Raw genomic sequence first — 72089 nt, forward strand, 5'->3', positions numbered from 1 at the left:
CTGTTGGCGTAGAATATAATGAAACAATAGGCAAATCAACATCGTAGTGAAAGAAGTTTTGATGTAGGTGATTGGGTATTCCTATGACTACAACCATATAAAGAAATGTCCCTCAAGCAAGCTAAGAAGGATAACAAATTGTCACCAAAGTATTATGGTCCGTACAAGGTGTTGCAAAAGATTGGTACTATGGCATACAAATTGGAGCTTCCTGCAGCTTCCCGGGTGCACCTAGTTTTCCATGTTTCATGTTTAAAGAAGGTTATAGGTGACAAGCTCCCAGTTCAAACAATATTTCTAGAATTTGGCGAGGAAAGAAAAATTATATTGGAACTAGAAGCAGTCATAGAAACAAGAACTCGACAACTACAAAATCGATCCATTTCAGAGTATCTCATGAAGTGGAAGAAATTATCCGTTGAAGATTCGACATGGGAGGATGAGAATTTTATACAGAAGCATCCAGAACTACTCAAGCATTGAGGACAACACTTTTTTGAAGGAGAGGGGCATGTTAGGTCCCTATAATACTAGTGATGCCCCCATTAATATTGTAATTGTATCCCTTATTAATATTGTTGTGCCCCTATTGTCCCCATATTGTTATTACTATGCCCCATAGAATCCCTCTATTGTTATTTTTGTGCCTTTATATTATTATTGTTAGGTTGGCTTGGTTATATTGTGACTCCTTAGACTCCTATATATAAAAGGAGGTTTTGTCATTTGAATCATCCAAGAATTATTCATTTGTGTAATGTAAAGGAGGTTGCCCCCTCGAAGAGGCTGAATTCTAAGGCTTTCATCTATCTTTTCTATCTTTTTGTGAGCTAGTTTCATAACACATGTCAATCAAGCGCTATCCCTCTTGTGAAAAAGGGGGTGTGCTGCTATGGGTCATTGGCACATAGTGGTCAACATGGATCTTACATCATTCAATTTTCTACAGCGGGGTTCGCTAAGAAAAGTTGAATTAGTGATCAGTTTGCAGCGAGGGGCAGTGAGTACTGGATAGAGAGACAGAGATAGTGTTGAGAGATCAGTGCAGCGGTAGAGAGGCAAACACAGAAGCTAGAGCAGGCCACGCAGAGGCTAGAGGGCTTGTGTCATCCACGCAGAGGGTAGAAAGAGTGACGTAGAAGGCCATAGAGGCTACACAGTGCCTCAGAGGGTTGACACAGAGGGTTTTGAGGCTGACGCAGAGGCTAGGAGGGCTGACGCAATGCTTCAGTTATGCTAGAGAGGGTTTCGTGGGGCAGATTTTCTGAATGTCTGCTTCTGAATAGACAGGTATTACTTCCAGTTATTTTTCTCTATTGAGTGAGCCAGTTTGACATCTAGGTGTACTCAAGGATATATTACATAATAATAAAACCCTTAGAATTGATACACCGGTTTTCCCAAGTTGGCTTTTCGGGGCAAGTTGTCCAAAGAAAACGGTGTCACTTATGTGTTTGCTATTTCTTTCAGCTGTTGTTTTATAGATGGTTGAGACTATATTGTGTTTATTTCAATGTTTATATGTTTAAATAGCTTGTTTGTAATTAACAAGTAGGAGAAATAAACCAGAAGAATACACATAAAATTTTTAACGGTTAGACTTAGAAATTTCAACATGGTATCAGAGGATGGTTGCATATCACAAGAGAGCTGTAGGCACCAGCTAAGCTAGAGCATTTGCAGTAGAAATAGTTGTCCCGAGTGATAGAAGTTGTTCTTAACAGAAAGCAACAGAGAAGGGTTGGCGTAGAGGGACTGCGTCATCAGTTCGGGCTAGAGAGAGGCCAGCGCAGAGGCTAAGGAGGGTAGAAAAGGCTCACGCAGAGCCACCCAGAGACCAAGAGTGTTGACGTAGTTGGCTGGGGGAGCTTTCCAGCTAGTGTTGGGATTGCGTAGAGCCTAGAGGCTCAGTCCTTCAGTTGATGGGGCTTAGGAAGCTGTGGGTATTTTTCAAGGAGCGAAGTTGGTGGGGAATTGTTGCTTCTGATTGAGAAACCCAACTGGAAATACCAAGGTAGAGGGAGTCGCTACCGAGGCAGATTTTTAGCCAAGGAATCTGGATCAATGTTGCAGGTGCAAAGGGAATTAGAGAGGTGCGACTTGGCAGTTGGCAGGCGGATTTTCAAGAAGGAAATCGAGACTCAGAGGGAGTCTAGCAGAGAACTTCCAGACGGGAAGTAGAGACTCAGAGGGAGTTGAAGAGAGAACTTCTAGAGGGAAGTAGAGACTCGGAGGAGTCAAAAGGAAGAGTAGAGAGATGGCCATGAATGGATTGAGGGATCAGGATAGGTTGGAAAAGGCGTCCAACTTTGTCATCTAGAAGGCCAGGATCCTATTTGTTTTGTGTTCCATGAGTGCTCACGTACCTCTAGAGAAGAGGTGGGAAGACATTGAGTTGTAGTCAGGAAGACTACAGGTGATGAGGGGCAAGATCTTTGAGGTACCCAAACTCTTGGATCAGATCCTTGCTACGGGAGCCTCAAAGTGAGAGTAGAAGGACTGGTGGATGTTGATAGAAACGGATGCAGATGAAGAGACAGAGAGTGCTACAGTGCAGGATGGTACAAAGAGGTTTGCAGTGGTGCAAGAGGCAAGGAGTTGTTGTAGCAGTGTAGAGGCAATAGAGGGAGCACTTGGTAGCAGCAGAGAGAACTTCAACATCGGGAGCGTTTCTAGCCTGACAAGGATGTCAGTAGTTGGGTGGATGAGTTACTTACTTCTCAGTAACTGAGTTGTAGTGCAGTGGCGGTTAGTAGTATCACGATGTATCATGATGATAGGGGGTTGCAGTGCAGATGCAGTGTTGGGAGAAAAGACCAGTAGCAGCACAGATGCAGAGGGAGCTGCCTTACGGATGCAACATTGGCAGAGCCATGGGTAGTAGTACAAGATGCAATAGTGCAGAGGATGTTGGGTGGGGAGGCCTAGCATTAACACAAGTACTGATGCCATATAATTAGAGTGATGCTCAATGTGGAGTATTACTAGAGCATAGTCCTCACTAATAGGGAGTGTTAATTTGGGGTAGTATTAGATGTGATCTAGCCATGAAAATTGGTGGAGAGTTTAAAGCACATGAGATCTCCAAGGGCCAGAAATGGTTTGGGCAGATTCTACCTGGTTTGGGAGATATTAAAATAATTAATATTTTTAATGGAGTTCCTAAGTCTAAACTTAGGAAAAAAAATATTAATGGATATTAATATAAAACTGGGTTAGAAGGTTCCAAAAGACATGGATCAAGCCAAACCTAATCTTAGCCGTTAATTAGAGATGTAATCTTGGCCATTGAAGGACCAACAGGAAAAGTATAAGAGGAAGATTGAGGGTCAGTTGGAGAACACACTAGAGTGATTAATCATTCGATTTTCTAGAGTGAGGTTTGTTAAGAAAAGTCAAATTAGTGATCAGTTTGTAGCGAGGGGTAGTCAATACTAGACAGAGAGGTAGAGATAGTGTTGAGAGACCAACGCAGAGGTAGAGAGGCAAACGTAGAAGCTAGAGCAGGCCACACAAAGGCTAGTTGAGACAGTGTAGAGGCCAGAGGGCTTGCGTCATCCATGCGGAGGGCAGCGAGAGTGATGAGGAAGGCCCTAGAGGCTGCACAGTGCCTCAGAGGGCTAATTCAGAGGGCTTTGAGGCTAACGCAGAGGCTAGGAGGGCTGACGCAGTGATTCAGTGGTGCTGGAGAGGGTTTCGTGGGCAGATTTTCTGAATATCTTCTTCTAAATAGAGAGGTATTACTATCGGTTATTTTTCTCTATCGGGTGAGCTAGTTTGGCACCCTGTTGTACTCAATGATATACTGCATAATAATAAAACCCTCAAAATTGCTACACCGGTTTTCCCAAGTTGGGTTTTTCTGGGGATGAGTTGTTCAAAATTAACGGTGTCACTTGTGTGTTTGCTATTTATTTCAGCTATTGATCTGTAGATGGTTAAGACTTTATTGTGTTTATTTCGATGTTTATATGTTTAAATAACTTGTTTGTAGTTAACAAGTAGGAGAAATAAACCAGAAGAATATAGATAAAATTTCTAACAGTTAGACTTAGAAATTTCAACATCCATTAGTACTTAACTTATTTTGCAGACAATGTTTGGATTGTTTGCTAACTCTTGTGTGGCAGATTTTGAAGAGCAACTTCCCACAACATCTAAAAATTGTTTGCAGGACCTTTGGCTAGTGTTGAGGGTTCAATTTCCAAGGATTCCATGAGCCCTTTTGTGGCTTATTTTGGCCAAGTCGAGTTCACTAGAGGGCTACCCATTTTCTTCTCTAAGCCTTGGACATTTGGAGGAAACTCACACTTTGTCTCCCTTGCATAAGTTTTGTGAGATCCTGTCACTACTTTCTCAAGAAAGGAGGTCTAGTGTCCAAGTTTCAAGCAATTATTGTGAAGAATCCTTGAAGTTTAGTTGAGGACTTTGAAGGGTCCTCTTCTCATTGTAATATTAATAAAATATCTAATTTTCTTGTGCGAGCTTGGGATTTATCCCATGGTATCCTATCTCCCCATTTAGAGGGAGGCTTCTCTTGGGTGGATTGAAATTTACATGGTTTAAGTTTTCATACTTCATTCACTTACATACATGCTTTAATTGGGAATTAACACAACCTAACTATCACATTTAATTAAGTTAAGGTTTGTTACAGTTTCATCTGAGCTTTGCATTCGCTATCTCATTGTTGCGTGAAGCTACAAGCTTACACTTTACTTTGGGCAATTCATCCTTTACATGCAAACATTTTATATTCTTAACAAACTTTGATTTTTTTCCATTTACCTTGGTAAATTGTTTCACGAGCACTTGAATACATGCTTCATTTTTATGCTACATTGTTATCTTGAATATTGGAGCAATTTATTGTCATTGTTTATTTGAAACAAATTTTACATTCAAGCAAATTACTTGTATCATTTTAATTCATTAGCACTTGTAAGCTAATTTTATTCCTCCAATTTAAGTTATAATTGCAACTTATATTGAACACTATTCCATTTTCAAGAATTACAAATTAATCTTTTTGAAGCATTTGCATGTAGCATTATTTTATTTTGGGGAAAAACTTACATGCATTTCATCTAGGCATTTTAGTATAGGAAGGCCCCAAGTCTCATTAAAATTTTATCTCCAACATAAGTTGGTTGAAGTAGACATCTTAGGAATCCTCTACTCCTCATTGTGAGATCCATATCTTTGGGCGAAGGTGAGGTTTGAGGGTTGAAGAATTAAATTGTAATCTTGTTGTAGACATAATTAATAAAATTAACCAAGAGCACTTTCCATTGCATTTACTTTACTTTTTTCTTGATGGTTTGAGTTTTCATATGCAAGGTCTATTCTGAAAGCAAGTATTGTAATCATTTCAAATATGTGCTTTATTTTCATGCTTCAAGTCTAATTGCATATTTATGTCTTGGTTTAGCACTTCTTTTCTTTTACATTTCCAAGTTAAATAATAATTTTTGGGTTTTGGCAAGATATGTTTCACATGTTTTGATTTATAAAGAGTATTATCTCAAAAACATTTTGTATCTTACATATCTTGTGCTAACAATTTTTGTTTACATTTTTGGGTTACTTTGCTTTCTCTTTTGAGAGCATTGCATTTTACTTTGAGCAAATATATCTTTTAATTGCTGAGCAAATTATTTATAAGGCATTAGTTTTATGGTTTTTGACATTTTGTCATATGAATGATTTCCATTGTTATTTCAAGCTGCTCACTTCATATTTACTCATAAATCCTTAAAAGTAATCCAAATTAGCTTTCGTCCTAGAACCTCATATCATATTTTAACTTAATTTTTCATTAGGGACCACCCCCCCAGCTAACCTAGGAGATAGCTTAAACGGAGAGAGAGGGGATTTAGTGTAACAAGCCCTTCTCTAAGTTCCCTACTACTAACCACACCTTGTGGGGTTGAATGTTTTTCTCATTGACTTGTAGGTAAGTGTAGGTGGCAGTGTCAACATAACACAACCTATGCTACAAAAACTAACACTCCCTCTTAGTGAGGAATGTGTTATAGTGTTGCACTCCGTGCCACATCGTGTCTCTGCATCATCTCTTGTCATGTTGTTGATGTCTGGCCACACTGCCCACCAACCACTACACAACTCTGATATATGCTACATTTGTGCTGTTGTTGACCCTACTGTACTGCTGCCAACACTGCACTACAACTCCCTCTCATCTGTTGTTGCTGCAACTGAAACATCTGCAACTCAAAAGTATCCAAAATACTAAATCAATTGTGTTTAGTATGATGCATCCGTCTTTCGATTATTTCACTACAACTAGCCTCTGCATTGTCCACTAAAGACGTTGCGCTGCTGCTGACTCTGCGCTGTGCCAACTGCACTGCTGCCAACTTTGCACTGTGCTCCCCAACATCTCACTGCTACTAGTCTCTGCAACTATCACTCTGGAATCTGACTGCATAAACTGTCATTGATCCATCTTGCTATTGAATACTGTGGGCCCACGTAGCTAGGTATTGATCCATGAGGTGGACTCCTCAAGGACCTTGCCCAATTTCTATAGTTCTTATGGACTACAACACCAAATATCCCCACCTCACTCATGGAGGTATGTATGCAAACATTGCGAAGTCTTCCTCCAACCTGGACGAAAACCCGTCGATCTCTGTAGAAGTTGCCTACTGGTCCTACTTCTCCTCCTTGTCATTCTTCTTGAGAGGACACTAGGTATTGTAGTGACCAAGTTCGCCACACCTAACGCACTTGACCCTAGATAGGTCCTTATTCCTCTTTCTCTACTCCCTCTGCCCCTGATTGGGACCCTTTGATGTGAGGGCCACATTATCCTCATCCTTCACTACCTTCGATATGTTGTTGTTGCCACTGATGTAGCTCTTTAATCGAGCTTGTCTCAACTCCTCCTATTGCAAATCGGCCCACATCCTGTCCCTCTGGTAGCTTATCTCTACCTAATATGCTTTGGACAAAGACCTGCCACTCATCTGAGACATTGTTGAGTGCCAATTGCACTAGCTCTGTGGGTTGAGGCACTGCCCCAACAACTGTCAGCTGCTCTCGGACCTCCTAAATCCTGGTAAGGAAGGGATTTATGCCTTCCCCCTTCTGCATCTGGATGCATCTAAGCTTCTCCTCAAGAAACATCTTCCATTGCTTGGAAGTTCCCTGCTTTAATGTGGAGAGAGCATCCCACATCTGTTTGGTAGTATCTTTTCCAGCTAAGTGTGAGACCATATGATCCCAGACTCCATCCAGGATCAATTGCTTCACCCGCACCATCTCCTTGTATTCTTTCTGCTCATTTGCATCCTGGGGAACTGTCACTACATTATCAATGTAGGCTTTCAGGCCATATTCATCTAGAAGGAAGGACATCCTTTCCTTCCAGATGATGTAGTTGGAAGCTCCACCCAACCTATCCTGATCACGAAGCCTAGTAGTGACCATCTCAATGAACTGTTAAAAACTTCCTCTTTCCTTCTACTCAGTTGTTTCTCTCCTTTCTGCACTCCCTTCTGGAGTGAGAAGATCTTCTCACAACCACTGTCAATCTGCAAAGAAAATTGAACTTGAGACTAGAAGTTCCCTGGGGAAATTTTTCCCTCTGTGTGTGCTCTTCTCTCTTCAACCCCAATGTTGGCTCTGCTTTAGCAGACTACTGCAAAAACCACTGCATCAAGCTATAGATTTATCCAATGAAAACTCTGAGCTACTCCCTCTATCTTTGGAGTCACTCGATCTGGAAAGATCGAAGTTTTTTCACCCCTCACTCAAAAAAAATCAAACCTCCACAAGTAACTCGGCCTCGTGGCAGAATGACTATGCTTCCCTTGGGAATTTCGGCCTACTGCCCACTCTGAGCAGCGAAATTCCTTCTTTCACTTCTGAGCTCTTCAGCTAATCAGCTACACTCTGATACAATGTGAAAATTCCAATACCAGAATCCTATTGCAGCAATTGATGTTATTTCTCATGATTGTTAATTAATTATCAACTTTATTGCTACAAAAAAAATCAAAATAAATACACTACAACCTTAACAACTAAAATATTGTGGAAAAATAATGCATTGGAAACTGAGAAATGCTCACACAAACACATAAAAAATAACACAATTACTTTTGGACAAAAGTCCTTGGAAAAACCCAACTTGGGAAAACCGGTGTAGCAACTAAGTGTTTTATTATTAAGCAGTAGTGAGAAATTCTAAGTACAACTAGATGCCGAAATATGACAATCCTAAAGAGAAAAATACTGCCAAAAATCTAGTGAAGAATTTTCCTCACCCCACAGGCAAACTCCCGGCACGACTTGCCTTCAGAAATTCGGCCCTCTAACCCTCTGTGTTAGCCTTTGCACTGCTTTGTGCAGCCTTCTAGACATCTAGCCTCAGACTGGTATCTAATTAAGTCTTTCTGCTTTCTGATGACTAGAAAGATGCTTCTCCTGCACTTTGGGACTCCTTCCCGGTCACTGGAATTGAAGACACTCTCCCTCTTAGTAAATCGATCTTGCCTCTAGAGGTTGTTGCACTACCCCATTGTCAACCTCTCTGTTGCTCTTCTTCCTCTGTGCAAATTCATTCACTGGATCTGGAATGCCTCCTCCAGCTTCACTGTCTCTGCCCCTCTCTCACTGCTTCGATCTTTGACTCTCTTCAGCAACTAATTGCTGCTACTTTGGAAATGAATTTGCCAAGAAATAGAATTGCTCAAGTGTCTTCTCCATCACCACATCGACCTCCCCTTAGAATCCTTTGTTGGAGCACAAACGACCAAGATTACAACATAATATATGGCTAGGATTATCTTTGGGTTGATCTATGTGAGTTTCTAGATGACTCTCGCATTGATTCATTAATACTGATTAATTAACCATATTACGTAAATTTAGACTTAAGAAATATTTAAAAACTGGTTAATAATATAATTAAGTTATTTCTAGGTGGAATTTCTAGAAACAATTTTAAGATTTTGGAGATCTCATGTATTCTAGCCTCTCCATTAAATTTCGTGGCTAGAACACATCTGATGCTACAAAAACTAACATAGATAACAAAAACAAAGAACTAGCTACAACTATAAAATTCAAGCATGCACAACCATACAAAAATAAACATTAAAATGTGGGCAAAATCTCTAAGCCATCGTATTAATATAATAAATTATGAGTACAATAATTGTGATAAAAGAAACCTGCTCTTGCTACAACAAGCAATGTCAAAAGCAGGTGTCAAATCAATGGCTCCAAGTGTCAGAAAAGATCCTAGAAGAAACTGTGCCCTGCTTTGTGTAAACTGCTGCTACAACTAGAAACAACCCTGCATTTGACTCTCAGAAGTGCCCATAATTTTTTTCCAATTTTTACTGGAGTCTCCCCACATAAAAACCACAAAAAACTAGAAAGAGTTTGGGAATATTTTATCGACCACCTGGAACCCAAAATTTAAATTCACTCCTCCCAACCGGTTGCCAAATAACTCTACTGTTTGGGGTATCAAAACTCCAAACATTATGCAAAATTAGGAGCAGACTCCTTGATGCTAGTCCAGCAAAACCCATAAATGTTTTGGGCTAATTCCAACCTCCCAGAATTACCCAAAATTTAGTGTTATGCCCTCCTCTACTGGTTCTGCGTCACCCTCAAGCTAATGCTACGAATTTGGCCCTATTGTTGAAATTTCTAAGTCTGACACATCAGAAATCCCTACGTCCCTGGGAAAACCCAATGCGGGAAAACAGGCACAACAGATATGAGGGTTTTATTATTATGCATTTTCTGAATACAACTAGGGTGCTAGAAATGGCTCACCCTTTAGAGAATTTCCTTCGCAGAACTACCTCTCCTCGGAGACAGATATTTTGGCTGATCAAAAATCAAATGATTGATTCCATGACAACTTCGACAGTTCCTTAGCTAGACAACGAAAGATGCTCGAAGCTTCTCTTTGGAAATTCTTCACCCTCCAGGGACTGCGTCACCCTCTTCTGCTCTACGTCACTTGGGTCCCAATGATGATCCAACCCTCGAGCCCATCTGGAAAACCACGGCCCCTGCTGAACTATGCTCTCGATCATGGATGTATCCAACAACCTAGTCAACTCTATCAAGTGCCAACTCAATATCTCTTTCCACCCAACCCCATGAGAGGGATCAAATGCAAGAGTCCTCGAGTACATATCAAGTCCATCATGCGAGTGTTGCACCCTATGCAACTCAAGTCACCTCGTCTCACTAGTCTGGTCATCATATACAATCTGTCTAGGTAACCCAACCAATCTCCTTCCAACGTGTAGAGGTAACCTAACAATATTGCATGCCCCATCTATGTAATCCTAGATAGAGCTATTTTCTGGAAGGACTGCAACTTTGTTAGCCACCTCCGCATTTATCTACTCCTCGTCAATGGAAGGTCCAACAGATGATTTCCCATCCCCCTCTACTATGGGCACAACATGAGTCTCAAGTTGTCCCTAAACAAGTAGCTCATTGAGCATAACATCTTCATCTAGCTCACGCTCCTCAAGGTGCTCTCCATACTGTTGTAGGTAGCTATCATCTGAGAACTCTGTCACGGATCTAGGTGCCTTTGTGCCCATCATCACCTCACTAATGGATGTGTCTCCCGGCTCCACCCTAATCTATTGTGGGCTGCCATCACCTAGAAATCCAGACACGGTCCTCGACACCTCATCAATGGATACCTCAACAAAAGATCGCGCCTCATCAATGACGGACTCTGCATCATCAGATGGCTCTATGGGTGTATGCTCTAGTTTCTCCATCAAGGTTTCAACTGGTGCTATCAAAGAGGTCTCCAACAATGGTGATTCCTATGCTACACTAGGTATATCAATGTGCTCCTCATGACCCCGTGTACCCTTGGCCTCCTCCTTAGGCCCCTGATGTGTAAAACTAGGTCTCCACCAGCAAAATTGTCTCCTTGACTCACCCTCTAATTGTCCCTGGCCTGCTTGCTCATTTTTAGGAGATTTGGTGCCCTCATTCTGTCGGTTTTCCCCACAGGTGTAGATGAATGTACTCCCACAGCTTTTGCACCTCTAGTGTCTCTGTTGTTAGGACAAGGATGGATCTGGTCTGACACCTTCCTCAACTGATCTAACCTCGCATTGTTCTAGTGGGTTCCATGTAGAATTCCTGCATACTGAATCTTGCTTGAGCCATGGGTGGTGTATGGTGTAACCTGTCACTGTGCATACATGCCCAAATCTCCCATGATCTTACTGGTTATGCACAGCTGGGCCAAGATCATGCTTTGATACCATTGTAATGTTCCAAACTTGGATAAAAAATGATATCTAAAGCAAAAAAAAATACAACACCAGAAATTTTAAAAATTCAACAAATACTCATAAAAACTCTAGAAGTAAGAACCAACTGGGCCATTTTATTAATCCAATGGAGCAAGTACAATAGTATGAAGAAATGAAATTGGGCTTGCCTCAATGGCAAGCGTGACAAAGCCGAGACGATAAAACAATAATCTCAAATGCTGATAACAACTGCTCCAATGATACTCTATGCTGCCCAAAAAACTACATTGTTGGCTGGAAAGGAACTGCGAGAAACCCCACCTCCGGTCCTAAGAAAATGCTGCAAAATTAACCTTAAGCTCCCCACCAAAAACCCAGAAAAACACATAAAAGGTTTGCCCTATCTCTAAGTCAAACTCAAACCCACAAAATGGTGCAAATTCCCCAGCTAACTAGCTATTCGCCTTGTTATAAGAATGAGGATTTCATACCCAAAAATCACCTGGAAAAATCCGAAATTTTAATCACAAAATCCCCTCGCAAAACCTGAAAAAACTTAGAAATAGTTTGGTCATATTTTGACCTTCCAAAATTGGCCCCCGGAAGGCCCTACGCCCTCAAAAACTGCTGAAACATACTGCCCATAAATACACCTCCAAAATCCTCCTCAAACACTCCGGAAAAGTAGCAATCACCTCCACTAATGCTTTCCTTTTCTCTCCCAACAAGGATCAACCTCAATGGTTGAGTCTCCGCCTCCCACGTGTGCCCAATCTCTTCCTTCTGCACTGGCCCAAGAAGTGCGAAATCCCTACTAAATGATAAGACTCTCCTCCAACCCAAAAAATCACCAAAATGGAAGAAAATCACTAGAGCTTCTCTCCTAGAATTTCTCCTAGCAAAATCTCCCTTGGAGAATGTCAAAATCACAACTTGGTTTCTCTTCTTGCATCCTCCAAAAATATGCACCACCTGGAGACACTGAATATAAATGCTAGAAACCACACTAAAAATCACCTCCAGAATATTATGGATGAACCTCTCTACGGTGGCATTTGAAGTCACCCGAAGAAAGGGTGAGTTTTCCACTTGGAAAACTCTTTGCTAAACAACAAGATACCCGACTAAGCAGCTTGAGCAACTGAGAAGAAATTCGATATGCCAAAGATGATGAAATGAGGAGAGTTGCCTTCCTTTTCTAGATTTCATGGAGCACTTTTCCCTCCATTTTCCCTCCCATCGTGGGTCCCTCACTTAACCATCGACTTCCCCTCTCATACAATTCGAACTAGGGAGTTTGTATTCTCCTAGTGTGGGTGGCCCCAATGTGTAACTTAACCACACCAAAATAACTTCTACTAAAGTCTAAACCTCCTAATAAAATCAAATGGGCCTCATCACCTTCAAAATTGGCCCCAAAATGTAGTGATTAATTTTGTTCCAAAATTAATTTAGGAAGGGACATTACACCATCTGAGGTTCCTAACTCTACTTGCAAAAATTCCAATCTCTAGAAAATTATTGTGTATAATCTAAAATGGTCTCAATTGATTCATATTGCAATAAGGAACATAGAAACATTATCAAACACAACATGCAACCTTTGGAAACATGAATTGGAAACCTGCTAAATATACCACAATCTTATACTATCCCCCTAGAAGTGCGGATCTCTGAAACTCTAACTCTGTAATGTAACTGAAACCTTGTAAACTAAAATCTAACAACTCTATGTTGATTTCTGGTAGCATCGGATGTGTTTTAAGTCTTAAATTTTGCAGGGAGGCTTGGGCACATGTATTCCAAAGAACCTAGAAAGTGTTTTGAGAAATTCCACCCAGAGAAAATTCTATTAAAATAACTAATTATTTTTAATAGGACTCTAAGTCTAAACTTAGGAAATTAAAATAATTAATGGATATTAATATAACTGTTGGTGTAACTTCTAGAAGAAGACGAGGATCAAGCAGAAATGATCTTAGCCATTGATTGGCTTCTAATCTGGGTCGTTGAATGTCAACGAGAAGACTATTTAAGGAGGCTTGAGGTCATTTGGAAGACACACCAATTGTTGATATGTCAGATTGAATTGTTGAGCCATAGAACAACGCAGTGATTTCGTGGTGATCATGCAAAGAGGGGCAAAGATAGCTTTGGCTGGAGGATGTTTCCGGGAGCTAAGAATATGCAACAGAGAGGTAGAGGAATATGCAGAGGAGGTAGCGTAGTGCCCAGTAAGGGTGACGTAGAGCCAGGAAAGGATCACGTAGAGCAGCGCAGAGCCTTCCATGTAGAGGTCCGAGATTTTGTTGGGGGTTTGACGTTCTTAGCCGGGAGGGCTGAAGTCGAAGCTCCTGAGAGAAAATCGATCCAGCAGAGAGGTGATGCAGCCTCAAAGATAGTGACTTAGGTCCACACAGTGACTGCATAGGGGCAGCGCAAAGGTAGCTGGGGACTCGTTGATTCAGCTGCCAGATCAGTCGGGACTTACAGTGTAGAGTGAGGTAATCTCACTAATTTCTTCTACCAAGTGATATTCTTTGTAACTGAATTGCCAGGAAGGCATCCAAAAGTTTTATTCAAATTTACTATTGCTTGATAAAGATAAAATTGCATACACTCAAAAATATATTCTATTGTTTTTAATGAGGAAATTTACACACATATTTATGCAAGAAATAGTCTCAAGATAGGAATTCTATCTTAGACGTACAGTAGTGTGGTTGAGAGATTCTCTCAAGCACACACTAAACTAGGAGAAACTAAATTCCTATTATATAGGAACAAACTCCTCAAATGGAGAATTACAACCATAAACAAGTAGGAATTAATTATTTCTAACTCCCCCCCTTAATGACTACTTGTCATGATAAAATCCACCACCATCAGGCGAATTTCATGTACAGAACCTCCAAAACACAATCCGCCTCCCTCAGACAAATCCACAACTTCTCCGATCTGCCTCCTCTCACAAATCATCAAACGAAGATAAGGATTCCCGCGGATCCCCTTCTACTCATACAATTTAAAAAATCATCTGTCTGAGCCAGGTGTTCTGCGGTCCACCTACTCAATTGAGCACAAATCTCTCGTGTACACACAGCTACAAAGGCAAGCAGAGAAAGATTCACTCAACTTGTCAAACAACACATTGACATCCACGATTCCAGCCACAAAGGCACCTCAAGCCACATAGGCGATTCTGCCACAAAGGCAAGCACTTCATCCACAAAGACTTTATAGACGGTTTCTGGCTCACCACCAACCCTCACTTTACAATGACGAAAGATGGTTTCAGGATGACCATAAACCATTACAAAGTGGTTTTAAGATCACCATGAACTTTCAGATGCCTTTAAAACTTACATTTCATACCACATTTTGGAGTTTCTAGGTACATACAATGACCATTACAACAACTGGTCTTGCTTATAACATGCTAGGGAGTTTATTCCACAAACCACACTAACTCAAACAAACATCTATTTTGTTGTCCACCATAAACGTTGTCAGTGCTCCTTTATCTCATCTGTTCATTGTTCTCATCTTGGGCATCTTTGTCAAGTAAATTCTTGGAACTCCATGCTTATCCTATCATTTGTTAGAGTAATGAATTCTAACAAAACAACTTTACCTACATTGAGTTAGCTAGGCTCAATAAGGCTCAATAATATTTAAACATGATTCCAAGAAACTAAATAAAACATGAACTCTTCACATTAATTTATTTTTCTGCCCAACGAATTCTCCACAGGAAGAACTGCCCCGTAGGCTATCCAGAGCTCCACAGCCTGAAAAGCCACCTCGAACTTGTCGCAGGGAATGGCCTCTGAATTGGGGTATGCCATCTGAGCCGCGACTTCTTTGTAGGGACCAGGCACACTCTGATAAGCCACATGAAGTGGGGGGCAGAGATATTGCGATCCGATCCTTCCTTGATCTACACTGACATATCAAAGATCTCGTCCTCTGCATTGATGTGGTGCTTGTAAATGACCCACAAGAAGTGGTAACGATCGAGCAGGGGATTCTCGCTATCGCCTTTCCTTCTCAATAGCCAGTGCTTTTCCTTCTATTCCATCCTGAGAAAGCTGAAAGGGACATGCCATAATTCCCGCATTATTTATTAAAATGTTCAAAGGAAGATTCAAAGATTTGAATTTCGAAGGGAAATCCCAAACAGATGCCATAGAACTCAAGCAGGGGCCAGGAAAATCTAGGGAAACATCGTTCAATCGTGTAGTGAAGGGAAACTCGCACAGCTGTTGTTTTCCCATAAATAGCATACCCTGACCATCGCAATCAGTGAGAACAAGGCTCTCTAGAGAAGGGCGATCGCAAATGATCTGTTGTAGCAGAAAATGCCTGGCAGAAGCTGCAATGAGAGAGCTTATCGTCGAAATCACACGCAACTTCGAACCCCCATTCATGTAGAACAGTTCTGGAATGCCGCCACCACTGCCATTTCCATTATTGCCATTGTCGTTCCCATTGCCATCTTCCACAGAGACCAAGTTTTTGCCATCGACAACACTTTCTGCCTCCGAATTATTAAGACACAGATTGCTCTTCTTCCCCTTCTTTGCTAGGGACGAGGCTCCCAGAATCACACAACTCTCCAGCGTGGTCCCAAATTCAGCCTTCCATTTCAAGAGAACCCCATCCTCGATCCCCAATTCCCCACCAGGTAACTCGATCCTCAGATGCTTAATCTCCTTAAATTTCCTCAACACTTCACCAAGCGAATGATGCGAAATATCCTCTAAAATAGCCCTCTTGTGTCCCAGAAACTGTTGCAAAGCCTACAAGGGCTTAACAATACTCCCCAGCACAAATCTCATCAGATGTCCAAAAATCCCCTTACCCTTAACATTCAATCCACTCTCGTCCCCAGATATCATGCAATCAACCTTAACAATCACGTTATCCACCTGTGGAACCAGGGTATTAAACCTCTTACAAACAGCACAACACCTCCCCAGAGACTTAATATCATCCAACTTATTAAAGATCAGTAGCAGCAAAGAATCGGGTAGCCGATCCATGTGATCATCGCTATCGCTCATTTCAGAAACCCTAGGCCTTCCTCCCATCTGTGAATAATTACGAGGAGAGAACTCGAGATACATAATGATATATGCCTCTAAATCTATCAGCCTACTGCTAAGTGTGTCGATTTATATGTCAAAACCCCGGATCCTATACGCAAACTCCACTATGCAGATCCACACATACAGGCTCCTTGACCAACCACATAGGTAATGCGATCTTGGCAGCAGCTGTTTCAACGGCTGTGTTTCCTTCGGCCGGCAACAATAGCAGCTTCGACTTGGAGTCGACCAAATAAAATTTGAATTCCTCGACAATATACGTCGTGTTGAGTGGTGCTAGAAATAATTACATTGAACCTCCACAACACGGATTCGGATTCACCACACCGCCACTGTGCTTTCCAGGGAGCTGGTTACCAATGCCACCTCCGCGCTGTATAATCGATGATGGACAAACTCAAAAACTAAAAACAAATACTTCTCAATTATTTCCCTCAGCCTAGGAAGGGCCAAGCCTAGGAGGGGCCAGGCCCTCACGGGCTCTGATACCAAGATAAAATTGGAGACACTCAAAAATATATTCTATTGTTTTTAATGAGGAAATTTACACACATATTTATGCAAGCAATAGTCTCAAGATAGGAATTCTATCTTAGACGTACAATAGTGTGGTTGAGAGATTCTCTCAACCACACACTAAACTAGGAGAAACTAAATTGCTATTATGTAGGAACAAACTCCTCAAATGGAGAATTACAACCATAAACAAGTAGGAATTAATTATTTCTAACTAATAATAAAACCATCTGATCTGTTGCACCGGTTTTCCCGCATTGGGTTTTTCCGGGGACATTTGTCAAAAAATAACGGTGTCAATGTGTTGTACTTTCTTTCTTGCTTAGTTTCTTGTTTCCACATATAATTTAATTAAATGAAGGCTACAATGTAAGTATTTTGATATTTGTCGTAGAAAACTACAAGTAATTTGTTTAAAAAAAATTAACAAATAGGAGAAATATCATCAGTTGTTGCAGTAGGGATTCCAGTTTAAGAATTGTCACACTCTGGTGTAATGATGATGCCCATAGAACCCACAGAGAATACATCCATGAACTGTATTTTTTGCACAATCAAGATGGACTAAGAAGTTTGCCCTTATCCTTAACGTGCTCACAAACAATAATGAACGTAACTGTTAAATTCAGCATGAGTAAATTGGTGTTAACCATTATGGCATATTTTGTAAACATTGTATGACAACTAAAGTTTGAACTATGAACTTTGAAGTAAAGTTTGTATTGTTGCATGCATAATACAATTGTTTGGTAATGATTATGATGCTCTCTTTCATTTCATGGTTGATGTTATCAGTTACAGTTTGTTAATGACAAATCTTATTTGTTGAAACTTGAACACTGCTATTATGGTCGATGATTTGATGACAATGTTACAACTACTATATGATTGATGTTTTTTTTCAGGGGGGAAGTACATCTCCCTGAAGAAGCAACATATTACATATATACGCCGAAGCGAGTAGATACAACCGTCGAAGCTGCGGAGCAAATCCATCACATCAATCACCATATACTGTACATTCTCAATGAAACACTATAGGCTGCCGTGCAGCGCCACATAGAGGGACTCGATCGCTGGTGGGGTGCGAGAAAACCGACTGCCCCAACCGTTCACCCGTGCACTCGTGTGCTCTATATGACTGATGTTATATGTGTGCTGAATGGTTGATGCTTTAATAAGTTAATTATCATGATTAATTCAGTAATTAAATCTACAATTTCATGTTTTCTGCAACTAATTTCGCATTCTGCATGTTTTTTTCGATATATATGCATCAAAATATATTAAAATATATTCTATATTAAAAATGACCTGGAACACCCCGTACCAGAAGCTTTTTAAAATTGCCATTTCCTGCTACTCTCAAACAACCCTGCCATAAACATATTGGAACCATGTCCTTCCTATCCTTGAAACTCGGGGTAACATAGTCAATGTTTCCATCTCTTTGTTGTGTACGTATTACAGACATGCATGCATGCAAGGTCTTACTCAAAAGTATCTTTGGTTGTCCTCAAAAGTTATCTTTGGTTGTAGAATGCAAGGCATTAGTTATCCATAGAATAACACAATCATGTTTGTGATGTTTTATGAAAACTCCTCTGCAAATTGCATAGTTTACCGGCCTTGTGGCCAGTGCCATCACTTAATTTCACTCCACTGTATTGTAATTTACTTGGACAGGAAACTGTGCTGGGAGCCTATTCCAGGTGAGAGTCACTTGAATGTAATGTTAAGAGGGCAGATATTGGAAATCTTAGCTCGGTTTGGGCATGAAGAAACTACAATAGAAGCAAGAAGATGATTTAATGTTTTCTTGAATGACAGAAGCACAACACTTCTACCTGCAGACATCAGATAGGTTGCACTGTTCTTGCTGATGCTAGTGTCCATATGAAATTAAAGGGACTATTTTTTATGCTATTACATGTTTATTGATCTAAATGGTTGGGTTTTTTTTCTATAGGTTCCATACACAGCTGTCATGAAGAATGTCACGACTTCAGATAAATTTGGCTATGAACCTTTATTGAGAATTTTCAGGGAGACAGATCTAAGTCAAGAAAAAGTTCGCATTTTACATAGGGGACTGACTCTTTGGTTCATTTTATTAGCAGTAATATTTTAAGGTAAAATTTTCTGAAAAGAGGATACCTATCATGACCTGCAGGTTCAATTGCATCATCTCTAGATCCTTCTGTTGTCCGGGAAGCATTAGACTTCAGTTTGTCTTCTGAGGTATGTCTGTTATAATTCTTGCTCGTTCATAAACTGCATTTGGTTTAGAATGTGTAATCTTCACTTGTGGCAACATGGCAGGGCACTATGTGGGTAGTTTTGGCCCTTAATGGGCCACCCTTTGGGTAGTTGAAGCTACTTATTGTTTTATTGCTGGGGTGTGTTCCCTTTCTTTGTGGGCCTATAACCCTCATTTGAGTTGCATATACTATATACTCACAACTCAAGCTCTCATTTGTATTATTTCATTCATTCTTTTACCTAAGGGCACCTATACTATTTCTCTGTACCTGTGGTGGCTATTTTGTGATTATGGTTAAATTATCTTCATAAATTCATGGTATGTGAACATCTTTTCATGATCTATGTTAAGTGCTGTCACATTTACGCAATTTCTTGTTGGATTAGGGTTTGTTAAAGAGATCACCATATATCTACTGCCTCTTATGATCTAAATGCATTTGAAGAGAGACTTAAATCCATTTTTTTGAACCTTCCATATATATCTTTGATAATATTGCAAGTACGGAACCGGGATGCAGTCACTGTACTTTCTGGAATTAGCAAAGAGAGACATGAGACTGCCTCGCTGTGGTTAAAGGTGATGTTTTATAGGTTTTAGTTTTTTGTGGACTCGGGACAGTTGGAACTTGCATAGTTGTCATTCTCCTATCAAGGCTTTAGACAAGTGAAATGTGTAAACCAAACATATAGTTAAATCACTTGATTGAAGTTAACTGCAACAGCACCATTTGGGTGAAGTTAACCTTAAAGCATTTAACAGGAAATAAAATGCAACATTGGATTGGAAAGTATGCTGAAGAGGTTCATGTTCTCTATAATCATGGTTCTATACTTCTTTATGAGATATACCAAACTGGAAAAGAAGAGAGCCAAAGTTTATTTTTTTCCATTTAATTCAATAGTCTATTTCTACTGTAATACAAAAGTTTCTATTCTATTTGCACAGTCATGGCATCTAGGAATTGTCTAATAAAAATTATATATCATATTGCTTCCCTTATTATCTAGGTCCCTTGCTGTTACCATGTATCTGATTCATTCAAATCAGTGTTTTTAGTAGTTGTAGAAATTTTGAATAATATGACACTTATTCACAGAGATTATCCTGATTTTACACTATTGTGGAATATATGCACAATACATAATCTCCTCTACATTGATCATCAATTTAGCAGCATTAAAATCAATGAAACATCAATCGCATGCACACATTAACACAATATGTAACAAAGGGAAAGCATACAGCTGAAAACCCCACACTATCTGTATATAATAATGATTGAGAACATGTAACAATACATAGTATAATACTCTTCACAAGTACTCAGTACTATCTCCACCTGTTACACACAAAACTAGCTCAAATTCAAACAAGTCACATGTTCAAATCTCCTCCGCTGCTTTGCCTGCCTCCATTGCACAATGCTTCAAGAGAATCACCCACACTGAAAATCACATGAGCACAGGCTATAATTCCCTGGTTTGGCCCACACTGCGCAATCCTCATTGGCATAACTCAATCCCATTGATTGTGCAAGATCTCATGCACAACTATAGTCACAACTGATAGCAATCTCAACCTCTAACACCTGTCTCCACTGAACTGTACATGCACTGACATGCAACTGAGTTAACTGATGTATTCTTTAGTTGCTTTATGAGTTAATAATTAATTCACACAACTCATCACTAGTCTATTTGCAGTTAGACTAAGTACAACTAGTTTAACCAAGTCAAACTGAACACAACTCCATCAACTCCACATCCAACTCCACCAAACTCAACTGCTTGAGTTCTAACTGAAGTCCTGCATGCAATAGCTCAACTGACCCACAAAGAAAGCATATTTCCTTCTGACAGCTGCATGTTCCACATCTGTAGCTCAAACTGAAGTGCTCCAAGAGGATAAGATAATGTTTATAGTCTAAATATTATTATGAGACAATAATATTTGACTTTTCTATTTTTAGCCTGGCAGTCTAAAAATAGACTCTGATCACTCTGCTATGAACCAAAAATAGAAGTCCATCTATTTTTCCCAACATGACCAATCATCCATAAACAACATCCTGCAACTCATAGACCATGATCCATATGTCTAAAAATAGACATAGTCTAAAAATAGACTTTGCGCCATAATTTGCCTGCGGGCCCACTTAGTGAAGGCGACTCCTTTCCACTAAGCTCCATCATCTTGTTGCATTCTCAACACTCCCTCTCAACAAGATATGGATTATCAGCAACCCCTATCCTGCCTCAGTGGTATTCGAATTTGCTCCTGGTGAGCGCCTTCGTCAAGATATCAACATCCTGATCCTTCGTTGGAATGTATGAAAGTAACATGATTCTCCGCTGCACACAATCTCTGATATGATGGTACCTGATGTCAATGTGCTTAGATCTATCATGAAATACAGGATTAGCCGAGAGTTTAATGCAACTCTGGTTATCACAGTAAATCACAGTAGGCTCCAAGTAAGAACCGAACAACCCGACCAGGATCTTCCTCATCCATATAGCCTCACATGCAGCCAAACTTGCTGCCATATACTCGGACTCTGTTGAACTGAGTGCCACGGATCTCTGCTTCCTGCTATATCAAGAAACTGCTGTCGACCAGATACTGAAGACTCCTCCTGATGTGCTCTTTCTGTCCGTTGGGCTCCCTGCCCAATCCGCATCTGTGAAGCCACATAGCTTCACCTCATCCTCCTGTCTGTACCAAAAACCATATCCCGATGTGCCTCTCAAATAACGCAATACATGCTTGCCTGCCTTCCAGAAGAGCTTGGTTAGCTTAACCATAGCTTGTGAAAGCTAGTTAACAGCATAGCATATATCGGGTCGTGTATTGACCAGATACATAAGCGGCCCCACCAACTGTCGATAAACAGTGGCATCCACTTCTTCTGTTGAAGTGGCATCCTCCTTCCTCCAACCTCCAGGAAGAGGAGTATCAACAGGCTTGCAGCCATGCATGTTGAACTTCTCCAGTATCTCCCAAGCATACTTACCCTGAGAAACAAATAGTCCATCACTGCGCTGACAGATTTCCAATCCTAGGAAAGAATGAAGGAGGCCCAAGTCCTTCATCTCAAACTCCTTAGCAAGATCATCCTTGCATGAAAGTATCAATAGCTCATCACCCGTTAGAATCAAATCATCTACATAAAGTACAATGATAAGCAACTTACCCTCGAACACAATCTGGTATAGGTTAGGATCTGCCTCACTCTTGGAGAATCCAAGTCCGGTGAAATAACTGTCTATCCGTGTGTACCAAGCACATGGTGCTTGTTTCAACCCATACAGCGCTCTCTTGAGCCTACACACATGCGACTCACTGCTGAAGATCTCGAAATCTTCGGGCTGTTCTATGTACACCTCCTCCTCAATGACTCCGTTGAGGAACGTAGTCTTCACATCCATCTGATGAATGTGCCATCCCATCTGCGCTGAGAGAGCAAGAATCATCCGTATGGAAGAATACCTTGCGACAGGTGCAAAGGTCTCCTCATAATCGATCCCCTCTATCTGTGAAAAGCCTCGGGCAACAAATATTTCCTTGTACTTCTCCACACTCCCGTCAGCTACCTGCTTAACTTTGTAGATCCATCTCGAACCCACCACTGATTTCCCTTCTGGTCTTGGGACAATCTCCCATGCACTGTTTCTGACAATCGAATCATACTCTTCCACCATGTCATCTACCCATGCGGGATCCTCCACAGCTTCCGCAAAAGGGCATGGCTCAGTCACAACACATTTGCTCATAAGAGCCATGTATCCAGTGTATTGATCAGGTGACTGTCTCTGCCTGCATTGGGCTGTAGGTGGTCCTACAAAATTTCTCTGCATCTTGAGCCAGTCGCTCAGCTTCTGTCAAGCGCTTTCGCCCTCTGATGGTTGGTGCAGCATGAGTGGTCTCTTCCACTCCATGAGCTTCATTCTGTGGCTGATCCACGTCCTGAAGCTCATCCTTAGGAACTAATAGCTCCTCATCTGCATGCAAGTGTGGCTCCCTCTCAAGCGAACACTTCATGGCTTTCTCCTCCTGAAATTTTATATCCTGTCGCACAACAGTCTTACCACTGTCTGGAAAATACACACGATAGTTGTGGGGCATATCAGTGTACCCCACAAATATCCCAACCTCTGCGGTTGGCTCCAACTTATTCCTGGCATCCTTAGTCACATGCATGTAAACGTTAGAACCAAAAATCCTCAAATGAGAAATATCAGGCCTCTTACCAGAATAAGCTTCCTTGGGTGTACTCATGCCAAGTATCCTGTGAGGACAACGGTTCTGCACATATACTGTAGTATTGCATGCTTCCGCCCACAAGTGAAGGGGTAGGCCCTGATCATGCAACATCGCTCGTGTAGCACCCACGATCGTTCTGTTCTTCCGCTCAGCAACCCAGTTCTGCTATGGGTTATGGGGAGCTATGAGCTCTCTTCGAATCCCTTCTGCACTGCAGAAATCCTTGAACTCGCCAGAGATGTATTCACCACCATTATTACTCCTAAGAGCCTTCACCTTCTTCCCCAACTCCTTCTCGACCAGTGCTTTGAACTCACAGAAATTTGAGTATGTCTCGCTCTTCTTCTGCATGAAGAAGATCCAGCACTTACGAGAGAAATCATCAACAAAAATCACATAATACCTGTGTTTTGCTGTCGAAGCTACTGAGAAAGGTCCACACACGTCTGTGTGAATTCTCTCAAGGATCGTCATGGCACGACTATCCTTCTCGTCAAAGGTGGCTTTCACAAACTTTCACAAAGTACACCCCTTTCACTGATCTGATTGCGCAAGAGTGCCTTTAGGAAGCCCAGTAGTGATCTGCTACAGTGTCTTCAAGGCTCCATGGTGAAGGTGACCCAATCTCCTGTGCCACAGCTCGCCATCATCCCGGCTCACCAATCCTTCTGCCTTGTATGCCATTGCTGTGCAGCCATCTACATGCAATTGATAAAGGTTCCTCACTTGAACCCCTATCTTCTGGGTTTCTCCAGTTGTCTTACTGCGCAGGAAAGCCTTTCCCTCGCTGAAAACAACATCATATCCCTTGTCTTCTAACATCGCCACAAAGATAAGATTCTTCTTCAATCCTGGAACATGCATCACTTCCTTCAATACGAAGGGTTTACTAGACTTCCTCTCAAAGGAAATGGTACCGATACCGATCGCACTGTATCTACCATCATCGCCCATCTCGTTGTGCATTCCAAGATATTTCTCCTCCATATCAGAAAACAAATCTTGATCTTCTGTCATGTGAAAAGATGCACCACTATCTAAGAACCACACCGATCCCATCACACTTGATACCAAGCATGTGATCAATGAGAAATCAAGCTCAAACTGCGAGGCTAGAGCCTCTCCTGCTGCAGATCCAGCAACTTGCTTGTTCTTCTTCTTCTGCGGACAATTAGTGGCATAGTGTCCATGCTGGTGACAGTGAAAGAACTTCACCTTGGACATGTCCTGCTTCTTGACTTTTGCACCGGATTGAGAAGCTTTCTTGTTCTTCCCCTTCTTTGCTTTGGTAGCCAAAGCGCAATTTTCTTTATCAGTTCCCTTTGATGAAGATCCGTCCCTGGTATTCCGCTTGATCTCCTCCTGCACAAGATCTGACCAAAGTCTCTCCCATCCTGGCAGTTTCTCCCGACCATTGACAGAGTCCTGATTGGAATGCAAACTCTTCGGAAGACCAAGTAGAGCCAAGCTCACCAAGTCCTCATCATCGACAGTCACCCCCACACTTCCCAGCTCATCCTTGCACTGAGTGAGCTTCGTGAGGTACTTGGGCATACTGTCTCCCTTCTCACATTTGATGTTTATGAGTTTATCTTTGAGCGCCAGCTTCCTCTGATCGCTCTTGCTTTGGAATAGATCTGTCAACGCTTTCCACATCAAGTATGGAGAAGCCTTTCCATGCAGGCTGGACACAATGTGATCCTTCACGCCCTCCAATAGAATCCTTCAACACTTTGTTGTCTTCTTTTTCCAAGCATCAACTTGCGCAGTATCAGTAGGCTTTGGGACCTCAGCCTCTATGAACTCCTTCAGCCCATTATCATCTAACACCGCCTCCATCCTGTCCTTCCATGCAATATAGTTCAAGCTGCCCTCAAGAGCATACTCCAATCACAATCCGTTGAAAGACATTGCCACGTTGATACCAAGAAAACACTGCTGCAAATTCGAATTCCACCAGCTCCAAACTTAACCGCCTCTAATCTAGAATTCGTGAGAACAAAGTATTTCTCGTACAGAGATTGACTGTATGGGCTTTTACAGGATATCTCACCTTCCAAAGGAAGGATGAATCCAGAGGCTACCTGGCCCGATTACAGACTCTGCCTGAAGAAATAAGATGTAAATACTTTCTAAATAATAGATCTGATGATCAACAGCTCTGATACCATGTAGAAATTTTGAATAATATGACACTTATTCACAGAGATTATCCCGATTATACACTATTGCGGAATACATGCACAATACATAATCTCCTCTACGTTGATCAACAATTTAGCAGCATTAAAAACAATGAAACATCAATCACATGCACACATTAACACAGTATGTAACTCGGGGAAAGCATACAGCTGAAAACCCCACACTATTTGTATATTATAATGATTGAGAACATGTAACAATACATAGTACAATACTCCTCACAAGTACTCAGTACTATCTCCACCTGTTACACACAAAACTAGATCAGATTCGAACAAGTCACAGGTTCAAATCTCCTTCGCTGCTTTGCCTATCTCCACTACACAATGCTTCAAGAGAATCACCCACACTGAAAATCACGTGAGCACAGGCTATAATTCCCTGGTTTGACCCACACTGCGTAATCCTCATTGGCATAACTCAATCCCGTTGATTGTGCAAGATCTCATGCACAACTATAGTCACAACTGACAGCAATCTCAACCTCTAACACCTGTCTCCACTGAACTGTACATGCACTGACATGCAACTGAATTAACTGATGTATTCTTTAGTTGCTTTATGAGTTAATAATTAATTCACACAACTCATCACTAGTCTATTTGCAGTTAGACTAAGTAAAACTATTTAAATTTTTGACCGGAGAATCCACAGTAATGGAGTTTTTACACCAACGTTTCGAATCCCAAATGGGATCCATCATCAGGGTAAAGAGAAAGATGATAAAAGAAGAGTCAGATGGAGGAGATAAATACTCGAGAGGGATGAATTTTAGAGGCAAAGCACAGGTCGGCCAGAAAGATTATAATGAAACCTAATTTTAATATTAATTTTTATTTTTAATTTTTATAAATTAATATTATTTATTTAATACATTTAAGACAAAATCTTAAACTAAATTCTAAATTAATAATGATATCTAAAGAACTAAAATGAATATTAATATTAATATCAAAACCTATTATATAACCTAAAATCTATATTGATGTTAGAAACTAAAAACTAATATATATATTAATATTGATATCATAAAACCTATTAATAATTGTAAAACCGAATGACTATATAACTTAATATTAATGAAACCTGATTACTATATAATTTAATATTTAAATAACCTAAAGTTTATACAACTTAATATATATATACATTAGAATTATATCAAAAACTTAAATCAATATCTAAAAACTAATATATATATTAATATCATAAATCTTTATATATCCTAAAATCTATATAATTTTGTATCTAAAAACTAATATATATTAATATTAATATATAAGATTATTTAACCTAATGACTAAATAACCTAATGACTACATATGACTATAAAACTTAATATTAATATATATGAATATATAACTTAATAATGTATAAGACAATATAACTTAATATTAATATGTATGACTATATAACTTAAAGACAATATAACTTAATATTTTATAAAACTTGACCACTATAAAACTTAATATTTATTTATATAACCTAAACTCTTTATACCTTATTGTATGATTAGTAATAATATCAATAAAAGCTTAATATCTATATCACAATCTAAATAAAAGAATAAACTAAATTCTAAATTAATTCATTATTAAATACATTAATGCCTAAACCATACTATGAAGTTTTATTAGTAATTAGAGCTTTTTTAATAGAATATAAATAACCTAATGACAAGTTTAATATTAAAATTATTAAAATTATTAAAATCAGAAAATATCTATAATATTATTTATATCTAATATGTAAACCTATATTAATATCTTTGTTAATAACTATCTTACTTGTTTGACAACTTACCTGTTTGACAACTTACCTGGGGCCGGGCTGACGTTTCTTGATTTCACTGATCAGGGGAAGCCAGCTTCCGCTAATCTCCAAACCGCTGTCTCTGTTCAGATTACAAGGATGCTTCAAGATTTCGAGGGCTTCTCTGATTTTCCGTCTCTGATGCTGCTCTTCTCTTGCGATGATTGATGCGCTTTCTAAGCAGATGTGGTGTTTAGTCTTCGAGGAGTGCTCTGCCAAGGCTGAGGTACGAGATCTTCCATTTCTGATGTCAGCGCCATGTTCTTTAAGTCTTGTCTGGAGGGAGCGACCAGTTTCACCTATGTAGCTTTTTCCACACGAACAGTCTATTTTATAGACTCCTTTAAGCTGCAAACCGTTAGCAGAGAAACGATGGCGGAAAACATCGAAAACAACCGGTTTAATAAGATCAACGTTTCAGATATAATTATTGACAGCGCAGATGAGATAGGTGTCAGCTCCGGTGATAAGGGTATTAAGAACAGCTTCGTAAATGAAAATCCTAATAAAAATTTAAATGGAAAAGATAATGAATGTGTCAATTCGAATAAATTTAGTGTTAATACGGATGCGCATCTCCAGCATTGGGATCAGCAAACCGTTAGCATAAAAACGATGGTGGTAAACGAAAACAGCCGGTTTAACAATTCAGGTATAGATATTGACAACGCAGAGGAGATAGGTGTCTGCGCAGGTGAAAGTGGTATTAAGAACAGCTGTGTTATTAATCCAGAAAATTTAAATGTAAATTCGAATAAAAATTTAAATGGTAATTCGAATAAATATAATGAATGTGTCAATAAAAGGGCAGAAGTGTTTTTAGGTCATGAGTCTAAACCAGAAGAAATGAATATGATCATCATAGATTGTGATAATTACCTGGGCAGGGCCGAAACTGAAAAGAATGAAGACAAGGTTGACATGAATAGTATCGAAAGGGTGCAGGTCTCCAGAGAAGGTGCGCATGGCAGTTTTATCCAAAAAGATGTGGCAAGATGCACTACGCTGAGCAAGGGTGACAAGGGGGCGGGCAAAAACTCTTATGGATCAACATCAACATCAAAAAGAAAAGTAGTTAACCTGTCTTCCGAGGTTCTTGACCAGTTTGCCGTTAATGTTCTCAGCAAGGGGATGGGGTTTGCAATGGCCCCTAAAAGCCTCCCCATTGAAAAGATGATTTGTAGCATTGAAGATGGGATTAGCAACCTCCCTCTTGAAGACAAAGAGGCATTAAGACAAGAGTTTTCCCTCATCATGAGAAAAGCCAAGACTCCCAAAAGTAACTTGAGTAAGGAAGAGCAAGAGGCTTTCAGATCCTTGCGGAATAATGACAAGATAGTTGTTCTTAAAGCAGATAAAGGAGGAGCAGCGGTTATCCTTGATAAAGAGGACTATGTTAAGAAAATGAATGATCACCTAAATTGTGGCAGTTACAAAAAGCTGAACAGTAATCCCATGGCCAAGATTATGAAGGATGTAAAAAAGATTATCTCAGACTCCAACCTTGAGGAAAAATTGAAGAAGAAATTAACCCCCTCGTGTGAAACCATTCCTAGAATTTATGGATTACCCAAGATCCATAAGGAGGGGGTCCCCCTGAGACCGATAGTTAATACCATTGGCTCCCCAACCTATGAGCTTGCTAAATATGTCGCCAAGACTCTGAAGCCCCTGGTTGGAAATACTGACTCCTTCATTAAAGACTCGCACGACTTTGTGAATCTGATTAAAAATGAAAGAATGGAAAAGGATGACATCCTTGTGAGCTTTGACGTGGTTTCCTTATTCACGAAGATTCCTCTTGATGAAGCCATTCAGGTCATAAGAAGTGTCACTGATCCAGAGACTGCAAAGCTGGCTGAAGTCTGTTTAAGGTCAACTGTATTCACATTCCAAGGAGCATTTTATGAACAGACATCTGGTGTAGCAATGGGATCACCTCTTTCGCCAATTGTGGCCAACTTATACATGGAATATTTTGAGAAGAAAGCCTTGGAATCTTATCCTTTAAAACCAGCATGGTGGAAGCGCTTTGTCGATGACACCAATATAAAATGGAACCATGGTAAAACAGAACTCGACAAGTTTTTCAATCACCTTAACTCCATCTCCCCTGATATAAAATTCACTATGGAGCTTGAAGAAAATATGTGCATCCCTTTCTTGGACATTCTTATCATCAGAAAAGAGGATGGCTCATTGGGCCATAAGGTTTTCAGGAAATCAACTCACACGGAAAGCTACCTTCATGCGGATTCCCACCATCACCCAGCCCAAAAGCTTGGCGTTCTGAACACTCTTGCCATTAGAGCCCTCCGTATTTCTGACTCAGAACATATAAATGAAGAGAAGAGGCATTTAGTTTCAACTTTCAGAAATATAGGCTACAAGGATCAGGATATTAAAAAAGCCATAAAGAAAGCTGAAAGGAGGTTGGCCTCTCCCAAACCTAAAGAGGAGGATCAACCTCATGGTGGTAAGGTTTTTCTACCTTATATCCATGGGGTCACAGATAAAATGGCAAAGATCCTAAGGAAGAAAAACATTCTAACCCAATTCTCAGCTCCTGGTACCATCAGACAAAGTTTAAAATCTGTTAAGGATGATATTGACAAACTGCAGCTTAAAGGAGTCTATAAAATAGACTGTTCGTGTGGAAAAATCTACATAGGTGAAACTGGTCGCTCCCTCCAGACAAGACTTAAAGAACATGGCGCTGACATCAGAAATGGAAGATCTCGTACCTCAGCCTTGGCAGAGCACTCCTCGAAGACTAAACACCACATCTGCTTAGAAAGCGCATCAATCATTGCAAGAGAAGAGCAGCATCAGAGACGGAAAATCAGAGAAGCCCTCGAAATCTTGAAGCATCCTTGTAATCTGAACAGAGACAGCGGTTTGGAGATTAGCGGAAGCTGGCTTCCCCTGATCAGTGAAATCAAGAAACGTCAGCCCGGCCCCAGGTAAGTTGTCAAACAGGTAAGTTGTCAAACAGGTAAGATAGTTATTAACAAAGATATTAATATAGGTTTACATATTAGATATAAATAATATTATAGATATTTTCTGATTTTAATAATTTTAATAATTTTAATATTAAACTTGTCATTAGGTTATTTATATTTTATTAAAAAAGCTCTAATTACTAATAAAACTTCATAGTATGGTTTAGGCATTAATGTATTTAATAATGAATTAATTTAGAATTTAGTTTATTCTTTTATTTAGATTGTGATATAGATATTAAGCTTTTATTGATATTATTACTAATCATACAATAAGGTATAAAGAGTTTAGGTTATATAAATAAATATTAAGTTTTATAGTGGTCAAGTTTTATAAAATATTAAGTTATATTGTCTTTAAGTTATATAGTCATACATATTAATATTAAGTTATATTGTCTTATACATTATTAAGTTATATATTCATATATATTAATATTAAGTTTTATAGTCATATGTAGTCATTAGGTTATTTAGTCATTAGGTTAAATAATCTTATATATTAATATTAATATATATTAGTTTTTAGATACAAAATTATATAGATTTTAGGATATATAAAGATTTATGATATTAATATATATATTAGTTTTTAGTTTCTAACATCAATATAGATTTTAGGTTATATAATAGGTTTTGATATTAATATTAATATACATTTTAGTTCTTTAGATATCATTATTAATTTAGAATTTAGTTTAAGATTTTGTCTTAAATGTATTAAATAAATAATATTAATTTATAAAAATTAAAAATAAAAATTAATATTAAAATTAGGTTTCATTATAATCTTTCTGGCCGACCTGTGCTTTGCCTCTAAAATTCATCCCTCTCGAGTATTTATCTCCTCCATCTGACTCTTCTTTTATCATCTTTCTCTTTACCCTGATGATGGATCCCATTTGGGATTCGAAACGTTGGTGTAAAAACTCCATTACTGTGGATTCTCCGGTCAAAAATTTAAAAAGCTCAAACCACAGATCTCTGAAATCCAATAAGTAAAACTAGTTTAACCAAGTCAAACTGAACACAACTCCATCAACTCCACATCCAACTCCACCAAACTCAACTGCTTGAGTTCTAACTGAAGTCCTGCATGCAATAGATCAACTGACCCACAAAGAAAGCGTATTTCCTTCTGACAGCTGCATGTGCCACATCTGTAGCTGAAACTAAAGTGCTCCAAGAGGATAAGATAATGTTTATAGTTTAAATATTATTATGAGACAATAATATTTGACTTTTCTATTTTTAGCCTGGCAGTCTAAAAATAGACTCCGATCAATCTGCTATGAACCAAAAATATAAGTCCATCTATTTTTCCCAACATGACCAATCATCCATAAATAGCATCTTGCAACTCATAGACCATGATCCATATCTCTAAAAATAGACATAGTCTAAAAATAGACTTTGCGCCATAATTTGCCTACGGGCCCACTTAGTGAAGGCGACTCCTTTCCACTAAGCTCCATCATCTTGTTGAAATCTCAACAGTGGTCTTAAAATGTTTGGAACTCTATGAGGCAGGTTGTGAAGGATAAAATGGCAACTTGTTTACTGCCTCTCACTGCACATGTGAAGATTATGTGGTGTTTCTTGTATAGTTGGGCTGCTGAGTTTTATATTTTATTACATAATAGCTTTGATAATAGTAAATCTGTCTTTAAATTTTTTATTTTTCTTGTGTGCATGTGTGTGAGAGAGAGGTGGGGAGATGGAAACTTTGTTACATGTTCCTTTGTTGGCCATGACTTCATCAAGATTAAGAAGACTAACCTTTAAGATTCTCAATGTTGAAAAGTGTAACTAGGTTCGGTCTTCATAATGACATGTAATTGTGATTTTATGTAATTGATGTAAAAAAGAAAATAACATTATTTTTGTAATGCTTGAATCATGGGTTTCATGATCAAGGAATTTTATTTTAGTTAAGGTTCCCATTGTGAGCCTTTAGGTTTTGTCATCAAGTCATAAACGTCTATTGAGTCAATGTCATGTATGGAAGACCCTTCTTGGGCATGTTACATTTGTATATGAGTCAATGAAAGAGTAAAAAGGCCCTGCAAGACCAAGCTCAAGCTCCTCCAAGAAGTTGGCCTCAATATGGAATATTAAACCTACACCAAATGACATGTCGGCCTATGGGCAAAGAGAAGTCAGCTTATTTCATGGGAAACCACTATAAATAGGCAGCTCGGCCTCCATTTGGAACTCAGATTTTCGGTCAAGGACAAGTCTGCAACAAGAAGTGTGAGGATCACTTGAGAAGAAGCCTCATAACCAGTGAAGAGAGGGAAAGGAAGAGCGAAGTTTTTGGTATTTTTTTGGGTCTGTTTTGGGCTGAGTACACTCCACACATGCGAAGTATAGGTGTTGTCTGTTGCAGCAGGAGCCAAGGTATTGAAGTCACTATCGAAGGTCAATCCAAGGAGAAAGACAAGTGAAGAATCAAGCCGAGTTAAGCAGGAATAGTTTCCATCTCAAAGCAAATAAGTTTCAGAGACAATGTTTCTCTCAAAAACTGCAACTAGAGTTTTTGAATTAGGGCCGAAAGTTGCAGGTATGTTCCTAGGAACCGAAACTCTGAAAGGCAGCCGAGAAGGAGAAATTTGACTATTATTGACTCAAAGAAAAAGGAACTCGTCAAGGAAGCTTTGTGACTTGGTCTTGGAGAGGAAAATAGGTCAAGAGTCTTGGTATTCATATTCGTCAATTGAAGTCTCTATAAGAAGAAGAATTCATTTGGGTTTTCCTCTCAAGTGGGAGACGTTTTGCCTGGATAATCCCCTATATTTTGTGTCTCTTGTCTCTTTTTTGTTTATGCATTGATAGCTATTTGATGAAGAAGAACACTATAATAATCTGACTAAGAGAAGATCATAATCTAATGAAGGAAAAAGCATTCACAAGCAGTTATCATAAGAAGAGAAATCACCTAATCTTGATGCCCTAGATTTCTCAACACTCTAGAGGGTAAATATTTTTGGAATCTTTAGGACTTGGGAGAATTATGAAAAAGTAAGCATTACAGTTGTTATATTTCCAGCTAATCTGGTTTCTGCTTCTTTTGTACAGGAAAAGTGCTATTTTATCTACGAAAAATGGGGTTCAGGATTTTTGTTAACTACTTTGATCGGTCGTGTTGTATCTAGGGTCTGTTCCTGAATTCTATCCTTAATGAAAATTTCTCTATTCATGTTAATTTCGTCCAATTCTTGGTAGGACCTGTTTAAGAAAATTTAAGGTTCTACTGAGATTTGTTTGTTTTGTTTTTGGGTTTTCAATTGAGGAAAAGGCAGATGAAATAAAGGAATTCTTTTCAACTCGAATGCAACCATCTATTGAACGCACAGTTAAGCAGAGCATTGAACGAGTTCAGATCAGGGCCCAATGGGTAAAGCATGTTCAACAACAGGATGGTTTAGTGGAACTACTGCGGGGACTAGCAGGCTGAAAGTTTCGAGCTTACCACTTCCATGCTAAGAGTAATTTACATCATGATTTGCATCTCAATTTCCTTGGTGATCAGAACTTTAATGTTATCCATTTAATGATTTAAATAAACCATATTTGATTCTGGATTTAAGACTTTGTGTGCAAATGTAGAGTTATTCATTTTGAATTAAATCAAGTCTTCTTTGGGGTACTCTTGATAAAGATAAGCATTATGGAATTATATTCACTACAAATATGTTGTGACCCCATGCGGATGGACCATGATTTTCAGGACATGTGCCTTCACATGCATGCATGGTAATTGATATTTTGAAGCTTATTTTCCCTTGTACTGCTTGTGATACATGTATTATAGCAGATGCAGTGAAGTGAAGGTCCTTACTAGTTTTATTACTTACAAATTGACATGCAATGCCAGCATAATTTAACCTCTTAATTAATTAACTCTGGTTTTGGACAGTCTCTGGGATGCAATCTAGAAGTATATGTAGTCTCTATGGAAATTTGATTCACACGCTCCCTTAAAACTACTATTTTGTCCAATTCCAAGAATGTTCTTCTGCTCAAAAGCCAGCAAACATGCCTCTTCTACTGGCTACAATAAGTAATCAGGTCCATTGTCTGAAATGATGCATATGAAAAGATTTATGGGCTCTATAGCAGTCACATTCTTAGCATAAACGTCGAGGAAATTTTTGGAGTATAACTTTGCTAACTAGGATAGTCTTATGTTGAAGAAAAACCTAGGTGAGATTACTGCTAGTGTGATTAATGAAAGAGGGTGTTGTTGAAATGAAAGCTGAACTCTTCTTACTAGGATGATCTTAAGGTTCAAACAAAACTAATGTTATCGATGAAGAGGGCTTTGCTAAAGTGAAAACTGCACATTGAACAATATACATTTAGTAATTATTATAAGTACTATTCCAACATAGTATTGGAGTTATGTTAAATGGGCATTTATATCGAGGTCTTTTTAGCTTAGTCGACAAAATGATCTCTCTTTGTAATGTGAAATTTTTGTCTATTGCAATAACTGGAAATTATTCTTATAATTGTAAATTTAATTATGAAATTTATTTATTACGACAAACCACGAATAAAATCACAACTGCAATTTTCACTATAAAAATAATGCGGAAAATAAAATATTGAAAACTCAGAAATTCTAGCACACACAAGAATTTTGACACAATTATTTTTGAACAATTGTCCCAAGAAAAACTCAATGCGGGAAAACCAGTGTAGCAGATGAGGGTTTTATTATTATTCTTCAGCAACAATTCTGAGTATAATAATTTAGATGTACAACTGGCAATCTAATCTAAGGAAAATACTGGAGAAATTAATGTGAGAATTTTCTCTAGCCCAATAGCAAATTTTTACTTCAGAAATTACCTCCCTAGCCTGTGTGCATTGCTTATGTTGACCCTGTGGGGATTTCGGCCTTCCTTCCTTTGCCTCTTCCTGCAATTGGAAAACTTCCTCCTGGAATGTTGCTACCCTCCTCTTTCACCTACTACTCACTCTCTGGCTCTATCTTCTCTGTTGAATTACTGCCACTGAGAAAATTGAATTGCCTGGGCAACTGAGTATTTGCACTAGTGTAATCTCTATCACCACATCGATCTCCTCTTATAATCCATTGTTGAAGTACCAACGACCAATATTAAATCTTAAACAATGGCTAGGATCATCTCTAGATCGATTCGCGTGAATTTTTAAATGATTCTCACCTTATCTCAATTAATACTTATTAATTAACCATATTCCATAAGTTTAGACTTAGGAAATATTTAAAAAACGGTTAATAATATAACTGAGACACTTCTAGGAGGAATTTCGAGAAACGATTTTTGGGTTTTGGAGATCTCATGTATTCTAGCCTCTCCACCAAATTTTGTGTCTAGAACACATTCGATTGTACAAAAACTAATGCTCCCTCTTAGCGAGGAATGTGTTTTAGTTCTGCACTCTTTGCCACAACACCCTGTCTCTGCATCATTTCCTGTCATGCTATTAATATCTAGCCATATTTCCCACCAACCACTGCTCAACTTTGATTTACGCTGCATCTGTGATACTACTGACATTGCCATACTATTGCCAACACTGCATCTGCATGGCAACTCCCTCTCCTCTGTTGTTGTTGTAGCTGAGAATCATCCAAGGTAATATGCCTCTGCTACTGAAACGGGTTCTCCACCATACCCATATGTTCTCTAAAATAGACAAACTTAGCTCTTCCTAGAGATTTCATGAGTATATATGCTACCTGCACTTCTGTGGGAACATATTAGATCCGGAATGCTCCACGTTGTACACAATCTCTGATGAAATGACATCAAATATCTATGTGTTTTGACCTATCATGAAACACTGGATTCTTAGAGAGATTTATGCAACTCTGATTATCACAGTAGACACTGGTCACCTCTATCCTCTACCTGAACAAGCTCACTAGTAGCTTCCGAAGCCATATATCTTTGCACGTAGTTGTGCTTGTTGCCATATACTCTGCTTCTACGGAGCTCAGTGCTACTGACTTCTGCTTCCTACTACACCAAGAAACCATCCATGATCCAACACTGAAGCAGTACCCAAAGGTACTTTTCCTGTCCATGCACTACCTGCCCAATCTGCATATATGAATCCACATAACATGACATCATCTCCTCAGGTATATCTCAACCCATACACAAATGTGCCACGCACATACCTTATAATGTGCCTAACTGCTGCCCAAGGCACCCTTTTTGGCTCTACCATGAACTGACTAAGGGTATTGATTGTGAAGCAAATATATGGCCTAGTATTGACTAGATACATGAGAGATCCAATAAGCTTTGTATACAAGGTGGTGTCGACATCCTTATCATCTGATGCATTTATCTTCTTCCAATTGGTGATCATTGGTGTAGACATGGGTCTACAATCCTGCATTTTGAACCTCTTTAGAATATCTGTAGCGTATCTTCCTTGCCTAAGGAAAATCTCCCCATCCTTCTGCCACACTTCCAATCCTAGGAAATAGTGCATCAACCCCAAATCCTTCTTGTCGAACTCTGCTGCCAGATTTCTCTTGTTGTCCTTTATGATCCATAATGATCCTGTCGAAAAGAGATCATCCACATACAAAACTAGGGTGAGTGGCTCACCTTCTACCATCAAATAGTAAGGGTTGGGATTTGCGTCACTCTCGATGAATCTCATCTACTGCAAGTAGTTGCCAATCCTACCAAACCATGCCCTGGGAGCCACTTGAGTCTGTATAGATATTTCTTTAGTCTGCACATGAGTGCGCCTCTCATAAGTCTCTAAGCCCTCAGGACGTACACTTCTTCCTCTATCACCCCATTCAAAAAGGTTTTCTTAATGCCCATTTGGTGAATATTCTATCCCATCTGAGCTACTAGGGATATAACTGACTTGATAGAAGTGTATCTGGAAACTGGGGTGAAGGTCTCCTCATAATCTATCCCTTCTTTTCGTGCATACCCATTTGCCACGAACCTAGCCTTGTATTTTTCCACACTGTCATCTACAACATATTTGATCTAGAACCTACAATTAATCTGTCTTCCAGCCTTGTCACTACATCCCAAAAATAATTCGTCATGATAGAGCTATACTCTTCTACCATGGCATCTACCCATTCTTGATGTTGTGCAGCCTCCTGAAAGCTAGAAGGTTTGCAACCTGAGCCGCCAATGCTTGGTACCTTTCAAGCTATTTGCAATTTCTTTTGTTTATCTTAGGAGTTCCAATAAACTCCTTTGCATCCCCCAGTGTCTGACGAACCTCTCTGCTAGCTCGACCACTAGTCGTGGGAGGTTCAGCTAGCTCCTCCTCATCCTACCTCTACTGCTCCATCTGTTGAGAACTCCCCAGATTTCATGTACCTGAGGAAATACCAATACTGGCCACAGTACTCGATCCTTGTGACTGTCCTCTTGCCTATCCCACTGGTTGTCCCTGCTACTAGAATAAAGGAGCTTCTGCTGACTGATTCTGATTACCTGCAAGCATCTGATGAGATCTCCTAAAATCTCAGTCCTCGATGAGCTTCATGTCTCGCCTTACTAAAATCTTCCTATTGCTAGGAATGTAGATCTTGTATGCCTTTGAGGTTTCATTGTACCGAATGGAGAGCCCCTTCTTTGCAATCTGATCCAGTTTAGTATGTTTCTCATTTGGAACGTGGCAATAAGCAATGCTACCAAAAATTTTGAAGTGACTAACTTCTGGCTTCTTCCCTGTGAAGACTCCTTCTAGTTTTTTTCTCCCCAATGCTCTATGAGGAGCCATGTTCTAAATATATATTATCGTGTTACATGCCTCTTCCCATAGAAATCTAGGTAAATTCTAGTCATATAACAGTCTTTGCAACTCTAACAATGGTTCTATTTTTTTGCTCCACTACACCATTCTGCTACGAATTATATGGAGTTGTCCATTCTCTCTTAATGCTTTCCTTTGCACATAAATCTGTGAAGTATTTATCAATATATTCTCTACCATTATTTGAGTGAAGCGCTGTGATCTTATTCCTTGTCACGTTCTCCACGAGAGCTTTAAACTCTTTGAAACGATCAAATACCTCATCGTTGGTCTTCAAGAAGTAGATCCAGGTTTTCCTGGAATGGTCATCAATGAAGGCGATGAAATATTTAGCACCGGTGAGAGCTCTAGTGGACATTGGGTTGCAAATATCTGAATGTGAGTCCTAAAACACCATCAACTATGTTGTCACTTCTTGGATATGATACCTTAGCATACTTTTCAAGTACGCATCCTCTGCAAACATCATCGTGTTTTGTGCTAAGTTATTGAACCCCTATTACTATTTCTATAAGCATCCTGAGTGCTCCATGGTGTAGATGTCTCAATCCCCTATGCCACAACTCATTCAGTTGCTTCCCACTGCTACAGTCACTGCTTATTAGTGCCATTAGAGGGTCAATTTGTAATCGATACAATATGTTACTTCAATCTCCAATCTGTCTTACCTTTTTCCAACTTGGGTGTTTGACATACACTTTCTTCCCTATGAAGTGAATATCATCCCCGTTATCTTGTAATTGGGATACTAAAATTAGGTTCATACCTAAGCCTGGCACATGCAATACATCTATAACATTGGTGCTTGCTCTTGACTCCCTCTAAAAATCTATGGCACCTCTCCCCATTGGAGTACATTTCATCATGTTTCCCATAGTAATCTGGAAGTCCATATGCTCCTCCTTGTAGCTAGAGAAATATTATCTAACCCTTGTCATGTGAATTGATGCTCCACTGTCTATATACTAGACACCATGTGAAGTTGATCCTGATAAGAAAGAAAATTCATCCTCCAACCTGGAAGACAAATTTGAAGTCTCCTGAATGTCACTTCTATCCATGGTTATGCTGAAAGATTTAGTGTGTTATTCCTCTTTCACATGACACTGGTTCTGCACTAGCAATCTGTTGCAAAACCTTATGTGTCTCGCTTAGAGATCTACCCAACGAAATAAGTGAGATGCTCCCTTTGCCTCTAGAATCACTTGATTTGGAAGAATAATTTTTTTTGCCCCTTTCTAAGAAAAGTCAAACTTCGTCAAGCAACTCAGCCTCCTGGCAAATATACTGCATTGCCCTTGGGAATTTCAGCCTGCTGCCCTTGCTGAGTAGCGATATTCCTTTCCTTCATTTCTAAGCTATCCAACTGATCAACTGTGCTCTGATACCATGTGAACTTTTTTTTATCTATTGCAGTAACTAGAAATTATTCTTCTAACTATAAATTTTATAATGCAGTTTAACTGTTATGAAAAATAATGAATAAAATCACAAATGCAATTTTCATGATAAAAATATTACGAAAATAAAATACTGAAAGCTGAGAAATTCTAGCACATACACAAGATTTTTGACACTGTTATTTTTGGACAATTTTCCCTAGAAAAACCCAATGTGGGAAAACCAGTGCAACAAATGAGGGTTTTATTATTATTCTTCAACAACAATTCTAAGTACAATAATTTAGGTGCTCAATTGGCAATCTAATATGAGGAAAATTCTGGAAAAATTAAAGTGAGAATTTTCTCTAACCCACAGCTAATTTCTGCCTTCGAAATTAGCTCCTTAACCTTTGCGTTGACCTTCCTGCATTGCCCTTTGCGTAATTCCTACACTAACCCTGTGGGGATTTTGGCCTTCCTTCCTTTGCCTCTTCCTAGAACTGGAAAAATTCCTCCTAGAATGTTGCTACCATCCTCTTTCACTTGCTACTCACCCTCTAGCTCTATCTTCTCTGCTAAATTACTGCCACTGATAAAATCGAATTGCCTGGGAAACTAAGTAGTTGCACTAGTGTAATCTCCGTCACCACGTCAATCTCCTCTTATAATCCATTGTTGGAGCACCAACGACCATGATTGAAACTTAGTCAATGGATGGATCATCTCTGAATTGATCCGTGTGAGTTTCTAGGTGATTCTCACCTTATCTCAATTAATATTGATTAATTAACCATATAATCCATTGTTGGAGCACCAAGGACCAAGATTGAAACTTAGTCAATGGATGGATCATCTCTGAATTGATCCGTGTGAGTTTCTAGGTGATTCTCACCTTATCTCAATTAATATTGATTAATTAACCATATTCCATAAGTTTAGACTTAGGAAATATTTAAAAAATAGTTAATAATAAAATTGAGACACTTCTATGTGGAATTTCCAAAAAGGATTTCTGGGTTTTGGAGATTTCATGTATTCTAGGCTCCCCACCAAATTTCGTGGCTAGAACACATCCGATGCTAGAAAAACTAACATTTAATAGGTAATAATCACAATTGTAAGCATACATACCCCATAAATGGAGAATATCCCTTCTTTCACAAGTAGAGTAATTAGAAATCTTACAATATTTAATATTAGTATTTGCAAAGAAAGAGCGGATGACGATTCTTATGTAATGTCCCTGACGACTTTGGAAGCATATGATAGAATCTGCTAGCCTAACATGGTTCTAACTTGATGTAGGCTAAGGCGAGGAAAATTTAATAAGAGGACTGGATTCACATAGGAAAACATTATAAAACTCTAAGGAGTGAAAATGGAAACACTTGTTAGGAAAGTAAAAGTTCACTTCAATTTTATAAAGTGAAAAAGATTATAAAGTGCTTTTATAAAATTTAAAAGGGAAAAATGGCGACAAAAGTTGCCACAAGTTTATAAAAGAGAAAAAATGAGGAAACTCTCCTCATTCTTTCACTTGCATTGTGGAGAAAAAAAGCTTTTGAAGAGATTTCGAGAGAGAATCTTAGGGTACTAGAAACCTAGCCGTCATAACTAGCTTCAGTGTTGAAACTAGACACTTTAGTTAGCTCCAAGAGTGTAATCACTCAGATTTCACCACTGTGCTTTCATGGAGTAAAATATTTGCAAGAGATATTGAGCTTGAAGAGGTTTTATCAGTTGATTTTATTTCCTGAGTTTGTAATTTCTGAATATCTTCTCATAGGTGGGCACACAAGTCAAATCAAGGGATGACAAAGTCAAATAAGAAGACCAAGCTCTGCCATATTCCAATGGGTGGAAGTTTATTTTAGTTTTTGTAGCATCAGATGTGTTCTAGCCACGAAATTTGGTGGAGACGATAGAATACATGTATTCTCCAAAACTCAGAAATCGTTTATGGAAATTCCACCTAGAGATGACTTAATTAAAATAATTAACCCTTTTTAATGGTTCCTAAGTCTAAACTTAGGAAAACTAAATAATTAAAAGGTATAATTAAGGCATGTTGAGAATCTTCTACAAGAAGACATGAATCGGGTTCTAGTTAATCTTAGCCATCAATTATGTTTTAATCTTGGCCATTGATGTCTCAACGAGATATTATAAGAAGAAATTCGATGGGGGTTGGAGAACACACATGAGACACCAGAAATTCGATTTTGCTGGGAAATCGATGTCCAGAGTAGCAACATTTGGTTGCTAAAGGTGATTCAGTGAGATCGAAGCTGTGAGAGAGAGGGGCAGGGATAATAAGGTCGGAGGGTGATTTTCCAGTCTGGTGAGTACATAGCAGAGAGGTAGTGACTGACACAGAGAGGCAGCACAACGCTTCATAGGGGAATCTGTATTTCTATGGGGAGAAGCATTTATTCAATGCCAGAAGCTGCAGAGGGAGCCCAGAGGCCAGGAGAATCGATCTTCCAGACAATAGTTGATTAGTTAGCGAGAGAGACGTCGGTTCGAGTTGTGGGATGCAACAATGTGTAGGCTAACGAAGGCACTACACAGAGGCAACAAAGAGCAGTTCATCTTGAGCCAAGGTCAGTGTCGGATCACTAGTGGGAGTGAGATTTCTCTCACTAGACTTTTGTCAGTCATTTCTCTATATGTATTACTAGATCTGAGCATCCATAGGTTTGTACTCAAATTTACTACTGCATAATAATAAAACTCTCAGTTGCTACACCAGTTTTCCCAAGTTGGGTTTTTCTGGGGACATTGGTCCAAAATATATGTGTATTTGTATGTGTGTGCATCTATTCTTCCAGCATTATTTCTCATCCTTAGTATTATATTTGCGAAGGCTGCAGTGTATTAGTTTTGATATTTATCGTAGGATGCAGTAAATAATTTGTTCAACTTATTTAACAAATAGAATAAACTTAATCAGTTGTTGTAGTATGATTCCGGATTTCAAAATTTTCACATGGTATCGGAACACAGATCGTAAGCCATAGAGCTCAGTAGCAGAAGGAAAGAGGAATTTCGAAGCTCTGCATAGGCTGAAGTTCGAAACCCTCAGAGGCAGCACAATTCCTTGGCTAGGAGGATCAGTTTTTGAGGGAAGTTTATTTCTCTGAGAGAGTCGACAAAGAATATAATTTCCAAATCAAAGATTACCAGAGGAAATGGAGAAACAACATTTTCCTTGCAAAAAAGATCTTCATTTGGGATGTAGTTATTTTGTAGTAGTTTGCTAGTGCAAAATAACATCACGAGGAAGGAAGAACACATGCTGAAGAAATTCTTTTCTTAGCAGAATTTTAGCCCAGAAGTTCGATTTTTCCTAGCAGAGCAGTAGTAGTTATGAGCAGATTTACCCACTCCAACAGGGAGTGCATAGAGCCAGTCAGCAGCTATGCAGAGGAGAAGAGGAGGAATTCGAATTTTTGAAAAGATGTTTTCAGCTGGGTTGAGAGATCAAGATTAGTTGGAGGGAGCCTCCAACTATGTGATTTGGAAGGAAAGAATTTCCTGTCTTCTAGATGAATACAATCTCAAAACTTACATCGATAGCGTGGTAGTTGTACCCGTAGAGGCAGATCCACTAAAGGCCTACAAGAAGGAGATGGCGAAAGCAAATAGGTTGATTCTCGATGGGGTTCTAGATCATGTGGTGTCTCACATAGCTGGCAAGGATACTACCTGACAAATGTGGGAGGCACTTGTTATGGTATATGAGGGATCTTCCGAGTAGTGGAAGATATATCTTAGGAGAATTTGAGATGCACAAGGATGCAGAAAGGGGAGCACATAGATCCCTTCCTCACTAAGCTTTAGGATATCCGAGACCAACTGTCTGCAGTAGGGTCAACGCCCCAACCTACAGAATTGGTTCAGTTAGCTCTAAACAATGTTTTTGAAGAATGGAAGGTCTTTGTCCAGAGTATTATGGCTAGAGAAGAGTTGTTAGATTTGGATCGAATGTGGGTTGATCTACAACACGAGGAGATGAGGCGAGATTTGGTGAAGAGCACCATCAATGGAAACAACAGTAGCAGTGGGATGAAGCAAGTGAAGGAAGAAGAAAATGTGGCCCTTGCATCAAAGGGGTAGGAGGAGAAGCACAAGTGGAAGGACATTTCTAAGATCAAATGCTTCAGATGTGGTGATCTTGGCCACTACAACACTCAATGTCCTCGCAGAAAGAAGGAAAAGGAGGAGAAGAAAGATCAATAGACTGCATCCACGGAGATCGACAGTCTATCCTCCAGATTGGAGGAAGAGTTTGTCATGATCACCGATATACCTCCAGGAGTAAGGTGGGGTTATTTGTTTTGTAGCCCCAGAGAGCTACAAGATGGGAAGGATTCTTGAGGAGGTCCACCTCATGAATCAATACCTTGATATGGGAGCCCATAACATGTAGTAGTAGGATAGATTAGTGGCAGATGGTGCACTCAATTTCTAGAGTGACAGATGCAGTGGCTAGTAGCATCCAGATACTAGGCAACATAGTGCAGAGTTGGCAACAATGCAGTTGGTATAGAGTAGAGTCAGCAGTAGCGCAGTGCAAAGTTGGCAGCAGTGCAGTTGGTACAGAGCAGAGTCAGTAGCAGTGCAGTGCAAAGTTGGCAGCAGTGCAGTTGGTACAGGGCAGAGTCAACAACAGTGCAGAGGCTTCAGTGACAATGCAGAGTCTAGCAGCAGTCAGGACTCAGGTGTTAGATACATCACACTGATCACAGTCGGTTCAGTGTGTTGGATATTTCTCACCAACAAATGTCGTAGTTGCAACAAGAACAAATGAGAGGGAGTTGTAGTGCAGATATAACAGTTGGCAACAGTTTAGCAGGGTCAGCAACAACACATATGCAACTCATATCAAAGTTGTGCAATAGTGATGGGCAGAGCAAGCAGGCCTCATCAACTTGACAAGTGGTGGTGCAGAGACATGGTGTTTCTTCAGTGGGTTGCAGTGCTTGAACACATTCCTCGCTAAGAGGGAGTGTTATTTTTTGTAGCATCAGAGGTGTTCTAGCCATGAAATTTGGTGAAGAGGCTAGGATAAATGTATTCTCCAAAACGTAGAGATAGTTTTTGGAAATTCCACCTAGAGATGACTTAATTGAAACAATTAACCTTTTTTAATGGTTCCTAAGTCTAAACTTAGGAAAACTAATTAATTAAAGGGTATTAATTAATTCATGGTGAGAATCTTCTAGAAGAAGACATGAATCGAGTTTTAGTTAAGCTTAGCCATCAACTATGTTTTACTCTTGGTTGTTGATGTCTCAACAAGAGATTATAAGAAGAAATTCGATGGGTGTTGGAGAACACTTGAGACACCAGAAATTCGATTTTGCTAGGAAATCAATCTCCAAAGTGGAAACATTCAGTTGCCAAAGGTGATTCAATGAGATTGAAGCAGTGAGAGAGAGGGACAGAGATAGTAAAGCTAAAGGGAGATTTTCCAGTTCGATGAGTGCATAACAGAGAGGCAACGCAGTACTTCAAAGGGGAATCCATATTTTGCTGGGGAGAAGCAATGATTTAGTGCCAGAAGCTGGAGTGGGAGCCCAAAGACCAAGAGAATTGATCTTACAGACAACAACTGATTAGTTAGTGAGAGAAACATTGGTCTGAGTTGTGGGACGTAGCACTATGTAGGCTGATGAAGGGACCTCATAGAGGGAGCAGAGAGCATCTCATCTTGAGCCAAGGTCAGTTTTAGATCGCGAGTGTGAGTGAGATTTTTCTCACTAGACTTTCTGTCAGTTATTTCTATGTATGGATTGCTAGATTTGAGCATCCATATTTTTGTACTCAGATTTACTACTACATAATAATAAAACCTGAGTTGTTGCACCGACTTTCCCAAGTTGGGTTTTTTCAGGGACATTGGTCCAAATATAACTGTATTTGTGTGTGTGTGCATCTAGTCTTCCAACATTATTTTTTCTTTTGCAATATTGTATTTTTGAAGGTTCCAGTGTATTAATTTCGATATTTACCGTAGGATGCAGTAAATAATTTGTTCAGATTATTTAAAAAACAGAAGAAACTTAATCAGTTGTTGTAATGGGATTTTGGAATTTTCACATTTTATGGGTTTGAGGCTGATTTTCTATAGCCATAAGGACTTTAAGCTCTATGGTTACCTGAGGTCGAAATTTTGTCCTTAAAGGGAGGAGTTCCATTCTATTTAGAGAGGAGTTCCATTCTATTTAGAGAGTCGAGTTCTTTTCTCATTTCCTAGCCATGTTCACACTTTAAAGGGGTCGAGTTTGTTGTTATAAAGGGGATGCATTTCCTCTTGTGTATTTTTTGGTAAACACACTCCTCAAGCTACCAAGTTTGAAGAAATTTGCTAGCTGATTTGGACGCAATCCTCTAGAAGAAGGGACAAGTTTTCAGCACCCTAGTGGTTGGTCAAATCATTCATTGTGGACATAGTTTTTCACACTCAAAGGGACATGATTATTTTCTTGTTGGAGCTAGAATTGAGGTGCTAAGATACGTTGGAGGAGTAGCTAAACATCTGCCTATAGCTTGTCAATTCTGGTATATCCAATGCTACAATGAACTATGAGTAAAAGCCATCATGGATAGTGCATATATATATCAACTTTGGTCTGTGTATTATCTTTTCTCACTGTCCATCAGAACAATAAAATGGTTGTTAGCATCTATAGTACCACTTTGTAAATTAGGGGCATGTATTTCTATAAAGATTAATGAAGTTTGTGGCTGCTACTATTGTTATCGACGATATTAATGCTCGCTAGTAGTGTTGATATTAAATTAATGTTCTGGAGAGTTTTCAAAAGTGTTTGCTCCTGCATATTATATATTTACACGAGTCAACAACAAGAAATGAGCCTACATTACCTAGTACACAAACTATTCGATAAAATGCTATAGTGAACCAGACTATACATATTTAGAACTTTCGTGGGTTTTTCTTAAGTCATTCTGGTTGGGCATCTTACAATGGTATTAGAGCATGTTCTTGGACAACTGTGGGGTCTAAGGGTAGCTTGTTAGTGATGCCATGACAGAGGAGAGTCCTCTCCATAAGATAACTTATAGGAGGAAGCACACACATAGAGATCCCACTCCTATTAGAGAAGACGATATTCCAGATAGTGAGAGTGAAGAAACACCAGAGAAACGAAAAGGGGTAGAAGAAACACCTGAAATAGAATATCCAGACATGGCTGACAAGGAGTCTCAATCCTTTAACAGTTTTCCCAATGCAATAAATGATTTGGTTAGAGGCCAAAAGGAGATGGTGGACCTCATGAGAGGGATGACAAAAAAATGAACTTCCACCGGAAAAGAACCAATAAATGGACAACAATCTAATAGTGCAAAGGGAAGTCATGAACATACTATTATTTTTTGTAGCATCTGAGGTGTTCTAGTCTCGAAACTTTGTGGAGAGACTAAAACACAAGAGTTCTCCATAACCCAGAAATCATTTTTGGAAATTCCACCTAGAAGTGTCTAAATTAAATTATTAGCTTATTTTTTAAATATTTCCTTAGTCTAAACTTAGGAAGTTTGGTTAATTAATCAATATTAATTGAGATAAGGTGAGAATCATCTAGAAACTCACATAGATCGACTTTGATATGATCTTGGTCCTTGATTAAGTTTTAATCTTGGTCGTTGGAGGTCCAACAAAAAATTATAGGAAGAACTCGATGGGTAGATGGAGTAATAAACTTGAAGTTCAATTTCCTTAGAGAGTTTGATTTTGCAGAGAGAAACAATCAATTGCTGGAAGAGTTCGAGCTTCAGAAGGGAAGCAGAGACAGTGAAGCCGGAGGAAGATTTCTAGATTCGGTGAGTGCATTTGCAGAGAGCCTGAAATTTCTCTAGGAGGCTATGCAGAAGTAGCGCAAAAGCTTCAAAGGGAAGTTCAATTTGTTGAAGGAAGAAGACGTTTTCAGTTCTAGAGGCCAGGCAAATGTCCCAAAGGGTCAAAGAAGCATTTTCCTAGTCAACGACGCATAGGACGACTTGATTTTTAGTTTTTCTAGGTTGAGCGTGTAGCGTACTGTTCGAGGGTGACGTAGCAGTTGTGCAGGGCTAGGTGGATGGCTTGATTTTCAATGGCAGTTAATTGCCGAGATTGCTCAGAGTGAGGGTAATTTCCCTCATATTATTTTTGCCAGTATTTTCTCTGCAGGATAGCCAGTATTTGGCATCTAGATTGTACTCAAATAAATTCACTGTTGCTTAATAATGAAAACCCTCAGTTGTTGAACCGATTTTCCCAACTTGGGTTTTTCCAGGGAAATTTTTCCAGAAATTGCTATCATATTTTATGTGTGCGCTAGAATTTTCTTAGTTTCCAACACTATTGTTTTTCGAAGTTTTATTTGGGAAGGTTACAGTATTATTTATTCATATTTTTTGTAGCAAATAAATTGTTAAATAATTAACAATTAGAAGAATTAATTCGAGTTGCTGCAATAGGATTTCATGTTTATTTGGGGTAGCATCAGATGTGATCTAGGCCTCAAAATTTGCAGGAAGGCTTAGACACATGCATTCTGCAATACCCATAAATCATTTTGGGAAATTCCACACGAAGATAGTTTTATTAAAATAATTAATTATTTTTAATGGGACCCTAAGTCTAAACTTAGGAATTTAAAATAATTAAAGGGAATTAATCTAAATTGTGCGTGAAACTTCTAGAAGAAGGCAGAGATCAAGTCAAATGATCCTAACCATTGATTAAAATCTAATTGGGCCATTGATTGATCAACGAGAGGATTATAAGAGGAGACTTTATGGGCACTTAGAGAACACACAAGAGGCAGATACTCAGTTACCCAAGTAAGATCGATTTTCTCAACAGTAGACGTTCAGCACGAGAAAATCGAGCCAGAGGGAGAGTTGTAGGTCAGAAAGGAAGAGAGGGCATCAACATATTCAGAGAGTGCAATGAAGTAAGACGTAGAGCAGGAACAAGGTGACGCATAAAGAGGCAGCATAGAGGCAGATTGATGCAGAGTCTGTGTGGGCAACTTGACGCTGGGCCAGTGTTAGAAGTTTGACGCAGAGGGACACAAAAGGATTCTGTGGAAGAAGAAGTGCTTTACCTGGGTTAGAAATTTTTCAGGATGCATCTGTAAAATTTCTCATTCCTATCTTATTGGTTGCAATTTGTACATGAGAATTTGCTGAAGAATAATAAAACCCTTATCAGTTGCACTGGTTTTACCACATTGGGTTTTTCCGGGGACAATTGTCAAAAAATAACTGTCATTGGAATTGTATTTGTGCCAATATTTTTCGTTACATTTACTTTATGAAGTGTTTTAATTGTGAAGGCCGCAATAGAATATATTTCAATATTTGTTGTAAGAACATTGTGAAAAACTTATTTATGAGATAATAAGTAGAAGAAATAATATTAATCACTGTAGTAGGATTTCTATTTAGAAATTTCACATAGTATTAGAGCTAAAAGGAAGCAGAAGGAAGAATTCGGAAGACCCAATGTTCAAAGGAGAAGGGAATTCGAAATTCCCGCATGAGCAATAATTCAAATCTCCAAGGGGCTTGTGCAGTTCAAAGCCAAGAAGATTGGATTTCGTGGGAAAACTCTCTCTAAGTTTGTCGACAGAGAGGTAAGTCTTTCCAATCGAAATTTTCTAGTGGTAGAAGGAACAACGCAATAGAAGATTTTACAAGCAATGTTGTCCTAGGTGGGATGCAGTTTTTCCTGTAGTAGTTGTTGGGACATGTTAGTGTAAAAAATTGGCACAATATGGATAGTCAAAGTGTCTCAGATTTATCTACCAAATTAGATGAATAATTCACATGCCTAGCAAATTCAGTGTCAGCAGATGTTTGGTACATTGATACCGGGGCTTCAGCTCATATGATTGGAATACAAGACAATTTCTTAAGCTATGAAGAAGAACAAATGGACTTCCAAATTACTATGGGAAACATAATGAAATATACTCTAGTAGGGAGAGGTACCATAACATTTCAGATGGAAGCAGGGACTAGTATCCAAGCCACCAATGTTCTTCATGTGCCAGGATTAGGAATGAACTTGATTTCAATGTCCCAGTTACATGACAAGGGATGTGATGTATACTTCATGGGAAAGAAAGTATACGTCAAGCATCCTAGATGGAAGAAGAAAAGGAATATTGGGATTTGAAGCAACAAGTTGTATAGATTGCAGCTTGAATCACCAATGGCACTGAAAGGAAACAACTATAATGGTGAGAAGGAGCGAAATGAATTATGGCATAGGAAAATGGGGCATTTACACCATGGAGTAATGAGGATGCTCAGAGAGACTGTTACAGGAGTACTAGTCCTTAATAGTGAACATGATGACTTGTGTAGAGGATGTGTGCTAGGGAAGTAATTCAGGTAATTCAGTAGACCGAAAAAGTACCTCGCAGTACTGCTTCAGTGTTGGATCAGGGATGATATCTTGATGGAACAAGAAGAAGAAATCAGTAGCTTCAAGTTCAGCAAAAGAAAAATATATGGCAGTCAGCACAACTACATCCGAAGCTATATGGCTTAGAAAATTGGTTGTGAGCTTGTTCAGAAAAAGGATGGAAGCGACCAAGGTTTACTATGATAATTAGAGTGTATCAAACTCTTTGAGAATCCAGTATTTCATGATCGGTTGAAACACATAGATATTCATTGTCACTTTATCAGAGACTGTGTTCAACGTGGGGAAGTACCACTACATTATATCCCCATAGGAGAGAAGGTAGCTGATATACTCAAAAAGGCTCTCGAAAGAGATAAGTTCACTTAGTTCAGAGAGCATATGGGTATGGTAGAAAATATGTTTCAGTAGCAGCAATATGTTGCAATACAGGGACAGTTTGCAGTGGCAGTGCCAACAACAACATAGATGCAAACATTCAGAGGGATGTAGTATGGATGCAGTGTTGGAAGTGGCAGTGTTAGCAGCAGTACAATTACAACAACAACGCAATAGTTGGTGGACAACATGTCAGTCATCAGTAGCACAGAGGACAATGCTTCAGAGTCAGGGCAGTATCCAGTGACAATATATTGATAGAGTACATTCTTCACTAAGAGGGAGTGTTTATTTGGGGTTGCATTAGATGTTCTCTAGGCCTAAAAATTTTCAAGAAGGCTTAGACACATGCATTATACAATACCCAAAAATCGTTTTGGGAAATTCTACCTGGATATAGTTTTATTAAAATAATTAATTATTTTTAATGGGACCCTAACTCCAAACTTAGGAAATTAAAATAATTAATGGGTATTAATCTAAACTGTGGGTGAAACTTCTAGACGAAGGGAGAGATTAAGTCAAATGATCCTAACCATTGATTAGAATCTAATCTGGGTCATTGATTGATCAATGAGAGGATTATAAGAGGAGGCTTGATGGGCACTTGGAGAACACACTAGAGGTAGATACCCAATTACCCAAGTAAGATCGATTTTCTCACTGGTTGAAGTCCGGGAAGAGAAAATCGAATTAGAGGGAGAGTTGCAGGTGAGAAAGGAAGAGAGGGCATGAACATATTCATAGAGTGCAAGGTAGCAAGACACATAGGAAGAACAGGGTGACGCAGAAAGAGGCAAGACAAAGGCAGATTGATGCAGAGCCTATGTGGGCAGCTTGATGCTAGGCCAGTGTGATAAGTTTGACATAGAGGGATGTAGAAGGATTCCGGGGAAGAAGAAGTGCTTCACTTGGGTCAGAAATTTGTCAGGAAGTGTCTGTAAAATTTCTCATTCCTATTTTGCTGGTTGAAATTTGTACATGAGAATTTGCCGAAGAATAATAAAACCCTCATATGATGTACCGATTTTACCACATTGGGTTTTCCTGGGGACGATTGTCCAAAAATAACTGTCATTATGATTGTATTTGTGTCAGTATTCTTCCTTACATTTACTTTCTGCAATATTTTAATTATGAAGGGTGTAGTAGAATATATTTCTATATTTCCCGTAAGAACACTGTGAATAACTTATTTATGAGATAATAAGTAGAAGAAATAATATTAATCACTACTGTAGGATTTATATTTAGAATTTTTAACATTTCAGTGGTGAAATTTTCACACGTATTACTAAACAAAGCCATTCATGCTCATTGTCATGTCCCCAATAAATACTTTTGCTAAGGAGGATTCTAAATTTTTTTAATTTTTGGGGATTAATAAATATTCTAGCTTATAAACTTAGGGAAAGTGGGTTGTGGAGGCACAATTTAATTTTAAGGGAGAAAAGAAGGCTAAACTTAGGAGAAAAAAAGTAAATTAAAGTGGTAATGGGTTGTGGAGACCACTCAAAAGGAAAATCAAACCCCCTTAGGAAAATTTGAACCAAAAGGAAAGAAGTGAGGAGGGTCAAATTAGTGGAACCCACAAGCAAGAGGGGAGAAACAATTATAAAAGGGAGAGAAGAGCCTCATTTTTGCATCTTTGGCATTTCATTTCAGAGCTAGAGAGTTTGCTTTAGTCGCTTAGCCAAGTCAAGCAGTGTTTTTTAGGACAGAGAATTTCCAAGTGGTAATTCCATATCTTCTTCAGTGAACTTCGAGTGTCACTCTAGAAGAGAATTTGAGAGTTGAATCCAAGCATTTGGAAGGCCAATTCACAGAGTTCATTCAGCTAGTGCGAGTTCTAGGAGGATGCAGAAGAGAAATTCATGGAGCTTATGAGGACAGGCAATTGGTGGATTTTAGGTTAGAGAATTTGTAGGAGATTTGCCTAGTGGAGGACAAGCTTCCCTTGGATAATTTCCGAGCTGAGCACACTTCTACTTGGAGGACCAATTTTTTCTCTCTAGGGCTTGCACAGGGGTTTTCTAGGCACATACAAAGCATATATTTTGAGTGGAGATTTTGTGCAGGAATTGGGCTGAGATTTCACACTTATTTTTGGAGGGATTTTGCAGAGGAATTCCCTATAGCTTGTGGGAGGAAATTGGAGCCATTTTGTAGTAAAGATTTTGGTTGGACGCAAAACTAATAAATTGGAAATTTCACACTATTTTTGGCATTCCAGGTCAATTGGAATTAACCCAAAAGATTTATGGGTTTTGTTGGTTGGGTTGTGAGGATCCTTTCTCTAATTTTTTAGAATTTTTGGAGCAGTTTTGAGAGTTAATATTATAGATTGTCTCAAACAATAGCAACAACAACAAAAAGTTTCCAGCAATGCACTTGGATAGATTGGTCCATTTCAATTGAATATTTTATTTAGTTTCTCACTTGGGTGTTTCATGCTTGCAGTAGCAAGCCTAGGTTCTATCATTTCACTCCATTTTACTTAGTTCCAACTTGAAATTCAATAAAATGGATTATATTTATGGTTGTTAATTCTATGGTTCACTGGTTTATACTTGCTTGTGTAAATTTGTTCTTGCATGTGAGAATTTCCTTGCTGCAGTCTATTGCATATATTCGATATTCACTGTATTTCCTAGTTTGGGACATTACGGTGGTATCAGAGCATGTTCTTTGCGAGTGTGGGAGAAAACTAATAGGTTATTCCACCCAGATACCAAGACGTAGTCTTCCAAAGAAGAAAAGGCAGGGGTATAGGAAGAGGGTGTGGTAGAGGAGAAGAACTTGATCATTTCTCTTGTACAAAGCTTGACCATGCCAGAGTAAACATGGAGGGCCAGGTAGGAAATGAGTAGCCAAGGAAAGAAGATCAAAATCAGGTTATTGATGAGTCATTGAAGGAAAATCAACAGATGTTGAGACATGGCCATTCGATGATGAATATGATGCACTAGATGATGGACCTACAAGTGCAGAACTAGCCATAGCATGACCACAATGGAGATGGTGGTTCCAAAGCAGGAGGTGTAAGTTTCCACATGAATGAGCATACATTCCCATAGCCGCATACTCCCATGTGTGTCTAGGCTAGCCGTCCCACTATGCTACAGTTTATGGATGAGCGAGAGAGAGAGGGAACTAGATCCTGTTGTAGATTTGGTGCACTTTGTAGAGATGGGTATTGATGAGTATGAGGGGCTAGACCCCAGGATTTAGCATGTCATGTATTTTAGGGAGTTTATACACCTCAAGGAGAGATGCAAGACTGGGGTTGGAACATCTTATAGAGGAGGATAGTCAAACTAGGAGGTCTAGAAGGTAGTGGGGAAGGTTACACTTACATACCTTGATGGATCAACTAAGAGCTCAACTAAAGCATGGGTCTAGAATTTGGACATTTATCTCCATTTGAATCCCATGAGAGAGTCTAATGCTATTTGATTTTCCATCTTGCATTTGGAGGGAGATGTGTAGGAGCGGTGGTACCATGGCTTGATCAATCTTGGACATATACACATTACTTCCTATTGACCACTAAATTATACCCAAAATTGTTGAAGACTTTATTCATGAGGATGTATCACAGGCTTCATGTACCATTAGAGTTCACTATATCATCAAAGTTTTTCAACTCTATTTCTTCTTCTCATCTTCTTCTATTGTACTTAGATTCCACAAGCCCTACGAAGATTATGTATAAGTGATGCTAGTATGATGAGTTGAATCATGGAACAAGCCTAGGTAACTTGGGACCTTGTCATAAAGTGATTTTACTCTGGGATATTTTTTCTACTTGGTTAATTATTAGGTGCTTACGGGGACTTAATAATTAATTGAGTTTCTTCCTACAAGCATAACCCCAAAGCTGGAGCATGACTTGATGGTGAAGCAGTGGGTGAGTCCTAGTGTCTAGAGTCATTTTATATTACCATACTATATCACTCATAAAATTTCATGGGAATTGATTAGGTCTAGGGGTTAGTTTTCTTAATTTTTAAAATTTCCCACAGGGAGGAAATTTTAATAAAATCTGAATGTAAAATGTAATAAGTGATGTTTAAAGAAGTTGTATCGGGTGTGTGTGCTCAAAATTACACCTCTCACCCTCAAATTTCTACAATGACACCCTTTGAGGGATGAAAAATAATTTATAGACCCTCAAAACCCACTTTTCCTAAGTTTAGTGGAAAATGTGGCAATAAATTAAGTCAACAATTAAATAAATGGAAAAAAATAAATATCCACACATGCTAAATGATGTGGAAATGAGGTGGAAAATCATTGAGGATTCAAAGTGAAGTTCCAAGGTGATATGGACTCCTTGATTTAAGAAAACGACATGTGCTCTAAAGAAATATAATTCTCTTAGAGGGAACCACGAGTTTCTCAAGGAAAACTCATTTAATAGGAATTTGAGTTGGCTTGATGAGTCATCATTTGGTGGGCTTTAGAGTTGGAGTTCAACGAGATATGGGTGGAGAGCGATATCCTACCACTCCACTCCCACATACACATGTACCTTCTCCAAAAATGTGTGGTAGCTTCCAGGATTTGAGTGGGCCTTTGAGGAATTCGATATGCCACTTGTGGAATTCAATTTGCATGGAGGGGAGTGCCTTGGATTGTCATCATCACACTTGTCACATGGTTCTTCATTGATATTTTCTCCCATTTGCCTATAATAATAGAGCTTTGAGCTCTCACTATGATCATTGAAATGAGCCATTGTGCTTGGGGAAGCTCTGCTCTTGTGTACACTTACTTTCTATTGCAATAAAAGACTTTGGGGTTCACTTATGAGGTCTTGTTCTTCTTGAGAATGTTAATATATTGATCATTGTGCTTCATGTTTCTACTTGTATTATTGTGTCTATTATTTTCATTATGCTTCTAGAGATTTTTTAATATAGAGACACCTTATTGTTGATCAGTGGTTGTCATTTATGTCAACCCAAGCAACACTAGGGGTTACCTCGATATTGCATGGGAATTTTTACTTGACAAATTACTCTATTATAATTCAAGGATCTTCTAGATGGATTCTACTCATTGAAATGTTTCCATTGATATATGGCATGCCAAGTAATTCTTCATGGTTTGAGAGATATTCATGTTTGAAGTTAGTAACCCCAGTTAGTGGGCTAAAACCCTATGGGGTTATGGCATGGCAAACATAATTTGGTTGTGGTCACTGAATAGTCAATAATTAATAATGTTTTTTCTCATAAAATCCCTCCAATGTTCACTTGTTGAGGACCCTCTCAACTCAAGACATTCATATAAATAATGACCCTCATGTCCTCCTCTAGTAGGGATTTTATGGCTTCAAACAGGTCATCGCGGAAGTTTCGCTATAAATTTTTTTCTACGAAGTTTCAATTAAAACCCATTTGAGATGAAATTGTGATGAACCTCATGACCAAATTTTAGATCTTGGTTCACTATATTTTCAGAGATATGATCTGAGGAGGTTAGGGTTTTTGCAGGCTCCCAAATTCCATGTCAAACAAGTGACGTTCGGAAAATCGTTATAACATTCTCTCTAAGCATTAGATTCAAATTTCGTAGAGTCAGATAAAGAGGACATATTATAGTTCATTTATTAGCATTCTTAGGGCTGAAAGTCACAACAGTGACATGTGGAACTTCGTAAAAGTTCTCTCTATTGAACCTTTCTATAATCAGGTCATCATGGGATATTGGAAATAACTCTTTCTTAAAGAATCCAATCTTGATAATACCTATGGGGTTGGAAATAGGACTCAAAGGGATATCATAGGATGCAATTTCAGACCCTAGAGATTTGAAACTACATAAATACAATAGATTAAATATCGAGCTCCTAGAAGGAAAGAAAAAGCATGCATTCAAGGATCACTGTAGTAAGGACAACACATGAATAATCAAAGGTAAGTATGATTAATGTTTACATTTGAAATATGAGTATCATCCTTGACATATGTTTTTGCAGGACAACATAAGTATATACACGATCTTGGTTATATCTCTGTGTCTCTATATGTCACAGTTAGTTTTGATACCACATTTCAGATGTCCTATTCTTGATACTACACATTTGATGCTACATATTATTAATGCTATACCAAGTATGCTAAATCTGTATGATGTTGTATGTTCATTTTACTTGTCTTTTCATAGTTGATAGAATGGTCTCCATTGTTGTACTTAGAACTTGGTCCATCACAAGTCTAGGGTCTGCCATCAATTTTTATTGTATATATCTTTAGGTCAGTTTTGGATATAGTCTTGCATAGAGTCCAGGCCTATATCAAGAGTGGGAGTCTTTGTCTACTTCTGCAACAAGTCAACCACAAAAGTGACAAGCACATTTCTGGTACGCATTGTAATTTTTAATTTGTATTTATTCATTATTATGCACTTACATGTGTTTTGCAGGCAGAGGTAAGTTGAAGGGTATATTGTTTTGTTTTGGGATTAGTTTTGTCGGGCAAATTTTCATGTAGGTAGAAGCATATTCAAGTACAACATCAGCCAAGAATTCAAGAGTAGAAGTATCAAATCAAAGGAAGCATTGTAGCAGGACATATTTGAAGATATGAAGACCATTCGTATATTGTGAAGAAGTGTCAAGGCCAAGAGTCATCATTGTAAAGTTGTAAAAGAGTCATTTGTAAAATTGTCATCGTTGGAAGAGTCATTATTGTAAAAGAGTCAATCTACCTAGAGTTGAAAAGGCATTATTGGGAGGTTTAGGAGTCTTTGTTGGGATTATTTCATGGTTGGGTTGTAGGTCATAGTGTGATTGGGTGTTCGGTCAAAATCATTGTAAATCATATTGTATCGTGGATCATTGTCCTTGGTACGGGAGTCCACACTTTTGTATTTAATTTTTGTTTTCATAGGGTGGTAGGGTGGTGCTAGGCAGGTGAATGAAGTCACCTACATGTTGGGCCCTATAAATAATTCAGGGTGGTAAGGTGGTTCTAGGGCAAGTTGTGGCTTGCTAGGGTGTTGGGGCATCCTTCCAGTGGCAGCTGGAGAAGGATGCTTTTCTAGAATTCAAAGAAGTTGTTGCCTTCATTTCAGTTGGGGCTAAAGATTAAAGAATTTATTAGAAAAGCCTTTGGTGGTTTTTTACCTGGAGGGAGTTTTCCACCTAAAATTATTGTTCCTACTGTGTTCTTTTATTTACTGTTATTATTGCATAAAAATTAATAATAATTGAAGATTAACTAATGCTTTGAAAAGATTTAAAAGTGCTAATTGCTAAGGAATATTGATTCACCCCCCTTAGTATTTCCAACAATTGGTATCAGAGCTTGGTTCCTTCAATAACATTCTAACAACTGGAAGGAGATCATGGAGTACACTAAGAATAGATTTCCTTTGTTCAATGGAAATAACTATGCACTTTGGAGTGGAAGAATGCAGGTTCATTTGCTGGCGCAAGGATATGAAGTGTGGAAAATCGTTGACAAAGGCTTCACACCAACCCAGGATGAACAAGGTAAGAAAAATATGGTATATGATGCAAAGATTAAATATATTATTATCAATGGGATTATCAAATGTGTTTATCTTAAGGTATTGAGTTCCAAAACTGCTAAAGAGTTATGGGGCAAGCTTCAGAATATATATGTAGGTGACTCAAAGGTGGAAGAAGTAAAGCTTCAATTTTTCAAGGAAAAATTTGAGCAACTCAAAATGAGGGAAGATGAAGATATTGCTACATACTTTTAGCATGTTGATGAAACAAAAAATACATTTCAAGGTTTGGGAGAACCTATTGAAATGAAAATTGTTGTCCGAAAGATCCTCAGGACCTTGCCAACAAGATTTAACCCTAAGTTATGTGTCTTGGAAGATAGAATGAATCTGACCAATCTTAACATAGATGAATTGCATGGAATTATTATGGCATATGAAATGAGGATTGAAGAATAGGATGTCACATCTCAATTAGAAACAACATTTTCTGCATCCAAGAAGAATGGTAAGGACAAACAGACTCAGAAAGAAAAAACTTGCAGTTGTAAGGATGAAGAAAAGGAAGAAGAGGAAGAAGAACTCTCAGATAAAGAATTCACCTAATTCATGCAGAAAATGAGAACAGGTATGGGAAAATTCTAAGGTAAACTTCCATTAATATGTTTTGACTATGGTGAGGTTGGGCATTTTGCAGCCAAATGTCCTCACAAAAATCAGGCTGTTACGAATAGAAAGAAAGGTCCTAGGAAGTTCAACAAGCAAGGTGTTAGTGTCAGTATCTTCACACTTCCATCAGTGATCAAAATTCTCTTTTGCACAAATATTAGGTGTCTCATCCGATCTGCTGCATTCCATTAGGTCATGGATCGATTGATGGTAGTGGTTTCATGTCAATTTCCCTCATGACATTCACCTGCTCACCTGTTTTCACAATTTTTAGGTCATTTGCTGTCATCCTATTTCATTTCATTTATAAAATAAGTTTTAGGGTTTAGTCTCACTAGGTCTTAGGGTTTGTCATCCAGGTCATCTCAATTGAATAAAAAGGTCAGCAGGCACATGAGGAGGATTAATAAGTTCATCAAATCATAAATTTACTTTTGATATGCCCAATAAATCGTTTTTTACCTCAAAACTCTGTTTTGAGGTGAAAACAGAGTTTTTCCATTTTATGTATAAATTTCATGTAATTTAAGTGTTTCTATATGTAATAAGATTAGCATCTGTTCTTGGTCACCTTTCCAACTCGTGCCACTACAAAAACAAGAGCACCAATGCATCAATCCATAAAATGGTCAAGAAAAAGTCAAACTTCAAATGGAAAAAAGAGTTTTTGAGAAAAAGTGACTAAGACTTTATAAAAGTCGGTTTGCAATGAGGAAAAATTAAAGTGTATCATTTATAAAGTAAATTCATGCCAGCTATTCATTTTATTGTGCAAAACATCAAGTGGAGAGCCAAAATCGCGATTTGAAGGGAAATCGAGCAAAGGAGGAAGAAACCCCTGTTTTTGTAGCAAGTTTGCCTAGCGCTGCGCATCAGAGGGTTGGCGCTGTGCACCAGACCAGCATTGCGCATCAGACAGTTTCTGCCAGTGTAAAAATACACAGGCACTGCGCATCAGGTAGACACTGCACATTGGGCCTAGTGCGCTACGCATTGGCCAGGGAGGTTCCAAAATCACTCAAATTCATCCTAAACTCTCCCAAACACTGAATTTCACTCATACAAGTAAGTTTTTATCGATCTTGAGCTGAAATTAGTCTTCTACATGTTTTGTTCATGAGTTTTGCTTCTTAAAATCAAAACCCTAGCTTGCCTTCATACATTTTCATCTCATTGCAAAATTTTCACTGCATTACAAAACTAGCATCTTTTTCCCATTTTCCACACTTCATTTCCCTTAATCTACCCATTAATACCATTTTCCCTTTCCCTATTCCCCTAAGAAACTAATTCCCTTCATTAAATCCTAAGTACCTCATAAGTCAAAACCCTAATTTCCTAAATTTGTCCCTTCATTCCCCTACTCCACTTCACATTTGCAAAATCTCTTCATACTCATCTTCTTTGTTCTCACCCATTGTCATTGTTCACCATACCATCGTCACATCACATCACTAAGACAGGCATCATGGAAAGAAGCATTGAATCAAGTTTTGAAGAAGATACACTTAGTGATAGCTCAAGGGAAAGAAATGTACAGTCCAGTAAACCTCACAAAGGTGGAAAAATCATAAGGGAGGAACCTATTAGCATGAGTGAACTCCTTGCTTGCCCTCTAGCCACCACATGTTTCAGATATCAGTCCTGTTTTGAGTTTTGTGAAATGGTTGAGAGGGTCAAATATCACCATGAGCTAGCAAGCCAGTTTGTGATAAACATGGATAATAATATGGTACATCTTACTAGGGTCAATTTCACTCTCTCACTAGCTAACATTGCAGAGGCTACAAGAATGCTAGATGTAGGAGAAAAGTGGAACAAAAGGCAAAATATCAGTAAGCAGCATTATGAACCTTATATCAAGGCCAAACACCATGGTAAACTTAGCAGGGTGTTTCCTTTCAAATTCTTGGAGGACCGGTATGTTCCACTCATGAAGCTTATCATCAAATACTTTACATACGAGGGTAGGTTCTCCAGACTTTATGCCTACCACATCAGATTGCTTATGCACTTCACCAGGTTAGAATGATGAGCATTCCTTATTTCATATGTAAAAACATAGAGAGGATGACAGTGATTGTAAAAAGAAAACCATATCCACAATAGCTCAATAGTATTTATCATTTTTCTGTCATCAAAATTGTTTTTTTGCATCATCTCACTCAGTTGGGAGTGTCACGGGAAACTTTCATTGCCCATGAATGCTTCAAGGGGCCTCGAATATTTTCAGATCCTCAAGAGGAAGGTGAACCTTCCGGGCAATAAAAAGAGCCTGAAAGTAAAACAGAGGAGGCTCATGTTCCTGTGTTTGTTACTTATGAAAGAGGCACTAGGATGCTTTTTGCAGCTTCCAAGCGAGTACTATCTCCACCTGGGGTGGAAGGGGTCTCATTTTCTTCACCGGACCACAGGCAAATGCTATCTTCACCGCAGATGAAATGGGTTTTGCCTCCTCTCTAGCTAAACAAGTATAGGGTAGAGACAAAGGAGAGCAATAGATGCATGAAGAGGGCCCTACTGAAGGGCAAGACAGGGATTTTGTTTTGATTGAGGAGGATGTCACTGATTTGGGCTCTCAAAGCTCAAGACTCAAGGACATGATTATCAAAGAGAAGGAGGTTGAAATCCAAGCCTTATCACTTGACCTTGAGAGGGCCAAATGGATCATCAACTTTCTTGAGCAAGAGAACAAGCAACTGGAAGATAAGCAAGCTATTATGGAGCTGCAAATGATTAGAAAAAATAGGCAAGTGGCAAAGAGAAGAAAAATCAAGATGACATCCCTTGAGCAAGAAATTGAGGCTGACCGAGAATCATGGTTGGAGAGGGTGAACATTCACCTTAAGAAAATTCTTGAGAAAGCTAACAAAGAAAAGAAAATGCTGCGCCATATGGCTTATCATTACTTAGCTCGGAATAAAATTTGCAAGACAAGGGTAAACAGGCTAAAAGCTAAGTTAAAGAGAGCCTTGAGGGCCAAGAAAGAACAAGATAAACTTAAAAGTTTGGCTGAAGCTTCATTGGCTCAACAAAGCTCTTAATATGGTTGCTTCTTGCCAAATTTGAAGAAATTTTGGGAAATTTTTGTCATTTTACAATTTTGTAATTAAAAACACAGGAATTTTCAGCTGATGGCACTGCGCATTGGGTTGGCTCAGTATTTTGCAAAATGGCTTGCAGTTTTGGATTCCTCATGAAAAAACAATGAAACCCAAAAAGTTTCATAAAATTTGGAGGAGATCTGGGTCACCTAAAGGGCAAAAAACACCTAAAAAATGCCCTCTCTGCCACTTTTTGGACCCATAGGAACCAGTCTTGGGAGAAATGATTTTTGAAGGGGAAAATCAACTCCAAATAAGAAAATTCAAAGAGTTCCAAAAACTAGACAGGTAGATCTTTCCAAAAAGCTATCTTGGGCCTGATTTGGTGAAGTGGAAGGCCTCCAAAAGTAGCCTTGAAGCGGTGCTACACATCAGGCTCAGGGCACTGCGCATCTGGCAAATTTTTACCAATTTTGCCTAAAAACTCAGAATTTCGTGCAGTTTGACTATCAGTTGAATTTTTCTCTTCTCCTTGGTAAATTTGTGATGGTAAATGATGTAATTTGATGTAAATTTGATGAAAAATGACTTGAGGGGGTAGATACATCAGTTAGAGGTGGTTTGAGGTTGAATGAATCAGTTTCCATAGTTTTAGAGGCAAGTTGTTCCACTGCTTATTTTCTAGTTCCTAGTTTAGATGTTGTTGAAACAACTCCTTGACTCATGGATTCGACCCCTAATGGCTAGAATAGTTGGTTTCATGCCTATATTATGTACTTTCTTAGTCATTTGAAAAGGTTGGACTCTTGTGGATGCTTTGAGCTTTATTGTAAATCACTTCTGCAGTTTGGCAAGGAAATGAACCAGGGTTTTGCAACATTTTGTGGGATTCTTGTGGTAATGTGTCTTGGCATTGTTTTTTCCTTTGTTATTTAGTTTCTATTTATGTGTATATGTGCCAGCATCTATTTCTTTCTTCATAACTAAATGAATCAAGATAAATAGGTGGAATCCATTGATATTCAGTGCTCTGCCTTGAGGATACATTTAGTTTTTAATGTTTTCTGTTGTTTGAAGAGGACTCATGAACCTTGCATGCCCTCTCCAACTCCTCACTGGTCTTAGACTTACCATCACATCCAATTCAAAGTGCCAAAACACCTACCTACCTCACCCCACAGAACCTCCTGCAAATCTGAGTTGATTTCCCGAACCCAAAGCTGCCTTCTTCATTTGATCCAGCAACCAACCATCAAAATCAAACAAAATCCTCTGACCTAATATACCTAGCCTAAAATCAACATTTATTTTCAGTCATCTCAAGCCCTAGTTGCCATATTCTAATTGAGATTGACAAGGAGAGAGCCCTCTCTTGACCTGGTAGGGCTAGCTACCAGGTTAAGCGTGGTTTGATGTTACCCTAGACCTACCTTTATTCAGCCTGAGGTAAATTTAGGCACTAACATAGTGGTAACCATAATGGGGAGGAACTGAAAAATATAACCCTAGTACTTTTAAAACAATTCTAGACTTTTGGATGATAGGTTTAGAATTCATTTGGCTGAAAAGATTGTAATGTCCATTTGAATTTTGGGAAAAATTCAACACACTGGCTTCCAGAAGATACACTAGGGCTAATCCTGATCTTGATCCTCCTCCTGTGTTTGAAAATCCAAATCTCATTCCAAGAATACTCAGGCAAGAAAGTTCTTTGAGTCCAAGACCAGTTTTCAGATCTCATTCATGCCCAGTCATATTTCAATATCTCGAAGATCTCCCTTTTGATGAACACTTTGATCTATCTTTGTTTGAAACCAAATCTGAAAGTGCAGTTGGTGATACTGTTTTAAATCCGTAGTTTGTCCAATATCTTGAAACTGAAAGAGTGAATAGATCAATTGATGCTTATATTTTGAATTCACTTCAAACATCTATTGTGGCTACCAATATTCCCGAGCTCCTAGAATCTGCATCTGCTACTCTTGGTTCATCTGTTGTCTTGTCTAGTTTTGAAGTTCATTCTCAACCTCAGTTTATCCCCACCCTTCCCGTGCAACCTACCATATCTGATCAGAGATCTGCTATCTCTTCCCCTCCTTCAACACCTCAAACATCTATCATCTCTTCTTCTCCTTCGACACCTCATACACCCATCGCATCGACTACCATTGTTGTTATAAATCCTCCTGCTTCTCCAAGGCCAGTTTTCAATCCACCTCAAGCAATGGCTACCAGATATGCTCCACTCGTTTTGCCACAGAACTTGGATGCAATTATTTGTGCAAAGTTTTGGAGGCGAGGTTCAAAAGTGGTTCAGAGCACTACCCGTGGGGACTATCAATACATTTCTGGTTCTTCATAGACAATTTCTGGATCATTGGGAGGTAAAGAAAAATCCACTCCAAATTCTTTTCGAGTATGAAAATATAAAGAGGAATGCTGGTGAAAGTGTTCAGGATTATTGTGTAAGATTCAATACTGTCTATAATGCTATTCCAACTGATATAAAGCCACCAATGGGGCTGGCTTTGATAGAATTCCCTGATGGTTTTGATCCCGATATGGCATACCAATTGAGAGAACGAGATCCTGCTACATTGGAGGATATGCAAAAAATTGCAGTGAGTGTGAAGGCAAATTTGCTAGCTAAGAGAGCTAGGACAAAGACTGGAAAAAATTGACCATAAAGGAAGAAGCTTCTTCCTCAGATCATTTGATTTGTAAAGTTGAGAAAATGTTTGATACATTCACCATTGCAGATATGCCAGAGACACCAATCAGAAATCCAAATTTCCGTGGTCAGTAGCAGCCACAGTTTAGGATTAAACAGCGAGAGTAAAGAGCACAAGATCAATCAGCACAGAAGCTAGTCAAAACACCTATACAACAGAACTATGTGCATGGCCTGGAGTCAGAGGATGATGAGATCCAATAGGAGAGGAGAATCACTTTTTTATAGCAGATAGTTTGCCTATTTATATCACGGAGGATGAGGAATATTCAAAAAGCCTGGTTGTACAGAAAGATGAAGATTTTATACTAGCCAATGAAACAGTTGTAGAAGAAGAATCAGATGAATATCAGAGGGGATATATGAATACACTAACAGTGCAACAAAGACAATATTCACTCAAGAGCAGGGATGTACATATCAATCCAATTCAAAAGCGGAAGGAAGTAGCACAACCAAAGAGTGAGTCTCCAAATGTTCAGAAAAAGGAAAGGAGCCAGTAGATCCTACCTCCAGCAACGTACAATCTACAAATGAGAAGTCAAATCAGCCAAGTACAGCAAAGGAAAAGTCTGAAAAGAAGGATCCTCTGGTCAAAGAGGTAGATAAAATTATAGCCTTTAGCTTAGAGAATGAGATTTCTAAGTTAAAAGTGTCGATACCTTTGACTGAATTAATGAAGAATAGTAGCTATAAGAGTCAAGTGTCAAAGATTTTGATTGTAGATCCCCTATCTAATATGGTTAATGTGGAAGATGACCAACCCGAGCTTATTTTTGGTCCGACATTAGAAGGCCAATTTGAGGATAGTGAAGTAGCCCCCTTTTACATCAGCCTTAGATTGCATGATTCTGTCTTGCAAAACACCATGTTTGATTCAGGAGCATCTCACAACTTGATGCCAAAGGCGATTATGGAAAAATTGGGTCTGGACATCACTCGTAAATATCATGATCTTTATTCCTTTGATTCTGGTAGGGTCAGATGTATTGGTCTCATTAAAGATTTGGTTGTGACTTTAGATCAGATTCTAACAAAGAATGTTCTCATGGATGTAGTTGTGGCCGATATTCCCCCTAGATTTGGCATGCTTTTATCTAGGTTGTGGGGTGCAAAATTGAAAGGGACATTGCAGTTAGATTTCTCCTATGCCACTATTCCCGTGTTTGGTCAGCTGAGAAAATAATATAGGGAGAAGAAGATGAAGTATATGATCACAAGCAAGAAGAAACCTTTGAATCATCCAATAAACTATGTACATACAGATTTAGAATCTTTTGTTCTTTATCTGACAGTTGTTTTAATGATGTAAATAGTCAACTAGTTGAAGTGGAAGATATTCCAGAGATAACATAAAATTTCAGGGAAGTACTTGATCAATAGAGACAAAAGCTTGCAAGTACCGATGAACACTCTACATTCCGCCAGTAGCAAAAAATTGATGGACAACAGCCAAAGGTAGAAGAGTAGGCAGAATTCCAGCACTTGGAGGAAGAAGCTAGTTTATGGAGTATGGATTTTGATGGAGTAGTAGGTAAGGATGGTGTAGAAATTGGGATTTAGATATGCAGCCCTGTTTTCCTACCAAATAAAGTCCCAAGAAATGTAATAATTTGTTCATATAAATTGGCTTTTGATTTTTCTAACAATGAAGAAGAGTATGAGGCACTGATTGCAGGGTTGAAGATACTCAAGAAGTTGAATGGAAAGAGAATTTCAGTTTATGGCGACTCAGAATTAGTAATCAAACAAGTCAAGGGCGAATACCAAGCCAAACATCCGTGAATGACGGCTTACCATAATGCAGTTTTAGATATTTTGAGGTTGTTTCCAGATCATACTTTGACGTGTGTCCCTCGTACACAAAATGTCATTGCAGATTCTCTTTCTATAGCTGCAAGTAACTTAAAAATCCCAATGAATTCAAACAATAAGTTTGAAATTCATGCGAAGCATCGCCCAACTATCCCTGATAATCTAAGATATTGGCAGGTGTTTTAGGATGACAAAGAAATTGACGATTTTATGCAAAATGAAGGAAAATATAAAGACACTTCTATAGATGGTGAGCAAGATGGTGGTGAACCAAAAATAGAGGTAAATAAAATGGAAGTCTTACAGTTGAAAGATAATGTCATCCATAAAGGCCTTATACCTTTAGAGGAATTATTTGATCAAGATGATGTAGCCCGAAAACCAATCTTAGTGCCGACTGAAAAGGGTGTTGAAGATGTCAATATCAGAACAGCCGAGAATCCAAATATGGTGAAGGTTTTAAAGGCATTACCTCCTCAGGTAAAAGCTAAATACATAGTTTGTTGTCTTCATTTCTGATGCATTTTCCTGGGACTATACAAATTTAAAGGAGTATGATAAAAGTATAATTCAACATATAATTCCTATTAAGCCAAATCAGAAGCCATAACGCCAAAAGCTGAGAAGGATAAATCCGAAGTTGATGCCATTAATAGAAAAAGAGGTGAATCAATTTTACAAGGTTGGTATAATCGTTCCGATCAGATTTTCAGATTGGATCTCCAATTTGGTCCCAGTGAGGAAGAAGATAGGTGAGATCAGATTGTGCATAGATTTCAGAAATTTGAATAAAGTGTCCTGGAAAGATAACTACCTGTTGCCAAAAATGGACCACATTCTCCAGAGAGTAGTTGGAGCATCTTGTATGTCACTGCTTGATGGATATTCTGGCTACAATCAAATTTTGGTTCATGAAGATGACAGGGACAAGACAACATTCACCACTCCTTGGGGGACATTCCACTATGCCAAGATGCCATTCGGTTTAAAGAATTTGGAGCAACATTCCAACGTGCCATGGACAATAGCTTCGCAAATGAAAAAGATGTAATTTTAGTAGTATATATTGATGATTTGACTGTCTTTTCAAATTCAGATGAGGAGCATCTTTACCATTTGAAAATTGTTTTTCAACGTTGCAGAAAATATGGAATATCACTCAATCCCAAAAAGAGCTTGTTTGCTATGGATGAAGGGAAGCTTTTTGGTCACATAATATCGAAGGAAGGAATCTGCATCGATCCTGCTAGGATGGAAGCTATACAGAAAATAGATTTTCCTCATAATAAGAAAGAGATCTAAGTGTTTAATGGTAAGATGAACTTCTTAAGTTGTTTTGTGCCTAATCTAGCTGAACACTTGAGGGAATCACTAATATGTTGAAGAAGGATAGTATGGTCAAGTGGATCGAGGAAGTTATGAAGTCTTTCAACCTGGTAAAGGTGGCTCTTTCTTCAGCCCTGATTTTGATCAGTCCAGATTATTCACAGGATTTTATATTATTTTCATTCACTTCTGAACATACTATGGCAGAGGTTCTAATGCAGAAAAGAGACCAGCTAGAAAAACCGATTGCCTTTTTAGTAGGACAATAAGAGATGCAGTCTTGAAATAAAACATCATTGAGAAGCAAGCTCTTGCCTTGGTGAAAGCTTTGAAAGATTTCCGGGTATATATTCTACACTCTCATATCCTTGCTTACATCCCTAAAGCAGCAGTCAAAGATGTTTTAGTACAAACAGATTTGGAAGGAAGGCAAGGCAAATGGATCACAACATTGCTATAATATGACTTGGAGACAAAGCCAACAAAGCTAATCAAGGGGTAGGGTCTAGAAAAGTTAATGGACGAGTCCAATCTACATGCATTGGACATTGCATGTCTGACGAAGATAGTTAATTTAGGAAGGATCCTTCAGAAGGCATGGCTAAAAATTAGCTAAAACTTGCTTAGACAATGCGAAATCCCGAAGGCAAATTGCACAACAAGTCATGAGTGATTTCCATAAGGGAGATTGTAGAGGTCACTTATTTTGGAAGACAACGGCTAACAAAATTTTTAGAGCAGGGTATTATTGGCCTACCTTGTTTGCTGATGTTTATAAAACTGTCACAACCTATCATGAATGCCAGACTTTTCAGGGAAGAAGAAAGTTGCAGCCTCTACCTCTCAAGCGAGTCGAAGTTAGTGCACTGTTTTAGTAATGGGGCCTAGATTTTATTGGAGAGATTCATCCCACATCTTCAACTCAACACAAGTGGATCTTAACAGTGACAGATTATTCCACAAAGTGGATTGAGGCAATCCCCACTCGGCAGGCTACAAACTCGGTAATAATTCAGTTTCTTGAAACAAATATTTTGTCATGTTTTGACTGTCCTAACAAACTTATTACAGATAACGTAGTCACTTTCAAGTCCAAAAATATGATTGAATTTTGTAGCAAATACAAAATTACCTTAAGACGTTCTACTGCATATCATCCGCAAGGTAACGGATTGGCTGAATCTTCAAACAAATCATTGGTCAACATCATTAAAAAGCTTCTGGAAAACAATAAGAAGAGCTGGCATAAAAATTGGTTAATGCACTATGGGCGGATAGAGTAAGCCAAAAGAGGTCAATAGGAATGTCTCCGTTCGAGATTGTATATGGTATTGACACAGTATTCCCGACATCTCTCGCAGTCCCGGTTGTTAAACTTATACAGGATGCTGGTAGTGAGGAAGATCATTTTCAGCGAAGAATAAGCCAAATGATCCATTTACAGCAGACGAGAGAGGAAGTTTTTTAGAATACCTTCAGGCTGCAGGAGAGAATTAAAAATATTTATGATCGGAAGGCAAAGGCAGACAAATTTCAGATTGAAGACATAGTGCTAAGGTGGGATGCTAGAAACGAGGATAAAGGCAAGCACGACAAGTTCAAGAACCTGAGGAAGGGACCATATAGAATTGCTGCATATATAGGTCAAAATGCTTTTCTCCTCAAAGAAATGAACGAGGAAGATTGTCTAAGGGGGCTGGTTAATGGTCGGCTTCTGAAACGGTACTATCTCTAAGGAGTTTTCTGCTATCACATTTTGTCATTGTACATACCATTTTATTTCTTTCATTGCAGAGTTTGCACTGACATCATTCATTTAGCTTGGGGCCCAAAGTGAAGGCTATAAAGATGAATGTTTGGCTTCAGTCTTTAATTATTTAGTGTTAGTTGTTTGAGCGTCAGTTGAGTTGGTTTAGTTTTGAGTGTTGAGTTAAGGTATTTGTTTTGGTGTTCTGAATTTATTGACTTCATTTTGCCTAATGGATGAAGGAACTTATCTGCTTTTCCAAAGATCTATGGTTCTTGGCACCTCCCAGGAGCTACCATCCCCATTGGAGCCAATGTTAGTGTCAATATCTTCACACTTCCATCAGTGACCAAATTACTCTTTTGCATGCATATTAGGTGTCTCATCCAATCAGCTGCATTCCATTAGGTCATGGATCAACTGATGGTAGTGGGAAGATACTGACACTAACATTGGCTCCAATGGGGATGCCAGCTCCTGGGAGGTGCCAAGAACCATAGATCTCTAGAAAAGCAAATAAGTGCCTTCATCCACTGGGAAATATGGAGTCAATAACTTTAGAACACCAAAACAAATACCTGGACTCAAGACTCAAAACTAAACCAACTCGACTAAGACTCAAACAACTGACACTAAATAATCAAGGACTGAAGCCAAACATTCAGCATTATAGCCTTCACTTCGGGCCCCAAGCTAAATGAATGATGTCAGTGCAAACTCTGCAATGAAAGAAATAAAATGGTATGTACAATGAAAAAATGTGATAGCATAAAACTCCTTAGAGATAGTACAGTTTTAGAAGCCGACCATTAACCAGCCCCCCTGGAGTCAATGTTAGTGTCAGTATCATCACACTTCCACCAATGAATAAATTGCTCTTTTGCATGCATATTAGGTGTCTCATCCGATCAACTGCATTCCATTAGGTCATGGATCAACTGATGGTAGTGGTTTCATGTCAATTTCCCTCATGACATTCACCTGCTGACTTGTTTTCACAATTTTTAGGTCATTTACTGTCATCTTGTTTCATTTCATTTATAAAAATCAGTTTTAGGGTTTAGTCTCACTAGGTCTTAGGGTTTGTCATCATGGTCATCTCAATTGAATAAAAAGGTTAGCAGGCACATGAGAAGGATTAATAAGTTCATCAAATCATAAATTTACTTTGATATGCCCAATAAATAATTTTTTACCTCAAAACTCTGTTTTGAGGTGAAAACAGAGTTTTTCCATTTTATGTATATCATGTAATTTAATTGTTTCTATATGTAGTAAGCTCAACAACTGTTCTTGGTCACCTTGCCAACTCCTTCCACTACAAATTCAAGAGCACCAATCCATCAGTCCATCAAATGGTCAAGAAAAAGTCAAACTTCAAATGAAAAATAGAGTTTTGAGAAAAAGTGACTAAGACTTTATAAAAGTGGGTTTGCAATGAGGAAAAATTAAAGTGTCTCATTTATAAAGTAAATTCATGCTAGCTATTCATTTTATTGTGCAAAACATCAAGTGGAGAGCCAAAATCGCGATTTGAAGGGAAATCGAGCAAAGGAGGAAGAAAACCCTATTTTTGCAGCAAGTTTGCTTGGCGCTGCGCATCAGAGGGTTGGCACTGCGCACCAGACCAACATTTCGCATCAGACAGTTTCTACCAATGTAAAAATACACAGGTGCTACGCATCATGCAGGTGCTATGCATTCGGCCTAGTGCACTGCACATTGGGCCCAGTGCGCTGCGCATTGGCCAGGGAGGTTCCAAAATCACTCAAATTCATCCTAAACTCTCCCAAATGTTGCATTTCACTCCTACAAGTAAGTTTTCATCGATCTTGAGCTGAAATTAGTCTTCTACATGTTTTGTTCATGAGTTTTGCTTCTTAAAATCAAAACCCTAGCTTGCCTTCATACATTTTCATCTCATTGCAAAATTTTCACTGCATTACAAAACCAACATCTTTTTCCCCTTTTCCACACTTCATTGCCCTTAATCTACCCATTAATTCCATTTTCCCTTTCCCTATTCCCCTAAGAAACTAATTCCCTTCATTAAACCCTAAGTCCCTCATAAGTCAAAACCCTAATTTCCTAAATCTGTCCCTTCATTCCCCTACTCCACTTCACATTTGCAAAATCTCTTCATACTCATCTTCTTTGTTCTCACCCATTGTCATTGTTCACCATACCATCATCACATCACATCACTAAGACAAGCATCATGGAAAGAAGTAGTGAATCAAGTTTTGAAGAAGATACACTTAGTGATAGCTCAAGGGAAAGAAATGTGCAGTCTAGGAAACCTCACAAGGGTGGAAAAATCATTAGGGAGGAACCTATTAGCATGAGTGAACTCCTTGCTTGCCCTATAGCCACCACATGTTTCAGATATCAGTCCTATTTTGAGTTTTGTGAAATGGTTGAGAGGGTCAAATATCACCATGAGCTAGCAAGGAAGTTTGTGATAAACATGGATAATAATATGGTGCATCTTGTTGGGGTCAATTTCACTCTCTCACCAGCTATCATTGCAGAGGCTACAAGAATGCTAGATGTAGGAGAAAAGTGGAGCAAAAGGCAAAATATCAGTAAGCAGCATTATGAACCTTATATCAAGGCAAAATACCATGGTAAACTTAGCAGGGTGTTTCCTTTCAAATTCTTGAGGACCAATATGTTCCACTCATGAAGTTTATCATCAAATACTTTACCTGTGAGGGTAGGTTCTCCAGACTTTATGCTACCACATCGGATTGCTTATGCACTTCACCAGGGTTAGAATGATGAGCATTCCTTATTTCATATGTA

The 72089-nt window shown here is 38.7% G+C and overlaps 2 pseudogenes; one reads left to right on the forward strand and one right to left on the reverse strand.

Annotated features, from left to right (window-relative positions):
- Positions 1-14995: 14995 nt before the first annotated feature.
- On the reverse strand, positions 14996-16889 carry LOC149144237 (F-box protein At5g46170 pseudogene; annotated as a pseudogene).
- Positions 16890-18641: 1752 nt separating this feature from the next.
- On the forward strand, positions 18642-33917 carry LOC149144238 (aminopeptidase M1-like; annotated as a pseudogene).
- Positions 33918-72089: the final 38172 nt, after the last annotated feature.

Source organism: Pinus tabuliformis, chromosome X, assembly GCF_031772625.1.
Source record: "Pinus tabuliformis cultivar Carrire ecotype Pingquan chromosome X, CPIR1, whole genome shotgun sequence".
In the NCBI taxonomy this organism is placed as follows: Eukaryota; Viridiplantae; Streptophyta; class Pinopsida; order Pinales; family Pinaceae; genus Pinus; species Pinus tabuliformis.